General features: G+C 42.3%; 5 protein-coding genes, 1 long non-coding RNA gene and 1 pseudogene across 6 annotated transcripts; 1 reads left to right on the forward strand and 6 right to left on the reverse strand.

The window, feature by feature from the left end:
• Nucleotides 1-2,490: 2,490 nt before the first annotated feature.
• On the reverse strand, nt 2,491-3,973 carry LOC127781377 (DIBOA-glucoside dioxygenase BX6-like). Its single transcript, XM_052308325.1, has one exon. It carries the CDS (start codon nt 3,895-3,897, stop codon nt 2,707-2,709), a length of 1,191 nt encoding a protein of 396 aa, XP_052164285.1. The 5' UTR covers nt 3,898-3,973; the 3' UTR covers nt 2,491-2,706.
• Nucleotides 3,974-21,658: 17,685 nt separating this feature from the next.
• Nucleotides 21,659-23,115, reverse strand: LOC127782757 (DIBOA-glucoside dioxygenase BX6-like). The gene has a single exon (XM_052310025.1). It carries the CDS (start codon nt 23,016-23,018, stop codon nt 21,885-21,887), a length of 1,134 nt encoding a protein of 377 aa, XP_052165985.1. The 5' UTR covers nt 23,019-23,115; the 3' UTR covers nt 21,659-21,884.
• Nucleotides 23,116-26,307: 3,192 nt separating this feature from the next.
• Nucleotides 26,308-29,604, forward strand: LOC127781704 (uncharacterized; annotated as a pseudogene).
• Nucleotides 29,605-38,308: 8,704 nt separating this feature from the next.
• LOC127783245 (uncharacterized) lies at nt 38,309-41,324 on the reverse strand. The gene is made up of 5 exons (XR_008019258.1): nt 40,728-41,324; nt 40,437-40,627; nt 40,244-40,353; nt 40,072-40,165; nt 38,309-38,547 (listed from the first exon to the last, which is right to left on the reverse strand). It is a non-coding gene; the product is annotated as an uncharacterized LOC127783245 (long non-coding RNA).
• A 9,921-nt stretch (nt 41,325-51,245) lies between these two features.
• Nucleotides 51,246-52,931, reverse strand: LOC127781599 (DIBOA-glucoside dioxygenase BX6-like). Its single transcript, XM_052308582.1, has one exon. It carries the CDS (start codon nt 52,754-52,756, stop codon nt 51,611-51,613), a length of 1,146 nt encoding a protein of 381 aa, XP_052164542.1. The 5' UTR covers nt 52,757-52,931; the 3' UTR covers nt 51,246-51,610.
• Nucleotides 52,932-56,923: 3,992 nt separating this feature from the next.
• Nucleotides 56,924-57,322, reverse strand: LOC127783079 (DIBOA-glucoside dioxygenase BX6-like). The gene is made up of 2 exons (XM_052310345.1): nt 57,264-57,322; nt 56,924-57,167 (listed from the first exon to the last, which is right to left on the reverse strand). Exons 1-2 carry the CDS (start codon nt 57,320-57,322, stop codon nt 56,924-56,926), a joined length of 303 nt encoding a protein of 100 aa, XP_052166305.1.
• Nucleotides 57,323-65,023: 7,701 nt separating this feature from the next.
• LOC127782565 (DIBOA-glucoside dioxygenase BX6-like) lies at nt 65,024-66,756 on the reverse strand. The gene has a single exon (XM_052309824.1). It carries the CDS (start codon nt 66,513-66,515, stop codon nt 65,385-65,387), a length of 1,131 nt encoding a protein of 376 aa, XP_052165784.1. The 5' UTR covers nt 66,516-66,756; the 3' UTR covers nt 65,024-65,384.
• Nucleotides 66,757-72,089: the final 5,333 nt, after the last annotated feature.

Consider the following 72,089-nt stretch of genomic DNA (forward strand, 5'->3'; position numbering starts at 1 on the left):
TAAGTATCATATATATATATATATATATATATATATATATATATAGATATATATATATATATATATATATATATATATATATATATATATATATATATATATATATATATATATATATATATATATAATATAAAAGTTACTTCTAGATTTCACTAAATTACTTCTTATACATATAAAATTAAATTCAATAAAGTCTGAAAGTAATTTATATATATTATAAAAGTAACTTAAGACAAAACGTAAGTAACTTTGTCACGATATTAGAAGTAAATTTGTTGTAGGGATAAAAATATGACTTTATCTAGAAATCAAATATAATCAGCACAGATCAACACACGTAAGTTTAACAATTTTTAAAAGTAACTTCAATGTTTATTGGAAGTAACTTTTGCATGGTTCAAGTTGAAAGGATATACTAGATGGAGTATAAACTAGCTACCACTAGCTATATAGTCACGTCCAATGAAAAAATGTATTAATTAAAGTTACTTTCCTTTTGTTATAAGTTACTTCTATAATATACTCTCTTCGTTTTTTAATAGATGACGCCATTGACTTTTTCTTACATGTTTGACCATTTGTCTTATTCAAAAATTTTATGCAAATGTGTATGATATAAATCACACTTAAAATACTATGAGTGATAAAACAACCCATAACAAAATAAATTATAATTACGTAAATTTTTTGAATAAGACGAATGGTCAAACATATGAGAAAAAGTCAACGGCGTCATCTATTAAAAAACAGAGGTAGTATGTAAATTACTTTTATGCTTTATTGAATTACTTTTATATGTCTAAGAAGTAATTTAGTGAAATCTAAAAGTAATTTAGATATATTATAAAAGTAATTTATTATTATTCATCAAAATATAATCATGTGAAATGTTGTTATAAAGATTTAATTGTTACGAACACAACGGTGTAATCGGATCGTAGATCGGATGAGTAGTTTAAGAGAAAATTGTATTTGAAGTATAGGTGGATAGTGCCTCTTATAGATGGAGTGGTAGGTGGTTTAGACAAACCAGCTACCACTTGCTGTGTAGTCACATCCTTTATCATAACATTACTTTTTGGACGTGACTACACAGCTAGTGGTCTAAACCAGTTACCACTCCATCTAAGAGAGATATTATCTACTTATACTTTAAATGCAATTTTCTCTTAAACTACTCATCCGATCTACGATCCGATTACACCGTTGTGTTCGTAACAATTAATTCTTTATAACAAGATCTTACATGATTATATTTTGATGAAAAATTATAAATTACTTTTATCATATATCTAAATTACTTTTAGATTTCACTAAATTACTTATTAGACATATAAAAGTAAATTAAATAAAGCCTAAAAGTAATTTACATATATTATGGAAGTAACTTATAATAAAAAAGAAAGTAACTTCAATGAATGCCTTTTTTTCATTGGACGTGAAGTCATATTTTTATCCCTACAACGAATTTACTTCTAATGTCGTGACAAAGTTACTTCCGTTTTGTTTTTTAAGTTACTTTTATAATATATGTGCATTACTTTTAGACTTTATTAAATTTACTTTTATATGTCTAAGAAGTAATTTAGTTAAATCTAAAAGTAACTTATATACATGATAAAAGTAACTTACATATATAATAAAAGTAATTTATAAATATAAATATTTTTTCATCATAACATAATCATGTAAGATCTTGTTATGAAGATTTAATTGTAACGAACACAATGGTGTAATTGGATTGTAGATTGGATAAATAATTTGAGAGAAAACTTTAAAGAGGAAAAATACATGCATCTCTATTAAAAAAATGCATGCATGTTGTACGAGTACGACGTAGTAAACTCCATATCTTCTCCATATTTAGGCGTCGCTGGTTAAGACAAAAACGAGAGGCCTCTCTAAATAGATTTTACGTTACTTTTTTCGTTACAGCGCACATATATTTTTCTAGTTCATTTAATTTAAATATTTCATCTACGCCAAAAATTGTACAAAAACTTTCGTATAATGTGCTAAAAGATAAAAAAAATATTTTTTGAGTTTTAATAATTACTACTACTTGATTAATCATATGCTACTCAAGTTTCTTGTTTTGCGTAAGATTATAAGCCACCGTAAGCTCCTATAAAAAATCGTATAGAATCAACACCTGATTGTATGGGTGAGTACGCGTTTCTTGTGTTTAGGTTCACATTAAAATTAAAAATTTAATTTAAATTAGAACTATGTAATGAAAAAGTTGAAAGTTTGTATGTGTAGAAAAGTTTTGATGTGATAAAAAAGTTAGAAGTTTAAAGAAAAAGTTAGAAAGTAAACTAGGCCTCATGTTTGTTTTGTGCTTATAAAAGAATGGGTATCTATAAACATTGTAATGCATCTTTAATCTACTATTATCATCTTATTATCATCTTATATGGACACACCTTCTTACTTTTGAAACAAAAACATTGAGCATGCCCTCATATGTGAGTGAGCTGTGACCCCAAATTAAACCACGTCAAGATCGACATTTATTACAGTACAAAAATCACCAAGTTTTACATGCCATCCATAGTACGATCATACAAATTAATCAGTGACGTAACACCTGGCCTAACCTGACTGGCAACCAACAAATCGCCACGCGTACACTGGTACGACCCTTCCGGATAACACACACTAGCTACCAGCAAGCAACAACCTCAACACGCACCGACACGATTGCTACCGTGGAATGGATGCGGCGGCGGTGGTGGAGGAGGAGACGACGTCGACGGCGGAAGAAGCCGCAGCCGCCTCCGGAATCCTGAAATGCTCCAGCGCCGACCGCCCGTCGAGCCCCTTGCCGTTGAAGTACGCCAGGAAATCCCTCGGCGTCGTGCTCCTGTACACCGCCGCCGCCCCCCGCGCGCCGCCTTCGCCGGAATCCACGATCGGGCCGTACGTCCTCGGCCTCGTCAACGACGCCGAGTACTCGAGCCGGAAGAAGCACGCCACCGCCACGCGGGCCCGCGCCGCGCTGGCGGCGGTGGGCAGCACCCGGTGCTCCATGCTCCGGAGCCGGCCGTTCGACACCAGCTGGAGGAGGTCGCCGACGTTCACCACCAGCGCGCCGGCCACCGGGGGCACGTCCACCCACCGCTCCTCCGGGGGCCGCGGGAGCACCGCCTGGAGCCCGCCGGACTCGTCCTGCAGCAGCACGGTGAGGAAGCTCGGGTCGGAGTGCCGCGTCGTGCCCATCGTCTTCTCCGGCTCCGGGCACGGCGGGTAGTACTGCGCCACCATGCTCATGCCGTCCATGCACCCGGCGCGGCCGGCGAGGTACCCCGGGGGCAGGCCCAGCGCCTCCGAGAGCAGCTCGGTCACCCGCTCGCCGAGCAGCCACACCGCCGCGGCGAACTCCTCCGCGACGCCCCTGAGCGGCGGCGGGATCTCGTCCGGCGAGGGCGCGTCGGGCACCATCTCCACGTACAGCGTGTCGCGCCACTGCGCCGCCGGCGACTGGAACAGGTCGAAGTTGCAGAAGAACCGGACCCTGCTGCCGAGGTCCCTGGTGTAGTAGGGCGCCTTCGCCTCCGCGGGCTGCTCGTTGAACCGCCGCACCGCCGCGAGCATCGCGTCCATGAGCTCCCCGGCGACGCCGTGGTTGACCACCTGGAAAAGCCCGGCCGACTCGGCGGCGGACCTCACCTGGGAGACGACGTGGCCACGGTCGACGTCGACCTTGGCGAGGTCGATGACCGGGATGGTCGCCGCGGCCTCCGACGGCGCGGCGACGGGGAGGGGGTCGGGGTGGTGGCGGAAGAAGTAGGGGACGGCGGTGACGCCGGCGTCGACGAGGCCCTTGACGCCGGCCTTGGTGTCGTCGAAGGCGTGGAGGTCGCGGAGGCGGTCGGTGCCGGAGAAGGTGGCCATATGGGCGAGTGTGGTGTTGTGCGGTGAATGAACGTTTGAGTGCTGCCGCCGTGCTGGTGGCCGTGAGCAAGCGATACCGGTCGAACACTTATATAAACCTCAACAACCAATGTGGATTGTGGCGCAAAACGGTAATCCCTCTTTTTCGTATTGTAAATCGCTTTTGATACTTTGATATTATTTTTTCATGTAACTAGCATGGTGGCCCGCGCAGATTGCGCAGCTAGCATTATTATATTTTTCTCTCATATAATAGCATATGTGTTTTCTCATTGTATTATTCAAATATATTAAAATGACAACATAATTTTAAATTTTACAATAACTTTACAAAACTACTAATGTGTAATATTCATATTATATTTTCTATACGTGTTAGTTATTAATTATTTTTAATATCAAATTTTAGTTATTTTTTAATTATATATATCCCTATATGTACTCTAGACTCGTCTTTTCATATATATTTTTTTTAATTCTGAATTTTCTGTAAATTGTATTTATATATAGACTCTATGTTCTTCTTCCAATATTATTTATTTTTATTTCTGAATTTTTATTATTTCTAATTGTATTTCTATGTGGACTCTAAACTTATCTTTCAATATTCTTTAATTTTTAATTTTGAATTTCAGTTACTTCTAAATTGTATTCCTATATTTGTATTCCTATATTGATCTTAAACTCTTCTTCCCATGCTTTTCTTAATTTCAAATTTTAGTTATTTATAAATTGTATTTTTTACGGACTCTAAACTCTACTTTTAATTTTATTATGTTTATTCTAAATTTTAGTTAGTTTTAAATTCCTATATGAACTCTATACTCTATTTCTAATATTCCTTATTTTTTAATTCCGAATTTCTATTTTTTTTCTTAATTGTATTTCTATATAGACTCTATACTCTACTTCTAATATTCTTTATTTTTAATTCCGAATTTCTATTATTTCCTAATTGTATTTCTATATGGACTCTATAATCTACTTGTAATATTACTTATTTTTAATTCCGAATTTCAGTTTTTTCCTAATTGTATTTCTATATGGACTCTAGTCTCCTCTTCTAATATTTCTTATTTTTTAATTCCGAATTTCAGTGATTTTCTAATTGTATTTCTATATGGACTCTAGTCTCCTCGATATTCTAATATTCCTTATTTTTTAATTCTGAATTTCAGCTATTTCTAAATTGTATTTCTATATGGACTCTAGTCTCTTCTTCTAATATTCTTTATTCTTTAATTCCGAATTTCAGCTATTTCTAAATTGTATTTCTATATGGACTCTGTCTTTTCTTTTTCTCTGATTAATGTGAGAATTTCTAGGCCATGAGAGCGAACGTGGAGGCTTCCTTTTCTATTCCTTTAATAATATAATAGATATGCTTCTTTTGGTTTAACTTAATTTGTAGAAAAATTTAACAAACCTCTACAAAACCAAGTTTATTTACATATAACATTTAATATATTCTAACAATAAGTTTATTTTATATTGAAAATGTTATTATATGCTTCTATACAAACTTGTCAAACTTTAAAAGTTTGATTTGAAAAAAAAGCGCTTATAATATGAAACATACTAGAAAATCCGCGCGCCAGTTGGCATGCCAACTAATTTACACATTGGTTTTTCCTTGTATAATATTTTATTTACATAAAAATCATACACTTATTTCTGGATGTTATTATTATTATTTTGCGAAAAGGTTTAAGGATGGATTGATGTACGGTACTCCGTAGTAATATACTCCCTCCGTTTCATTTTTGTTTAACTTTTTCCATGGTAAAACTTTTTTTTAAGTTTGATCAAATTTATAAAAAACTTTAGCAATATCTACCAAATCTAATTAATTTCATTAAATATAACATTTAAATATATTTTGATAGTAATTGCTATACGTTTTTTATTAACTTGGTCAAACTTATAAAAGTTTGACTAAGAAAAAAATTCATAACGACATATAATATAATATGAAACAGAGGGGGCATTGTCATATCATATAATATAATATGATATGAAACAGAGGGGGCGAGTGTGGTGTTGTGTCGTGGTGGTGGCCGAGAGCAAAAGTGATACCGGTCGAACAATTATATAACCCTCGACAACCAATGTGGCGCAAAACGGTACTCCCTCTTTTTCCTATTGTAAATCGCTTTTGATACTTTGATATTTTTTTTTCATAAGTAATATGCTTCTTTAGGTTTAACTTAGTTTGTAGAAAAATTTAACAAAACTCTACAAAACCAAATTTGTTTTATTACATATAACATTTAATATATTCTAACAATAAGTTTATTTTATATTGAAAATGTTATTATATGCTTCTATACAAACTTGTTAAACTTTAAAAGTTTGATTTGAGAAAAAATAAAAGAGCTTATAATACGAAACATACGTAGTATTTTTTCCGCTGCTTATTTATTGCTTTTTCATTTATTTAATTATATCACGCAACGTTTCAAAGTTTTAGATGGATCTTTTTTATATATAAGTCACAATCCGTGGTTTCAAAAATATACTTTATTTAGAACCTTTTAACGTGTTGATAATAATTTGTTACTCCTACATTTTGATCAATCATGCTGGCTCGACATAACGACATATATAAGTGAGGGACAAGGGCTATCTGTCGCGAGGGGCCAGAACAAGGACCTCTCCTGTAGGTGGTCGGTCGTGGGAGGCCATGAACAATGACCTCTCTGTAGGTGCTACACACTGAGGGAGTATGACAATGGGGAGGTGACCTCTTTGGCTCTTTGTAGGTGCACTGCTCTAGAAGCGTCAGCGTCAATGTGCGAATGTGTCGGTTCATGGTGATGTAGGTGATTGTGACACTAGCAATGTGGTAGCGGTAGCTTGAGCAGGAACTGTCGCCGTGTTTAGTTTTAAAGTTTTTTTTTTCAAACTTCCAGCTTTTCCATCACATCAAAACTTTCCTACACACACAAACTTTCTAACTTTTCCGTCACATCATTCCAATTTCAACCAAACTTCTAATTTTGACGTGAACTAAACACAGCTTGTGTCAAGAGACACAGGATATTAGCATGTCTTTTTGTCTTTTGGATTTCTTTTTCAAGCTATTTTTGATGTTTTCTTTGTGTGTAGGTTTAATTAGTGCTTCTAATCTCCACGGAGTTTCGCCGAAAGCCTATTATTGTATCATTCGCTAGCTTCTTGTCCGTCTACGAATATAAGTATTCCTGAATTAGTTCTACACACTACTTAAAAAAATCTTAATAGGAGTCGGCTTAGGTGCCAGTTCATTTAAAACCAGTACCTATTGGCCGTTTCCCACCCCTATGGGATAAAAAATTGAAAACTGACACTTTAAGAACATATAGGTGTTAGTTATAAATAAAAACCAGTAACTACACCTTTAGTTTCGGCTTTTTTTTAAAAAAAAAGTCCTTTAAAAAATCAACACCTATAATTAAAGAATAAAAAAAGGGCGACCGAGCCGGCCGGCTTTATCTAGTCGTGCCGTTCTTCATCCTCAATTGATTCTTCTCCTCCCCGCCGCTAGGCACTCTTTCTCCTATTAGCTACCACTGCCGCCGCCCCGACTTCCTCCTCCCTCCTCCCAGCCGCCGGGTACTCCTCCTCTTAGCCACCGCCGCTGCCCCGACTTCCTCCTCCCTCTTCCTCCCTGCCGCCGGGCGCTCCTTCTCCTCCTTAGCCCTCGGCGACGCCCCGACAGATGCCGTCTCAGGCGCTCTAGGCCGGGTCCGCATTGCCTTGTGCGTGCCAGCCACGCTGCCCCACATCTCGCGTGCGACGTACATGTTCACTAGCACGACGTACTTGCCAGCATTCCCGGGCTGCAGCCGGAAGGAGCGCCGGGCAGCGAGGAGATGGAGGCGTTCCGTGTTCTGTTCCATTGCCAGATTTGATTTGATTTGGATTTTTTTTGGTTGATTTTTTGTATGGTGAATCTTTCTCTTAGTCATTTTGATTTAGTGAATTTCTGATGGATTTAGTGATGTGAATCCGCTTTGTAATGCATGCTCTGCTCAGACCGGTTTGACTCGAGCCGAGCCGGCATTTTTTTTCCTCGTTAAACCCTATAGGTGCTGGTTGTAGCCAATATCTGGCACCATTATTAGAAAATATAGGTGGATTTCGAGAAGGTTACCTTACTCCACAACCTCCACATGAAATCCCCTCCAAATCCCCTTGATTCCCCATGGGTTAGAGGCGGATTAGGGTCAGAGAGGAACGCCGCCGTCGCCATCATAGTTTTCATGGAGCGGGGAAGAGAGAGAATTGAGAGAGCTCCTTCTCTCGGCCGGGGCGGGTGGGCCTTAATGTCTCGAAGCTCAGTGCCATATCGAATGGCACTGAGATTAGCCACCTCAACGCCGAGTCGGGTGGTGCTGAACTTTGACATGTTAGCACGCCGAGTCAGCCTGCCATCCACGGTGGCACGCCATTCAGCGCCGGTTGACCAGGCGCTGAGGTGGCTACACTCAGCGCTGAAACATTTGGCGTTGAACCTTCGGTTCATTTTTGAAATAAGTTTTGAGCGCGGTTCATTTGCGAAATAAGTTTTTGGAAGGGTCAAATTGTCAAATTTTTTGGTCAGTTTGCTGATAGGAAAGACATAGGAGGGACCATTTATTGGGAGTGTTGTACATGAGATGTATTTACTACATCGAACATACACATTTACTATTTCACATGAAATGCTATCTCCTTTGGTTTCCTTTCTCTATGTTGCGTGAAGAAAGTACCATTTTTTAGCCACCTATCTTATATTTATACTTCTCGCTATCTCCCTTCCCCTTTTCTATTTATATATTCCCCAGTTAGTGTTTATTCTCTTTTCCTATCCATAATTTGTCAAACATCACATTCATCCATTGCATAGGAAGAAATTAACATCCTCTTCTATCTGTCATTTATGCTGTTTGATAACATGTACACATCTTCCGACAGCAGCTCGAATAGTCGTTTCCTGAGCCACCGCACCGCCGCGGCGTACTCCTCCACCACGCCCTCCACAGTGGTAGGATCTCCTCTAGCGACATCTCCATGAACAACGTGTAGCGCTAGTTGGCCACAGGTGGAAATCGATTCCTCTTAGCCCTAAAACCTAACCCTAGAATCCAGAAGTCACCGCCACTACCGTCATTGCCAATGTCGCTCTAAGCCACAAGCGGATCCGCGCGCATGAGGGCGGAGAGGCGGCCAAATCCATGCGGGGGGTGGAGGAGGTGCTGGATCGGCCCCTTCCATCGCCGTCGTCAGCGGGATGATTGCCACGGTAAGCCTGATCATCCGTCAGGTGAAGATAACTATCGATTTGGCAAAAACTTGACACACACAATTCCCCTCCCGATCAACATGATCCGAACCCTACAATCACAGTACCATGTCTCCTCTGGTTATTAACCATGCCGAAACCCAATTGACCTCGCCGAGAAGGATAATCCCCTTTGTGTGAATCGAAGGACAAGACAACAACTCAATTGCAGATGAATGATTAATCAAGATCTCGAAATTGAGGTACCACAAACCGTGCTAACAGTGGTATTGTAATTGCAGAAATAATCTAAGTGAAACCCAACCCTTACTCAATGATGGCTACTGAATATATAGGTATAAGGGTCGACCTTGGACGGCCCAAAGACGGTGATGCAACACCCGGACAAATTATGAACGTCTTATTGTTTCGATGTTTCCTATTGACTTGGAAGGAATTATGACGTTAGACCAGATCCATTGGAAAGGTGGTCTCGTTAACTTTGTATACACATTTAGAACGTCGAAATCGGAGTCCAAATACAATCAAGGCAACGATTTTAGTGTGGACTGCTCTTGGAGCTCGAGGTGGACTCGAACTTGATATGAGTTGGAGCTCCATCTTGACTTGAACGTCCATAACAATCTTGTCTATCTCCTAGCCTCTCTCCAAGTGCTCCATGGTATTCTCCATAGTTCGTAATCATAATTAAATCATTAGATAGCAATCTATACTCAAAAGCACATAAAGAAGTACTAAGAAACGAGCTCGCATGTAAATTTAATTATCGGGCGTGAGCTCTGTGATTGGATCTTGCAAAACAATTTGAGGAGTAGTGTATGTATCTAAAGGAGTAATGTCCTCATCACGAGATCCCTCTCGCTCGACCCCGCCACCGTTGGCGGAGCCCGAGGCTGTGACCCTCACCCGTCATCACCTTGTCGGGGAGGACGTCCCCGTGCCGGATCTGCCGCCACCGAGCCCCTCGCCACAAGATACGTCGTTGCAAGCCCCTTGCTGCCAGATCCACTGCCAACGAGCTCCCTGCCGCCGCCACCCTTCGCACAGTCGGATCCACCACCACTGCCCCCCTAACCGTCGGCTGCTCCCGCCCGTTCGCCCGCTTGCCACCATCATCGTCGTCATGGCCGCGGTGGAAGAAGGAAGGGGAGAGGACACGGCCACTGTGAGGAGAGGAGAAAGGGATGAGAGGAGAGGATAGGACAAGAAAGAAGGGAGGAATGAGGAGTCCTTTTGGAGCCCAAAGCCCATCACCGTCGCCAGTCTCACCTCGTCGAGAAGGGAGGGAGTAGGAGGGGAGAAAAAAAATAGTGGGGGTATTTTCGTATGGAGAGAATCCACTCAGTACCACTGAGTTTTCCCCACTTCTATAATATACCATTGACTTTATCAAGTTGAATAATATGACATCGTGTTCTCTTGAACCTCTACCGCATGCCTTTGCCGTCCACAAGCCGTTAGTTGGCATTCGTTTGATGTATTGATTTTTTTTCTTAATGACTAAAATATCCTTTGACTAATATTTAGCACTAGTTGACTGAAAACCCTAGCCTTGCTCCTGCCCCAAATCGATCTGTCCAGTGTGAGGCGGCGCAGACTCCCATCGATGGAAGGCCGGCCGCCCAAGTCCCCGACGCGCCGCCGGCTGCCCCAGTCCCCGACGCGTGGCCGAGCACCCGGCTCCCCATCGACGTGCGGCTGGGCACCGGGCTCCCCATCGACATGCGGCTGCGGCAGGTCGCCGGGATCCCCATCGACGCGCGGCACGGCCGGTAGCCGGCCTCCCCATCGACGCGCTGCCGGGCGCATGGCTTCCCATCGACGCGTGGCGGCGGCCGGTCGCCGGGATCCCCATCGATGCGCCGCCGGCCGGCCGGCTGACTGTACTGCTGTTCTTGTGATCTTTTTTGACTCTCAACCTGGCTGTATGGGATTTATGCCGTTGCTCCTGCTTTGCTAGTGTATGGTAATCAACGTTTGTTAGTCATCTCTTATTTTGTAATCTGTATTAGTCATCTCACGAGAGGCGAGTAAAATGGCATGGGAATGGATTTTTTTTTCTGAATGTTATACAAATATTCGTCCATGTACATTTTGATGCAGTAGAACGAAATGCTGCTGTGAAAAAAAATGCGGGTAGTAATAATGTCGGAATTATTAAGCGTAATATGGGGGTCAAAATGCGGTGAATTTCAGGTTTTCAGCGCAGTAGGAAGTTTGAAAAAAAAATAGCAGTGGAATTTCAGCGCAGCAGTAGTAAGTTTGAAAGAAAAAGGCAGTGGAATTTCAGCGCAGTTGTAAGAGCATAACCAACAGCATCTTGATATCATTCCCTATTTGGTATTTTGGGGATTTTTAATCAAAGATTGCTTCCAACAGATTCCCTACCAGCTCTCCCAATCCTTCCGGTACCCAAGTCGTGGTTTTTCGTTCTCCAATTCTAGCAAATCGATTTCGCTCCCTATCCTTTTGCTCGCGGCTATCTCGCGCGCGCTTGGTGAAACGTTCCCACGCGCAGCTCCTCTTGGCGACCTCGTCTACCGAGTACCGACGGCGTCCTCTTCCTCGCAACAGAGGCCATGTACCAGCAGGTGCCCGGGCAATCACTGGATCCCATCTCCCACAACGATTCCAGCGCCATTTTGTCCATGGCTTGGTTTGTTGGTGAAGAAGAGTTCCTTCGTGGAAGCAATTTCAACAAGTCCTGTCCCCGATTCTGGATCATTGTTGCATCTCAAGTCTATTGTAATTGTGCATTATCTTATCCTGCTGCCAAATCTGATGTTTGTGGTTAAGTGGTACATCTGAACTCCATATTGATAATCAATTAATAATGAAATTTGCTAGCTTAGCAAGTTAGCGTAACCAATTATAAATTATTACAAATCAATAGCGATAAGTGTATGAAATGGAAAAGTTGCCCTTTTTTATATCTGTAGTTTGTAATAAGTCTACAAAAAGCTCAATGTTCAGGTGTTCAGTTCTTACTGTGAACAGAGAGAAAATTATAGTGTCAAATTTATATAATTCAGAAATTATCTAACCCACTTGTGTTATCTGTTATTCATAAACTATGATGTCAGGGCTGATATGAACTGTATATATTTGAATTTGGAACAGTAGTGTCAAATTTATACAATTCAGAAATTGTATGAACCACCTGTGCTATCTGTTAGAGCTTGCATTTTCATAAATAACAGTAGTTGGACATGTTTTCAGAAATGAGCATGTATTCATAGTGAATTTGGTGCTATGTATTGCTGTGGCTGCTTGCTGCTTGCTGCCTGCATAGGAGGCAATAAGAAAAAAAAAAATGCTCTTTTAACTTTCTGGGCTGAACTTTGTAAATCCAAACTACTTCTGATATATGTTATCCTGACAATTCAGAAATTAATGTAAGGATTCAGGGATATGATCTGTGCATTTCATATACAAAAGCATATAGGGGTATGTATAGAATATAGTTTACAGAAGTATATAGGGATATGATTTGTTGCTGTTGTCAAAACTTGATGCTGGAGTTGATGGATGCAGCTGGTTCTTGCTGCTGTTGCTGCTTCCTACTTTCTATGGGAGCTGCTTGCTGCTGCAGATTTCTTGCTGATGTTCTGCTTACTTGGTGATTTGCTGCCTGCTGCAATTGCTAGTCGTGCTTGCTGCTAGTTGGTGCTTTCCTGCCTGCTGGAATTGCTGGTGTACATGCTGAAAACTGGGGGTGCCCGTGTACCTGCCGACATGGTACTGCGTGAGAGGGGCGACGAAGGGGCACGTGCGCAAGCGTGATCTCGTGAGAGCGAGGGGTGGAAACTAGCTGATTTCTGTTGGAAGTTTTCTAAGGGCCTACTTTTTTGTTTATAGGAAGCCAATTATAGCTAATCTGTTGGAGGAATAAAAATTTTAACACCTCAAATCTTGTTTAGAATTCCCATAACTGAAATGTTGGGGATAGAATTTTGGGATGCTCTTGGTGATGCTCTAAGTTTGAAAACAAAGGCAGCGCATGCGGAAAAGTAAAAGACAAAGGCAGCGCATGCGGAAAAGTAAAAGAAAGTAGTATTGAACATAATAAAACACGAGTTAGGGGTAAACGGGTCTTTTTACAGCTCTAACAGATGTCCAACTAATGGCTTGTGGATAACGATGGCACGCAGTAGCGGTTCAACAAAACACGATGGCATATTATTCAACTTGGCAAAGTCAGTGGTAGATTGTAGAAGTGGGGAAAACTCAATGGTACTGAGTGGATTCTCTCTTTCGTATGTGGGCTTCTTAATATGCCCGCTTATTTTCGCATGTGAGCCTATTAAGAGGTTTGGTCAAGAAAATTGATTTTCGCATGCGGTTCTTGAACTATGCTCTGATCATTTTTGTATACGAGGATAGTTATAGTCCGCCCTGTAGCCTAAAGGATCTTGTCATGAAAAATCGATAATGTAGTATGTCTAACGTTTGGCCGTCCATTTTATTTGAAAAGTTTATGAAAAAATTAAAAAAATAAGTCACATATAGAAAGCTATTCATATTTTATCATCCAATAACAATAAAAATAGTAATCTATCTATCTACACATCTATACATCTATCTATACATCTATACATATACTAATTGGGCACTTTCTACGAGCTCTCATGTTAAATAGAAAGATCTGTCCGTCGATTAAATAAATCGTGTCTTTATGACCGTAGATACATTAATTGATTTAATGTACCGTAAATAACTAGAGTTAGTTTGAGATATGTTCTACGTACGTCCCTAAATAAGCGTGAGTTAGTTTCAAATACTAGCAGCATCCCTAAATTCTCTTTGTTGACGCGCAAATATCATCATCGAGATTTATCAGCAATATCCAGTATTAGATGGCCGCCTAGCCGCGAGCCCTATCACGCGAAAATCGTCCGTAAAGAAAAGTATCCTCTTCATCCTTGAATATGCGGGGAACCCTGATGCAGTCAGCAATCAAGTAACTAGCTGCCTTTGTTGGTCTAGTGGCGGTCGGCCACGCTTAGTGGCGGCCGATCCGGTGCTAGCCTTCTCTTGGACGTATGTGTTGACGATGTTGGCGTGTGGGTGGTGGTTTTTTTTCCTTTCCTGGTTACGACTATACGACTATCCAGGATTGTAATCTTGTATTTTTTTTCTGCTCTATCAATAGAACTTCGCACTGTCTCGTGCGTGCGAGTCGTTCAAAAACTAGCTGGTGCATCTGCATCATGATTCGTGCGAGTCGTTCAAAAACTAGCTGGTGCATCTGCATCATGATTCATCCCATCCAGAGGGCAATCCAGCATATATGTGTATACATACACAGCACGTACGTACTAATCTGTACAGGTAAACGAGCTTTTCTACATACTTTTGATTTTTATACAAATGATCAATATTTCTATCTCCACTTCTTTATATATATTTATGTTATGCTATTCCCAGCATGCTTGCACGGCTTGATTTAATTTGCTCATTAGTTTCAATTAGGTTGTTGCATGCATTAGATGAGCTAAATTAGTCTGTTGTATTAGAGAAAAGGCTTATAAATTAATTAAATGTGAATAGAAGCTAGACGCCCTTTCACAAAATGCTTTCCTTCCCTCATCATCCTATATTATTTACGGATTTGTAGTAGTGCTATAGATATCGGCCTCACTGAAGAAAATAAACTAATAGTATCCATCATTCATTAGTTGTGGGGTAGACATATAAAAACCGGACAAGTATTTAAAATATAATTTGACAAAATAATATTGAATAAGATGGTCGTTCTTATCTAAATAATTTTGAAATAGGATATGTATTTTAAATAAACACAAAAATACTATTGAATAAGATGGTCGCTTTTATATATCATAAAAAGATGGAACTGATATTTTGGATTTATACATATTTTAAGCTAATTAGTTTAAGATAATTCCAATAGTCCTACTCGACGGCGGCGGTAGTGCAACCCCGTTGATTCATCTAGAATAGCTGATATAATTTATACATATTTTATATATCAAATTGTTTCCTCTCTGTAGTCTAACACTAGTACAGATCCTACTTCTTCGGTCGTCAGAACGAAGTCATCTCAATCGGGCTTAAATTTACACCGTTGTAGATGTACTCACTCTAGACCCAAGTACATATAGCCCGTCACTGATAACACTCATCTGTGACGGGCAAAGATTTTGGCCCGATTGAGATGACCTCGCATATCTCAATCGGGCCTAGACACCGAGCCCGTCAGAGATGAGGGTCATCGGTGACGGGCTCCAAATATGGCCCGATTGAGATGACTTTAAAGCCCGTCACCGATGACTCATATCGGTATCGGGCTTTTGTTGATGCCCGTTAGAGATAACTTTTACTTAGGTCATTTTTCTATATAACTTTTTTTTTTTGAACAGTTTGAGTTTGAATTTAAAAATATGACAACTTCAAACAATATTTTTAAATACTAAATGATTTCAAATGAAAAAATTATCAACAACAAAGTTGTATAACATACCAATATTTACAACTTTTATTTTTATTTTGGTTATTTTTCTATATAACATTTTTTTAACAGTTTGAATTTGAATTTGAAAATATGACAACTTCAAAACAACATTTTCAAATACTAAATGATTTGAACTAAAAAAGTTATCAACAACAAAATTATATAACTCATCAAGATCTATAACTTTTATTTTGGTCATTTTTCTATATAACGTTTTTTTAACAGTTTGAATTTGAATTTGAAAATATGACAACTTCAAACAACATTTTCATATACTAAATGATTTCAACTAAAAAAGTCATCAACAACAAAGTTGCATAACTCATCAACATCTATAAGTTTTATTTTTGTCATTTTTCTATATAACGTTTTCTTGAACAGTTTGAATTTGAATTTGAAAATAAGACAACTTCAAACAACATTTTCATATACTAAATGATTTCAACTAAAAAAGTTATCAACAACAAAGTTGTATAACTCACCAAGATCTATAACTTTTATGTTTGCCATTTCTTCATCCGATAAAATGCTAGTAATATTGTTCACAAAATTTACATATATGTGTTATAGTTTATAAAACTAGATGAGAGATATGTGAATCTTGTGAATAATATTACTATCACTTTGTCGGATGAAGAAATGACCAAAATAAAAGTTATAGATCTTGATGAGTTATATAACTTTGTTGTTGATGACTTTTTCAGTTGAAATCATTTAGTATTTGAAAATGTTGTTTGAAGTTGTCATATTTTCAAATTCAAATTCAAACTGTTCAAAAACATATTGTATAGAAAAATGAACAAAATAAAAGTTATAGATCTTGATGAGTTATATAACTTTGTTGTTGATGACTTTTTCAGTTGAAATCATTTAGTATTTGAAAATGTTGTTTGAAGTTGTCATATTTTCAAATTCAAATTCAAACTGTTCAAAAACATATTGTATAGAAAAATGAACAAAATAAAAGTTATAGATATTGATGAGTTTGTTGTTGATGATTTTTTCATTTGAAATCATTTACTACCTGAAAAAATATTTGAATTTCTTATATTTTAAAATACAAATTTTATATAGTTCAATCAAACCCGGATGGAGAAATGACCAAAATATAAATGGTAGATATCAATGAGTTTTACAACTTTTTTGATAGCTTTTTCATATGAGTTCATTTAGTATCATAAAATTCAATTCAAAATTTATTTTTTCCTAGAAGTCTGATTTGCAAGGATTTAAATAACCGATTAAGGGCCTTAGCTGCTTGAGCTTTCAACAGCTAACATCAGCTATAGCGGGCTATAGCTGCAGCTAAGCCATTTAGCTGTTTTGCAAAAAAACTAAGGATAAAATAGGTCATCACAGCAACAAAATAAATAGTTCATCACATGATAATTGTACTGAATTCTCTTGCCATCACAATTTCATCACAGGGATATGATAACAGTTCATCAATCATCAGTGGCTAGCAGGTATTACAAACCTAAAACGAAGTGTCTAGCAGGTATTACAAACATAAAACGAAGCTTACCTGTATCTGGCTGGGACATGGTGCTTGGGGGAGATCAGGAACAGGGACACTTGGGAGAGAGGAGAAATGGGCTGCCGCCGCCGTAGCCTCCGGGAGCAACTTCCGCCGTTGCAGCCTCCGGTCGCAGCCGCCGCCGCCACCGCCGCCGCCTCCTCCAAGCGAGGCCGCAGCTGCAGCCGCCGTCACGCGCAGCCGCAGCCGCCGCCGCTGCCGTCTCCGGGCGCAGCCGGCAGCCGCCGCCGCTGCCGCCTTCGGGCTCAGCCGCAGCTGCCGTAGCAAGTCAGAGCCGCCGCCGTCGCCTGTAGAAGTGCAGAGGAAAAGCCGAGGAGAGGGAGTGAGGAAAGAAAGAGATGGGCTAGGGTTAGTTCATGACAAATAGATGGGCCTTGGCCCGTAGCTAATTTTGGCCCAAAACTACAGCATAGCTGCCGCTAAATGAAGGATCAAATAGCGGCTATCTCCCGCTAACACCGGCTATTAGCGTCTCATGTCATGTAGCGGCAAATGTGGTATTTCTTAGCTGCTTCCTTTTCCAGCAGCTATCTCCGGCTATAGCGGCAGCTATAGCCGGCTATTTAAATCCTTGCTGATTTGCCTCCTACTCATGATAATACTTGCTAAATATATATTTGATCCAATTAACTCGGATTTGCTGGTGAAATATGTGATCAAAATAGATGTTATGTGAATGTGGTTGTGTTATGTGAATGAATGTATATGAATAGGGGATGCTAGGGTGTGACATCCTGGCTCAGGGCTTAATAGGATTAATAGAATACTCATACCAACAAATTAAAATTTCTTTATCGAAAGCCAATCTTAAAAAAACTATAAGGTTAAACGTGCTTGACCTAGAGCAATTCTCTTATGGGTGACCTACTAGGAAGGCCTAGAGCAATTCTCGGATGGGTGACCTACTGGGAAGGCACACAAGTGAGGTTCGAATGGGTGACCGACCGGAAAGGCACACAAGACTAACCAAAAAAATAAAATTTATTTTTTTTGGATTATACTCATCTGTGACGGGCTATAATCTAGGCCCGTTAGAGATGAGAGTCATCCGTGACGGGCTATAATCTAGGCCCGTTAGAGATGAGAGTCATCTGTGATGGGCTTTTGTGTTGGCCCAATTGAGATGTGTCATTCGTGACGGCCGGATGCCCGATTGAGATATTTTCTCACATCACTGACCTTTGCTTAGTGACGGGGGCCCTGCCCGAAAGAGATGATGCTTTAAGCCCGTTAGAGATGACCAATCCCGTTCCGTTCTAGTGTAAGCTAGACCATGGACAGATGGACTGATTCATGGCTGATGCAACCTAAATGAACTTTAGAACAAGCAAGCATTCTAAGCCCACCATATTAACCCGAGATTTATTGAGACTTTTTTTACTTTTAATTTTTCCAAAACTTAATTAATAATTACATTTTGAATTCAAATTAGTATATAAAAATTTGTACGACTCTTGAGTTAAAAAAGTATAACTTTAATTCTACAATTAAGAATCAATAGTCGCATAATTAGCACGGTGTAACCATTCTAAACTCTAAATCCAGTGCAACTCCATGTTCTTTAATAATTACTAATATAATCATAAAAAAGCTACAACTGGACTCCAAATTGGATACACCTCGGTATTTTGTCTCAGAATTTTAAATTTTTTAAATCTTGCAAAATCCATAATTCAGACTCCAAACCGAATAGTACAACTTGATATATATTAATTGGAAACATTAAAATTATTAAATAATTGAGCATCTATAATTGAAACTCCAATCAAGTGTTATGTATACCGGCATCATGCCGATAGTGTTTATTCATGCTATATACAATTTCGTAAATGCTAATTTTTTTAGGATTTAAGAAAGAAATATTTTTCGTAAAAGCTTTAAAACTAAAATAGACACATAGTTTTTCCCTAGCTTGTCCCTAAACGGTTTTGCTAAAAAACTGTTGACAGTTTTTTGTTTGGAAAACTTTCGATTTTCTAGCCATTAGATGCGCTCTAGGATTCGTGCAACATATACAGCCAGAATTAAAAAAAAAATTCGCATGGGCAAGGCAGTCATCGAACATGATGCACACGTTAAGCTAAGCCATGCACCTTCTTATTAGCGATAACTCTTTTTTATTATATATCACTTACACCCTAGTTATATATCACTTACATCTTAGTTATAGAGTAGTTACATAGCACTTACACCCTAGTTATAGAGTAGTTACATGATAGTTATAGGGTAATTACATTGTATAAAATTATGATTTGCAATTTTTTTAGGAGCGCATATTACTTTTGAATTTGAAAGTTTTTTTTCCCTTCTACATGTAGGCCAATTTCTTCTTGTTCAATCAGCTTGGACACTAAAATTCATGGTTTGTACTAGTGTGGATTGTTCCCCTATAACCATTGATGACAAACCCTGTAATCAAAAAATTTGAAAGTTTTGGACCTAAATATTGTGAATAGAATTGATTGAGCGAGAGAGATTGAATGTAGAGAATGAATGAGCGATCCTTTATTGATAACAATGGTTACAATATATAGGGGGGAGAGAGGCAGCAACAGAAGACGCGATGGTTCGGGAACCATCGCGTCCGTTACTAGAATCGTCGTGAGGCGAGAAGAGGTGTGGGGCACGACCAACCGTCGTGTCCCAGAGTTGGTTGCTGCTCTGTCTATATAGTTGGATGAAATTACCCAAATATTTCATAATACTATAAACTGTCGACAATTCGTTAGCTTGTCCCTTTCATTAATATTAGCATATGGTAACGGAAGGCCGCGAGTAGAACGCGATTGACTTTTGCCTCGCTGTTGTCCATTATATTAACACGATCGGAAACTTCAGCGCAGCCGGAAGTCGCTCGCTCCAGCCACCAATTCGAATTGCATCTACACGGTCTACTGTGTTGAGTTTGCATTGTCACGCATGCATGTTCACTAACCAGCAAACAGAAAAAAAAGGATGGAAGTTGAGAAGTACTCCATCCGTTCCACAAAGTAAGTCATTATAGCATTTTCCACATTTATATTGATGCTAATGAATCTAGATATATATATATCTATCTAGATTTATTAGCATCAATATGAATGTGAGAAATACTATAATGACTTACATTGTGAAACGGAGGAAGTAGTACTACTCAATTATATTATGATGAATTGGACCTTTAAACGGCGGGGAAGAAAAGGCATGCATCTCCGATCCTAACCTCTCCGATCCATCTGTATGTTTTCCTAACCTCTCCGATCCTATTTTCCAGGGCAGATCTACTATTTTATAGTTTTTCAATACACCGGTCAAATATCATCTGCACAAATACAATTCATTAATTGTTGATCAAATTATTATTTATTCTCTTATCCCACGTATATATATGTAATCACATTAGATTTCTATATCATGATTGTGGGCGTTTGCATGCAAGTCGATGCCTATATATGCTAATTGCTCACTGTATCCTCACATTAATTGAAGAATACTGAACAAATTAAACCGAACTCATCTATCTAGGTGGTATCATCAAATTAGGAGTGACATATATAAATGAACAGTCAAGACACATCGCAGCTTTGTAATTGTTAAATTTACATCAATAAATAAATGAAATACTGAATTTCAGACCCATGCGAGGAGGGACAATCTCATATTTTCAATTCTAATTTTTCAGAATTATTAAATAAAAAAATTTGGACTCCAAGGCGAGTTCAATTTTTTATTTATTAACTGTGAGTCCACATTATCTATGATTTTTCTATTTTGAGATCTATTGAATTAGAAAATAAAAAACTAGAACAAGGTTATAGAAAAGCATAAAGAACGCATTTGATACTCCAGCACTTTGCATTGATCATCAATTCTACGGTTTAAAATTGTATAATAGAAAAATTAAAATCAAGATATTTTAATGTTTAGAATTATTAATAAAAAAAATACATAATGGAAAGTAAATTTGGGTGTGATTTCTATAGCAATTGTGTAATTATTGACTTTTTGAGTTTCTAGAGTATCTTGCAGTGAACACATTGGATGCTAAAAGCGAGCATTGGTGTGGAGTAAGATTTTGTATATATTATTATTATTATTATCAAAATTCACAATTATTTTCAGTAGGAAAATTATATTACTTGGTTTTTATTAATCTATCCGTAGTCAATTAAAAAATATAATTCTATGTTTAAAAAATATAATTTATACATTATATATATATAGAAATAAAATGTAAGAGTTCTGTCTGAATATAAAGATTCTTTTAAAGTCTATCTCCACGCAAATCCGCTAATATGAAATCCACTAATTGCCTTTATGAGATATTTTTGAAAATAAATAACCAATATTCTAGAATATGATTAAGATTTTTAAAATATTAATATATGCACGGGTTGGCGACTAGTAATCAAATAATTTAAAATAAGATGCATATAACATTAATGTAATGACTGCACCCAAAACGAGACGGGAAAGTAGTAGTATTGCAACCCAAAATCACATGAAATACAGAGATATAACATTAATTTATTACTTCGAATTTCTAGTTTTACCGCACTATATATATCTGAGCATACATGTATATCTGTAAATGTTTATTTTCCAACACACCAATTAATTAAGCATTGACACATAACGGCTGAATGGTTCCCAAATCGCCAAGTATATACGACTACGACCATCACCATCCAAACGCCGAGTCGCCGACTACATCACCGAAACGATCCATCCAGCTACAGTGGAGGAGGAGGAGGAGGAGGAGACGACGCCGCCGCCGGAATCCTGAAGTGGTCCAGCGCCGACCGGCCGTCGAGCCCCTTGCCGTTGAAGTGCGCCAGGAACTCCCCCGCCGTCGTGCCCCTGTACACCGCCGCCGCCCGCGCCCCGCCGCCGCCGACGACGACCGGGACGTACGGCCTCGTCGACGCGTACTCGACGCGGAAGAAGCACGCCACCGACACGCGAGCCGGCCCGGCGGCGCCGGTGGGCAGCACACGGTGCTCCACGCTCCGGAGCCGGTCGTTCGACACCAGCTGGAGGAAGTCGCCGACGTTCACCACCAGCGCGCCGGCCACCGGGGGCACGTCCACCCACCGCCGCCGCGGCTGGTCCAGCAGCGCCTGCAGGCCGCCGGAGGTGTCCTGCAGCAGCACGGTGAGGAAGCTGGGGTCGGCGTGCTTGGTCGCGCCCATCGTCGCCTCCGGCTCCGGGCACGCCGGGTAGTAGTTCGCTGCCACGCTCAGCCCGTCCGTGCACCCGGCGTCGCGGCCGAGGTACCCCGCAGGGAGGCCCAGCCCCTCCGACAGCAGCTCCAGCAGCCGTTCCCCGAGCCGCCGCGCCGCGGCGGCGTACTCCTCCAACACGCCCCTGCACGGCGGCGGGATCTCCTGCGGCGACGGCGCCTCCGGCCACATCTCCATCACCAACGTGTCGCGCCAGTTGGCCGCCGGCGAATGGAACAGGTCGAAGTTGGAGCTGAACCGGACCTTGCTGGCGACGTCCCTGGTGTAGTAGGGCACCTTCGCCTCCAGGGGCTCCTCGTTGAAGCGCCGCACCGCCGCGAGCATCGCATCCATCAGCTCCCCGGCGACGCCATGGTTGACCACCTGGAAGAAGCCGACCGTCTCGGCTGCCGCCATCACCTGTGAGACGACGTGGTCACGGTCGACGTCGGCCTTGGCGAGGTCGATGAGCGGGATGGCCGCCGCGGCCTCGGACGGCGAGGCGACGGGGAGTGGGTCGGGCGGGTGGCGGAAGAAGTAGGGGATGGTGGTGACGCCGGCGTCGACGAGGCCCTTGACACCGGCCTTGGTTTCGTCGAAGGCCTGGAGGTCGCGGAGGCGATCGGTGCCGGAGACGGTGGCCATATATGCGCACGCGCGTCGTGAGTCGAGATGAGCAAACAAACGCTAGGGCACGGCGGTGCAGGAACGAGGCGCGCTGGTGGCTAATTAAGACTTTTAAGAGCAACTTACGCCGCGCCGCGCCGGTTGAACACTTGTGTATTTATAGGTGATAAAATAGGGAGCGTATCCTATGCACACAGGCCCTCGCGTGTACACACCGTGTACACCAACTAAAAATTATCACAAAAAATTCTAGGAAAATTCATACATGTACTTTCAATAGTATTACATCTACGTGCAAAGTCGCATCTTCAAATTCATTCTACATAGAGAATAACAAAAAAGATAAAATTCTGACAAAATTGCAACCTTAAAACTGTCAGATTTTTTGTTTTTTTTGTTACGGCTAAAATATAATGAATTTGACGTTAAGATTTTAACCCTAGGTGTAATACAATTGAAAGTATGTGTATGATTTTTTCTAGATTTTTTGATGACATTTTTTAGTTGGTGTGCACGTGTGTACACGTGAGGGCCTGTGTGTATATGATATGTTGCCGATAAAATAAGTTATAATTATGTATCTTTTTTAACAAGAGGAACAGTCAAATGTTAGCTTGCGGAGGTGACGACGACACCAGCATTGTGGTAGTTGGAGTCATGGAGCAAGAGCTGTATGAAGACTGGACACAACATGTTGACAAGTTTTTTTTGTGATGTCCTTTTTAGCTATTCTTCTATTCCTTTTTTTTGGTAGTGGCAAGTTTTTTTTATGTTCTTTCACTGGTGGAGAAACCATCTTTGGTCGGTCAGCCGATTTTCACAATAGTCACGGTTTCATTAAAAACCGAGACTAAATATGGTGGCCACAGCGGGCATATTTGACGTTTAGTCTCGGTTGGTAACATCTTTAGTCCCGGTTCTAAAGATGTCAGGCCTTGTCAAGCCCCCGCGTATCAACCGGGACTAAAGATCCCCCTTTATATATGTCTTCTTCCTTCTCCAGCCCTAGCAAGCTTCAAAATTTCTAAAAAAAGAGGGGAGGTCATGCTAAAATTTTTTGTGAAATTTTTTTTGGTGATTATATACAAATCGGAGGTGTCTAAAATGTTAGTAACTTCATCCTCCAATGTTTTTTTGTTGTTATATTACTTTTGGAGCTATGTTTCACACTTTTTTTTGTCACCAAAACTTTGTTGTAAGTTGATGAGAGAGAAAATTTGTGTGACGAAAAAGAATATATAGGAATTTTGTTTGTTTACTTAAAAAAGTTTTATTCTCATAGTTTAAAATATAATGAAAATTAATTTTAAATAATAGAAAACAAACTAAATTGAAAATTAAAAGAAGTACAACATTAATATTAGTTTAAAACTTCAAAAATAATAAATAAGAATTGTTTGTTGGATTATTTTATAATTATTGTATGAATAATGATATGTCATTATTGTATGACTGTTGAAAGAGTTTTCATCAACGAAAAAGTCCTTAATCCCGAGGGTGAATTCTACTACGACGGATCGACAATTCATAACGTCGGTCCTTCTTCTTCTGACATAATGCCGGCGTCGAAGTCGTAGCTAGCTAGCGAGCAAATGAATTGTACTCTACATGCATGTATATGTTTATAGATATACACATTTACTTTAATGTAAATATATATTTTGATAATATATATGCAGATAAAATGTTAAGTGCTTGAAATTATACATGTGTAATTTATAATATATGTATATATATATATATATATATATATATATATATGTATATATGTATATATGTATGTATATATATATATGTATGTGTCGACGGGTGATACCCGTAGACCGGATATAGAGGGTATTGGGGTACGTTGGTACAAGGATCTACGTAATACGACATCAAGCAGACAAGAGACGAAGATTATACTGGTTCAGGCCCCTTGATAGGTAATAGCCCAAATCCAGTTGATGTGGGATTATATGATGGAAAACACAGGTTTACAAAGTGAACAATGGAACTTGACGGATCCGGCGAGATCATAGTCGAGTTGGTTCGACTAGATCCCCGGCGATTTAGCTCCTTGCGGGCTCCGACTTCGTAGGCTGTGAGGGTTGTGTTGGCTCTGAGATTCGATGCCCCAGGTCCTCCCCGGGGGGTCCCTTTTATATCGCAGGTCAGGCGGTTTCCAAATAGAACTGGGAGACACCAGATCCTACACGATACATTGACGACCCAGTCTTGTCCGAGTAGGACTCTTTCCATCCGTAGACTCCGTGAAGGATTTCCTTAGTGTATGTAGAAAGTATCCGTACGCGCGTGAGTATGCCGTACCGATATGTGACGTATATCGAAGGGTAAAGGGTATACCTAACCCGTAACCCTGACAGTATGTATATATGTATATATGTATGTATGTACACTGGTGGAGAAACCATCTTTCGTTGGTCGGCCGATTTCCACAATAGTCCCGGATGCAATAAAAACCGGGGCTAAAGATGATCTTTAGTCCCGGTTCAAAAGGGTAACGGGCATATTTGATCTTTAATCCTGGTTGGTAACACCAACCGGGACTAAAGATCATCTTTAGTCCCGGTTCGAATGCTGTCAGGGCATGTCAGGCCCCCCCGTGATCTTTAGTTCCGGTTGGTAATACCAACCGGGATTAAAGATCGTAACTTTAGTCCCGGTTGGTATTACCAACCGGGGCTAAAGATCCTGGTGATCTTTAGCCCCGGTTGGTGCTACCAACCGGGACTAAAGTCCCACCCCTATATATATGTCTTCTTCCTCCTCCAGCTGCCCGAGCAAGCTTCAAAATTTCTTCAAAAAAGAGGAGAGGTCATGCTAAAATTTCCATTGAATTTATTTTGGTGATTACATACAAATCAGAGGTGCCTAAAAGGTTTGCAACTTCATCCTCCAATGTTTTTTTTGTCATACTACATTTGCACCTATGTTTTGCACACTTTTTTTGTCTCCAAAATTTAGTTGTAAGTTGACGAGAGAGAAAATGTGTGTGAGGAAGAAAGAATATATAGAAATTTAGTTCATTTGCTAAACAAGGTTTTATAAAATAGTTGAGAAGGAAAACTCTAGTGAAAGTTAATCTTAAATAATAGAAAACAAACTAAAATGAAAATTAAAAGAAGTAAAACACATTAAAATTAGTTTAAAACTTTACAAATAGTTTTTAACAATTTTTTGGTGTAATATTTTATGATTTTTGTATGAATAAAGATATCTTATAATTATTGTATGACTGTCATTATTGTAAGAATAATTATTTGTGTACGGTTTTTTTTGACTCATGTAGATGGATCGGCAATGGATGTACGCTGACCGGTGGTCCAAAGAGTTTATTGACGGCGTGCACTATTTTTTGAGAGTGGCCGAAGCTAACAGGAAAAGGGGTTTTATTTGTTGTCCATGCAATAAGTGTAAGAATCAGAAGGAGTATTCTGCATCCAGGATTATTCATTTCCACTTGTTTGAGTCGGGGTTCATGCCAAGCTATAATTGTTGGACATCCCACGGAGAGCAAGGTGTTGAAATGGAAGAAGATGAAGTGGAAGACGACAATATTCCGGACTTTGCTCAGTATGTTGGATTTGAAGAAAATCAAACGGGCGAGGAGGAAATAGCTGCTGATGGTAACAACGTTGCGGATGATCTTGGTCAGATGTTGCAGGACGCCAGGGAGGACTGCGAAAGTGAAAAGGAGGCCCATAAATTGGACAAGATGTTGGAGGACCACAGAACTTCGTTGTACCCAGGTTGCGAGCAGGGGCACAAAAAGTTGGATACCACTCTGGAGTTCTTGCAATGGAAGGCAAAAAATAGGGTTAGTGACAAGGCATTTGGCGATTTATTGAAACTCGTCAAGAACATTCTTCCGGGGGGGAAACAAATTGCCCGAGACAACGTACAAGGCTAAGAAGATAGTCTGCCCGTTAGGACTGGAAGTTCATAAGATTCACGCATGTCCGAACGATTGTATCCTATATCGCGGTGAGAAGTATGAGAACCTAGAAGCATGACCTATTTGCAAAGCACTATGATACAAGATTAGGCGAGACGATCCAGGAGAAGTTGACGGGCAGCTAACAAAGAAGAGAATTCCTGCTAAGGTGATGTGGTATTTCCCTATAATACCACGGCTAAGGCGTTTGTTCAGGAACAAGGGGAATGCTAGAATGTTGCGATGGCACGCTGAAGAGCGTCAACAGGACGGGATGCTGAGACACCCCGCCGATGGTTCGCAGTGGCGAAACATCGACAGAAAATTTAAAGAATTTGGAAAGGACGCACGAAACATATGGTTTGGTTTGAGTACGGATGGCATGAATCCTTTTGGAGAGATGAGTAGCGGCCATAGCACTTGGCCCGTTACGATGTGTATCTACAACCTCCCCCCTGGCTATGCATGAAGAGGAAGTACATAATGATGCTGATTATTATTCGAGGCCCCAAGCAACCTGGTAACGACATCGATGTGTACCTAAGACCACTGGTCGAAGATCTTAAACAGTTGTGGAAGAAGGAAGGTGTCCCCGTGTGGGACGAGGACAAACAGGAGGAGTTTAACCTACGAGCGCTGCTGTTCGTAACCATCAACGATTGGCCTGCACTTAGCAACCTATCCGGACAGTCCAACAAGGGGTACAAGGCTTGCACTCACTGTATGGATGAAACAGAAAGTACGTATCTTAAGCATTGTAGGAAGGTTGTATACATGGGTCATAGTCGATTCCTTGCAGCAAACCACCCGGTACGGAAGAAAGGCAAGCACTTCGAACATAAGGCCGACCACCGTACGAAGCCTAAACATCGCAGCGGGAAAACAGTGTTTGCTATGGTTAAAGATCTTAAAGTAGTGTTCGGAAAGGGGCCTGGAAGCCAGCCTATAGAGAGCGAAGATGGTCACGCGGCGATGTGGAAAAAGAACTCTATATTTTGGGAGTTACCATATTGGGAATTCTTGGACGTACGCCACGCAATCGACATGATGCACCTCACTAAGAACCTTTGCGTAAACCTTCTTGGCTTCCTAGGTGTATACGGAAAGTCGAAAGATACACTGGAAGCACGTAATGATCTGAAGCATATGGAACAACACGGGGACCTTCACCCGGAACCAAAGGAGAAAGGAAGCCATTACTTGAGTCCAGCCAGCTACACTCTTAGCAAGGCAGAGAAGGAAAGTATGTTTGAATGCTTGGAGAGCATAAAGGTACCGTCTGGATACTCGACGAATATCAAGCGAATAATAAGCACGAAGGAGAAGAAGTTCACAAACCTAAAGTCTCATGACTGTCACGTGTTGATGACACAACTGCTACCAGTTGTAATAAGGGGTATCCTTCCAGACAATGTCCGGGCAACAATAACAAAGCTATGTGCATTCATGAACGCAATTTCGCAGAAGGTCATCAATCCGGATAGATTAGAAGCCCTTCAGAATGAAGTGGTGCAATGTCTCGTCAGTTTTGATTTGATATTTCCACCTTCATTTTTCAATATAATGATGCATCTGCTTTGTCACCTTGTGAAAGAGATCCGTATTCTCGGGCCTGTGTACCTACACAACATGTTTCCTTTCGAGAGGTACATGGGCATTCTGAAGAAGTATGTTCGTAACCGTGCTCGTCTAGAGGCAAGCATCGCTAAGGGTTATAGAACAGAGGAGGTCATCGAATTTTGCGTAGAATTTATCGAAGACCTTCGCCCAATCGGGGTACCTGAATCACGCCATGAAGGGAGACTACGGGGAAAGGGAACTCTTAGAAGGAAAGCAATAATGACGATAGACAACAATTTATTCCGTAAAGCCCATTCCACTGTTCTGCAACACTCTTCATTGGTAGCTCCTTACATCGAGAAGCACTTGGCTCTAGTTCGCGCCAGGAACATCGGTAAGTCCGATGCTTGGATTACACGGCATCACATTGATACTTTCCCCACGTGGCTACGACAACATCTCATGGGTAACGAGTCGATCAACCAACAACTTGCCTTCCTGGCGAGGGGACCGTCTGGGTCGATCGCGACATTCCAGGGATATGAGATCAATGGGTACATATTCTACACGAGAGCCCAAGACATGAAGAGCACGAACCAAAACAGCGCTGTTCGTGTCGATGCCATGGGACACGATGGAACAATTGCCACGTATTACGGTGCCATCGAGGATATATGGGAACTTGACTATGGTCCTCTCAAGGTTCCTCTCTTCCGGTGCCAATGGGTTAGGTTGACTGGTGGAGGCGTAATGATTGATGACAGTGGTATGACAACTGTTGACCTTAACAAGGTTGGATACTCGGACGAACCTTTTGTCCTTGCCAATGATGTAACGCAAGTCTTTTTCGTGAAGGACATGTCTAGCAAAGGAAAGAAGGGCAGAGGGCCTGATGAGCCTAAGCATCAAGTGGTTCTCCTAGGCAAAAGAAAAATCGTCGGAGTTGAGGACAAGACTGACGAGGATTACGATCAGTTGGATGGGCAACCCCCTTTCACGGTGACGATTGACCCTAGCATCCTCCTATCAAATGAAGACACCCCTTACTCACGCAGCAATCACAAGGAGGGAACAATAATGAGGAGAAAGTACGTGCGGTCAACCGTCACCGCCGATGTAATGCCATAATTATTGTGTACACGATGTAAACTATTTTGGATGTATTGATTATCCATATAAATCAATTGATGTATGGCATAATTATGCTAATTATAATTGACTAGAGAATTTTTAAAAGTATTAAATCATTCATGTGGCATTTACAGATGTTAATTAGAGTTTTTCACAATTTAATTTACTATCTTTCATATGCTACTTATATATGACTATTCGAATTTTTAAAAGGTTTAAATCATGCATGTGGCATTTACATATGTTAATTAGAGTTTTTATCATTTAATTTAATATAATTCCTACGCTAAGTATGTGTGATGATTACAATTTTTATTAATTTTAAATCATGCAGTATGTACATACAAATCTTAATTAGAGTTTTTACCAATTTAATAATATCATTCATATGCTAAGTATATATAATTATTGGAATTTTTATTAATTTTAAGTCATATATTTGCTTATTACGATTTATCCACTTAATTTATTACAGACAAAAATAATTTTTCGAAGTAATTGTCATTAATCTTTGTACTTTAAATAATGTTAATGCATTAACTTCTATTTTAGAAACACATATGTAAGCGAATATAATATGCAGTGCTATAATCTTTAGTCCCGGTTCTTAACCCTAACCGGGTTTAAAAAGAATTTGGAAATAGCGGGAAAATATCTTTAGTCCCGGTTGATGAGAACAACCGGGAGTAAAGATATCTTTACTCCCGGTTGTTGAGAACAACCGGGAGTAAAGATCTTTTCTTTAGTCCCGGTTGTTCTCAACAACCGACAACCGGGAGTAAAGATATCTTTACTCCCGGTTGTTCTCAACAACCGGGACTAAAGATCGAGGGCTATATATATTCCCGATGCGCGCCCTCGTCTTCTCCACCAACACTTAACGTTTTCGGCCGATCGATCTCTCTCGGCCTCTCTCCTTCGCCGCCACTGGCTAGGGCAAATCCCCGCGCCGACGCCGCCGTATCTCGCCGTCGTCTCGAGCTCGTCGTCCTAGCCGCCGCCTCCGCCTCCTCCGCCGCCGCCGCATCTCGGGGGTGAGAGCCGCCGCCGCCTCTCCCTTCATCGCGATCTTCGATCTCGATCTCTCTCTCCGCTCGTGCCGCCCGCCACGAGACGCCGCGCCACGCCGACGCCGCGCCACGCAGCCGCCGGCACACCACGCCGCCGCCTTCGCCGCCGCGTGCGCAACGCTGCCGCCGCCACGCCACGCCGCTGCCTTCGCCGCCGCGCAACGCCGCCGCCGCATGCAACGCCACACCGCCACCGCCGTCGCCACGCCGCCGCCGCCGCCGCCACGCCGCCGCGCCAAGCGCCGGCCCGATGCCGCCACACCTCCGTTAACGAACACGTGAACGAGAACAAACACGTCAACGTACGTTGCCGCGAGAACGTGAACGAAAACGAGAACGATCGAACGAACGAGAGCGAGAACGAGAACGATCGAACGAATTAACGTGAACGAGAACGACAACGAACGTGAACGAGAACGAGCGAACGAACGTGAACATGAAATGCAATATATATATGTTACTTCGCATTTATCCTAATACATATTTTTTGTATCTTGCAGAAAAGACGTGTTGTCGGAGTCGTCCCTCAAGCCAGAGTGGAAGAGCTAGCCCTAGAAGGAATTCGTGCAGGCAAGTGACGTAATAATATAAATGATTGTTATATTTGTAATGCAATTAAGAATATTAGACTTGTAATTAGACTTAGCATATAAGATTGTGTAGTGTTCTAATATTATTTGAGTTTTAATATAAGATTATTTTATTGCAAATTAGACTTAGTATGTAATTATTGACTACGGAATTGGTGCGACTCCTAGCAATTGACTATTGTAGTCTTAATTAGACTTAGCATATACGCACGAAACACTTAGCATACATTACTATTTTAGTCTTAGCATGTAATATTATTTGAGTTTTAATATAAGATTATTTTATTTGTAATTAGACTTAGTATATAATTATTTACTACGGAATTGGTGCGACTCCTAGCAATTGACAATTTTAGTCTTAATTAGACTTAGCATATACGACAGTTACACTTAGCATACATGACTCTTTCAGTCTTAGCATGTAATATTATTTGAGTTTTAATATAAGATTACTTTATTTGTAATTAGAATTAGCTAGTATGTAATTATTGACTACGGAATTGATGCGACTCCTAGCAATTGACTATTGTAGTCTTAATTAGACTTAGCATATACGCACGAAACACTTAGCATATACATGACTATTTTAGTCTTAGCATGTAATATTATTTGAGTTTTAATATAAGATTATTTTATTTGTAATTAGACTTAGTATATAATTATTTACTAGCTAGGGTTGTATAATATACGTCACCTAGACTTAGCTTATATCACGATTTGTAATTAGACTTAGCACGTAAGGTTGTGTAGGGTTCTAATGTACGACATTTACACTCAGCATACATGACTTAGATTGTTAAAACATAAATGTCTCGTGACTTAGCAGATGTTTCTTGTATCAACAGATGGCTGACCGGGATGAGGAACAGATATTGTACGATACAATCGCGGAGGGAAGCAGCCAGTACTGGAATGAAGAAGAGGGGAACGAGGATCCAAACCAATACTTGAACGAGGAAGGGAACGTGGAGAGGGATGCGGAAGGGAACCAGCAGGGGCACGTGGAAAGGGATGTTGAGGAGAACTAGGAGGAGGAGGCTAGTGGTAGTCAACCCTCCGTTGGACAGAAGAGGGCACGCGGGCAACGAGGTGCAGCGAAGAAGCTTGAGGGTCGGCACATCATAACGAAAGTGGAAGAAGATGGACGTCCTAGTGCCCCGGCCGAAGCCGCCAAGAACTATGTACGTCACAGCGGTTGGGTTGTGCGGGATAACGTGCCTGTCAATACGGTGTACTGGCGAAGAACAAGGGCACGCGGAGATCATGAGAGCTTTGTCCCAGATTCGGAGAAAGAGATGCTGTGGACCACAATGCTCGAGACATTCACCCTTCCCACGGGTACAGAGGACAAAGTGAAAAGGTGGACTCTGAAGAAAATGGCAGAACAGTTTCAGAGCTTCAAGGGAGAGCTGTACAAGAAATATATCCTGAAGGGGCAGACACCGAACTTCGACACATTCCCAAAGCTAAGGGATCACTGGGACGAGTTCGTTGCATATAAGACAGGTGAACAAGGGCAGGCGATGATGGAAAGAAACAAAGAAAATGCCGCCAAGAAGAAGTACCATCACCACTTGGGGTCAGGAGGCTATAGCGTCGCGATGCCGAAGTGGGAGGAGATGGAGGCTAGCTTTATTGAGAGGGGTATCGAACCGGCAACCGCCAATTGGCCGGAACGATCGAAGTTCTGGTACTATGCTCATGGTGGAACGCTCAACCTAGCTGATGGCTCACTGGTCTTCGGCGATCAGATACGAGAGGCTGCGCGACGACTAACAGATGCAGTGGAAGCCTCCTCTCAGGAAACCGTAGCAGCTACGCCTCAACGGGGCAGGTAGGATCACAGAGCATGGACGCCATGCAAACACAGGACGAATCGACCTGTCCCGTTGATGACATCACTCAGCGGACACCATGTGAGCTGCATATTCCTTACAAGAACTTATCAATAAAGGTAAGCTCGTAGTTTATATATTTTAGATTTAGCCATTCCGCTAGTTGCTGCTTATATATGTTGATTACTAATAAATAATCTCTCACAACATGAAGGTGGCGTCGGGCATGGCCATCCCAACGGACCCTTCAGGTACTTACCACTGCAGGCCGATTCCAGCAGGATACTCGAAGGTCAAAGTTGAGTTGGTCGAAGGCGCGTATGAGGACCTCGAGCTGGATTACCCTGGAGGAGACGGTGAGACGCATCTACGAGACACAAGCCATGCCATTATTCTATGGCGCAAGCGGTACATCATCCTCCCTGGGCGACAAGCAGCGTCTCGTGCACCATCTCCTCCGGCTCCGCCATCTCCTCCTCAGGATCCTGCACCGTCTCCTCCTCATGATCCGCCAGCACCGTCTCCACCTCAGGCTCCAGCACCGACTCCTCCTCAGGATCCTGCACCGACTCCTCCTCGGGCTCCTACACCTACTCCTCCGCAAGCTCCTCTTTCGGCACCTTCAAAGTCAAGGGCCCCCCCAGCTCCACCGCCTGCCCACACAAGGGCAACGAAGAAGGCGAAAGTTGACGCCGCCAAGAACAAGGACCCAGGGTACGATTGCACGCAAAAGGAGCTTGACGCTTACGTTGCATCAGAAGTCAAGAGACAATTCAAGCCTCGAAGTCCAGAAAAGAAGATAGCGATCTTTAGTCCCGGATTGGTACTTCCGGTTTGGAAACCGGGACTACAAAGGGTTTCTCCACCAGTGGTATGTATATATATATGTATGTATATATATATATATATATATATATATATATATATATATGTACATATATGTATAGTAAATTTGTTAGGGGCACCATGGTGCCCGGGATCCATGGCCATCCACCGTCCAAATGCTTTAGGATCCGTGCAACGCTAATAGAGGATACTATCACATATTAGCGGGTCTTACCCGATAAGAGTTGCATGCATATACTTTCCTTAGAACATGCATGCGGGTATTTCCATTTTTGCTGTATACCGTGCATGTATTTCCAAATTTGCGCCCTCTAATCACGCCTACACATTTTGATTAGCACTTTCCATTTTCTATATCACATTTCCATATATACAACGTTTGCATGCAGATACTTACCTATTGAATCTGTTTTTGAAAATTGACGCCATTCCACTAATTGCGATTATTGCCATCTATTTTCAAGGTTATATTCCATTTTCAAGATACACATATAACCGGCTACAGTAATATTTTTTTTTATTTTTCTTGGCCACACTGTTTCACGGTCAAAGAGCTAGCTATCCACCTCGTCTTCACTGAGTTACCTCGCTGGGATTGCTCGCCACGCCGTGAAGAGGGCCGACGTCCGTGGTTTTCGTCACCGACGACGTTCGTCACGAGCCTATTGCTGGAAACCAGACCTCCTCAACCATTTTTGTCATGCCATTACAGCGCCGGACGTCCATGTGCCTTTTCGCTGCCGTCGCTGGTTGTTCGTGAGATTCGGAACAGGCATTATTCACCAGCGAGCTACATTACGTGAAAGGTATGGACCTCAGTTTTTATCACTCACACAGTTTACATTCACATGCAGTCCCTGTTATGTATAGATGATTTGCCATTTCTCTTCCTTTTGTCTACTAACTAAGCACATGATGAATCACCTGGAACCTAAATTTTAGATATTTTGTTGAAATGCAGTTCAATTTAGATTGTCTTAGGTATATAACGCGTGTGTTTGAATATCTTGATTTGCACATCCAGTGAACAGAATTTAGCTAGGTAGTGAAACAGCAGCGATGTCCCTTGTACATGGTCATCTCACTTCTGGTGCTCTCTCTGGTTCTCGCCAACAACACATTCGTGTTCCAGGTATGTGCTCCAACTTATCTGTACTTATATGTACTTCTCATATATGTTGACCTCTTCATAGTATTCTGAAATTTATATTAATATTGCCAGTAGCTATGGACAAGATGAATGGTGCCCGGAGCGAGAAGATTGATCAGTCGCTGCAGAAGCATGATCACCCACGCTGCAGTTGGCACATATTATTTGGCACGAGGTCAGAACTACACAACTTATGCACGCACAGCAAGTGATTTTGAAGATGCTTGGACGGCCCTAGTCAATGAGTATGGTCTTCAAGAGGAGAATGCATATCTCCATAAGGTGCAGATGTTAATAGACGATGAAATGAAGCCCAATGATTCACAGGTAATGTTTTTTAATATATTTTTGTTTCACGTTCAGCACCAGTTCTGGATTTTTCACTCCTGCTCTCAACATTTTCCACCTGTTTTTTTGTTCGTAGGAGATAGATATAAACCATAAAGATATCAAGAGTGCGTTGGAGGCTACTAAGTTGCTCATTTCTCATCCCAGTGAAGAGAAATGACACTCGCCAACCGTCTGAATAACAAACATGAGGCAACATGCAAGAACTAGCAGGAAAACAAGTCTCTGGTGGTGTGATATGGTTGCCAGCCATCGGTCAAATAAGTAGCCATTATGTGTTTTTACATTTATGAATCACATTCGTACTGTAATAATAAACTAGTTACATCTATATTTGTACATCATTTTTATTTTAATTAGCATATGCTTCATTTATATTATGTAAAACTCCTATCAGTTATATGTGGATGAGCCAATTCACCGAAATTTCGTTTTCTTTCAGATTTCATTGAAGAGATCTACTCTTTCAATTCAGGATATTAAACTTCTAAAATCACATTTAAAACACGGTGGAAAGAAATCGAATTTAATTTAAATAGGCACATCTGGAAAAACATGGTGGAAAAAATATACCGTCAGTCCAAGTAGGCGAGTTTTAAGTTCTAATAATAATATATAGTACATACATTTAAAATTTAGATATACTTAAAATCCATGGTATACAAAACATATACTTAAATGTGGTATATAAAACATATACTTGGATTAATTTATATTAAGTTAAATATACCGTCAGTTCAAGTAGGTGAGTTTTAAGTTCTAATAATATACAGTACACACATTTAAAATTTAGATATACTTAAAATCCATGGTATACAAAACATATACTTAAATATGGTACACAAAACATATACTTAAAATCCATGGTATACAAAACATATACTTAGATTAATTTATATTAAGTTAAATATACCGTCAGTCCAAGTAAAGCGAGTTTTAAATTCTAATAATATACAGTACACAGATTTAAAATTTTGATATACTCAAGTTTTACATCCGGACATAACGACTAAAATATCCTTGGTCCCAAATTTAATTAGATTCCAAATTTACTATATACAACAATATTAAATGACAATAATAAAATTTACCGTGTACACAAATTGTAAATTTAGATACACTTAGATTCCTAATATAATTAAATTAACGTAACTTTGTACAAGTTAGCTAAGTATATAGAAAATATAACGCGTGTATACATAGCCATTACATTATTACATAAATGAGTAAACATTTTCTGAATTTTGAAAGTGCAAAACGCACTAATTTAGCTAGGTGTACATAATCTAACTTTTGTGAGATATGTTAAATTATATGCCTACATAAAAATATATTTAACAATGAATCAAATGATAGGAAAAGAATTAATAATTATTTAAATTTTTTGAATAAGACGAACGGTCAAACATGTGATAAAAAGTCAACGGCGTCAAACATTTCGAAACGGAGGGAGTACTTAGATTCCATATATACTTATATTCCAACTGCAACGTTCATGGTGTATTTATAGTATCTCGGTTTCCATATATAGTTATTTTCAAAATAACCGCGGGATAACATTTCCATATATACTACATCGTACATGTATACTCAGGTTTCCATATACCCTAATAAATCGCATTATGTTTGTTGCCAAATAAACCGCAAATTCATGATTATGGTGACAAATATTTAGAAACCAAATCCCAGCTGGAAACCATTTATGGAAAGGTATTAAAGACACTAAATTGATACTCCTAAATATTTTGCATGCATGCACACGCTATCAATTACGAAACCAAGGTATTAAAGACGCTAAATTGATACTCCTAAATAGTATTTTGCATGCATGCCCACGCTGTCAATTTCCAAACCAAATGCACTTAACGGGTGAACCCGGTAATCAAACATTCATGTACTGATCAACTAGACCAGATTGTGATCCAACGGCAGATGTCAGTGGTGCCCGGGCACCACAGAGCCCTATCTGAGCGTCCTATATGTATATATGTATACATAATGTATATATATATATATATATATATGTATATATATATATGTATTCCATATGTATATGCATAATATATATGTAAATAAAAAAAATTGATAGATCGATTTTTAGTCCCAGTTATTCCATATGTATATGCAGAATAGCTAAAGATGGCTCAGCCGGCCACGTGGCTGACCGAGATCTTTAGTCCCAGTTATTTCACCTGGGACTAAAGATCGCGGATTCGTAGTCCCGATGGTTGGATAACCGGGACTAAAGGGGGTTACGAACCGAGAGGAAAAATGGTTTCTTCACTAGTGTTTTTAGCTATTCTTCTATTCTTTTTTGGTAGTGGCAAGTTTTTTTTTTGTGATATCCTTTTTAGCTATTCTTCTATTCCTTTTTGGGTAGTGGCAAGTTTTTTTTGTGATCTCCTTTTTAGCTATTTTTCTATTCCATTTTTGGGTAGTTTGTTGTGTGCCTGTAATCGTCATGGAGAGGTTTCATTGTTTCTCTTCAAAGTCTAATTGGATCGTTTGCTAACTACTCCCTTGTTTCAAAATACTAGTAATCGTGCATGTGAAATGCACGTTCTACCCATTATAATTTGCTTCAACATAATACTACGGAATAATAATGATGGTCCGTTCCTAGATAACAAATTAATCAACATTCACTATCATTTGAAATCAAGATTGAGAATGAGAAAGAAACACTTCAGTGCATAAGAAATATCATAGTAACATTCATATAATCCATGTGGGTAAGAAACAAAGCTATATAAATAAAGATGAAATCAGGCTTCATTTCAATTTCCATGCAAACTAATAGTTAAAAAAAAAGATCAGTACTCCATTTCATACAACCAAGCACAATACACTGCACATGTCTAACTTATAAACTGAGAAAAAAAAAGTCAAGCTGAATTTGAAGAGAAAGTGTACATTCCATCGAAACTGAACTCGAGTCATCCACCAAATACACCTATAATTATTTAATGGGAGCCTTCAATTTGAATTGTGAAATATACCCATATTCTTGTGGGGGCCAAGAATGTTAACTGCTGTGGATTTATGGGCCAAGTCTTTTTGTGGATTACATGAACAGATACCTATGAAATCCAGATAACAAGATGGTTAGCTTCCTGAAGTGAATACAATTTTAGAGGTGAAAGTTTGAAGAGAAGTAAAAAATTTAAACAAGAATCAATGGTGTCAAGCATGAAAGGAACTAAACTGAAGCCAAAATTTTATCAACCACTAATCACATGCACAATTGAGTTTTTTTTGTACAAATATTCTGCAATACAAATTGACATGGGTTTGAGTATTTGAGAAAATACATAAAAAGAAAATCAATGCTCCAGATAATACACTTATAGAAGGAATATCTTCAGTAAGTTCAAGTCTCAAAATTCTTCCTGATTTTCCTCGTGCTTAACAGTTATGAGAAGAAAAGCTGAATATTCTTGATCTGTAACTGTCACTTGATTGTATTATGACATGAAAAACTGAGTATTCTTTGAGTAATGGAAATTAAAAAATATATAACAATATAGAACATGAGGGAATAAGTTGTGAATCATCAAATAGTTTGATACCTCTTTGCAAATAAGCATTGAATGAAAAAAAAATAGTTGCTAAGTTGGTTCAGATTTTGCAGGACTCGTAGTGGCAAAAGCAAATACCAAATATTTAGCCCTACCAAATAAAGATATTCACATATAGAATTGTGTGCATTCTAGTTTTTCCGGACTCCTAGTAAAAAATTGTCAATTGCCAATTTACACTCCTAGAGAAGGACATCTCAAAGTGCCAGACTCCTGTGTCTGACTACATATCCATGAAAATCAAGTAAGTCTTGTCAAATACTCTTGCAGTCTTGCATTCTCAAAACGACACAATTGTGAACTTGGTTGCTCAAGGATAACAAAACTGAAGCACACGTGTTTGCTAAAAATGATTAATTTGAATGAGATACACACCTCATAAACCAGACTTGATGTTGTAAAACAAGAGTAAACCACTCTAGAACAGCTTCTACAGTTCACAGCTTATAACTTTTAAAGAACATATCCCATCTCCATATGAAGCAACGTTATTTCAACTTGTTCTGAAAACACAATATACATAGAGATTTTGTCCCACAAAACTTCTTAAGCTATACATGAACTGAACTTGCGAAATAAAAATATCAAACAACAAATACAGATACTAAAATATATGGAAGCTCTCTTCTTAAAACGCATGAAAGCATTTCTGGTAAGAATGTACCCAAGATTTTAGAACAATGATCCTAACGACAAACCTGGAATATCAAACTGCAAAAATAGATGGCTTGTTTGTTTCGAAACATACCATTCCCTCGAGCTAGCTAGCAAAACTGAAAATATTTTTCCCTAACTAACATAACTTGCATCGTACTTATGAAGTGCATGCCTCGTACCTTTGGATTATGCCATTGAAAAGGTCTCTTTATAAGAAAATGAACACAACAGAATAATTGTATGAAAAATGAAATTGTGCATTTTGTAGCTCTAAACTTCTAGAGCATAGAATTGGAAAATGAAATTGTAGGCCACAATAATAGGTGGATATTCAGATATGACATTCAGGTCGAGTGCTAAAAATTTTACCCCGGCAATGGATTTACAAAATAGACCACAAGATTTAGTCATGGAATTCATGCTCTTTCTTCTTCTTCACCGTTGCTCATGTTGTCACAATTAACTGAAATCACCAAAATTTATAGATAAATGTTATCGACCTACCGTATTCCTGAAAAAAAAATGTTAGCCTACTACAAACCTCTGGGCAAAGCTACCCTTTCAAAGTATTGAGTTATTGACAGTCTGCAATTATGCCTGTGAGAAGGAAATCTGCCATTTTCCTACGGCAAATTCAGATAGTGACAAAACCTGCCAGATATCCAGAAGAGTCAAGGCATAGAAGTCAAGCTAGTGTTCATAATAACATATATAATAGTGAATTAATTTCTTACTGATCTTGGCTTGATCAAAGATTAAATCTGCATAGCTTGATTACATGCAAAGAAGGCACATATTTTTTTTGGAATGGGATATCCTCAGCTTCTTGACCAACTGCTTGCACATTAGGACTCCCGTTTTGACCCACTTTATCAATTCAACAAAGCAAAGCATGCAGACATTTTTCGTCTAGAGGAATATCTGCCTGCGAAAATTCAGCAGGAAAATTTGTTTGTTTAATCCAAGTAAAATTGATAGGAAGTCTGAAGGAAACAACCAGAGCATGCAACAGTAATAACAATCACCTGACTATTCATTGCTTTTGGTCAAGTCCAAACCAAGAAGATCCAAGACGTACCAGACTCTCTCACCGCAGCAGCTACCTTCAAAAGCACTAAGAAGTTGTATTTGTCAGGTAACATTGCAAGTGAAGCATTACCTGTGGTAGATTAAATCGAACTGATTTCTTTGAGGTGGGAAGGAGGAGGCGCAGTCGAGAACACGCTCGGCGGGAGCATGCACTGGTCTTCCCTCCCGCCGGATCTCCATCGCACCGCTTCAATCCCCACCGTCAGGTCTCCTCTCCCTTGCAGGCTGTCGCCGAAGACCACGATCAAGTGCAGATGTGAGCAATCGAAGACGTGGCAGCCTGGATCTGGGCAAAGGACCATGGCAGGGAGTCTTGGATTTGGAGCACACCTAGGGAGGGAGGACTGGAGAATGGTTCCTGTGTAGGAATAAGTCTTGGCTGGTTGGTCTTGGTCTTGTGGTGCCTTTTCTTGCTTTTTAGCTTTCTAGGACAGCATCTCTACTTTCAGTTTGGATGCTCTAGGACAGCTAGGACAGCAGTTTGTTGAGATGCTCTAGGACAGTTTGTTGGGATGCTCTAGGACAGCACCCTCTTGCCCTAGCATGGCTGCTACAAGCAGCTATAAATATGTACCCAATCCTCTTTGGGAGGATATGGCTTTGTGTTTTGTGAATGAAGAAAACCAGAAAATTGCCCTATCTCGAGTGCCATCCTCTTCTCAATTGTAACCATTGAAATTCTAACATCCTGGTGGTTGACGGGAGTACCATCGAGGGCGTGGTGGATGAGGGGTGGTGATGCCGGCAGGTGACACAGGAGAGCGATGAAAGCGGCCGGCGAGGCTGTGTGGCGGTGACGGAGACTACCAGCGAGGTGGAGATGGGGAGGAGGCCGAGCATTTTTTGTGGATGTCAAAATCGAGTGTAGGTGGTGCATCATCGAGGGCGAGATCAAGGGGAGGAGGAGCCGAGGAAGCTATCAGCGGCGTGATTGAGGGGGAAGCGATGATGCGGTGACGGAGTGTGCGGAAGAGATGTGAGTGGGCGACGGGTTTAGAGTGGAGGAATTTGCGGAGGCGGCGCGGAGACTCTGCGCGTGGGCCTAAGATTCTCGTGATTTGGCCGTTCGATTGCACAGTGAAAACTCCTCCTATTTATATTAGTATATATATAGAAGTATAGATAACAATAAGATATGTTGGACCTGATTCGTAGTAGAAAATGTTCCATACGATTCATATTTTGGGACGAAGGGAGCAGCTACTGCTTCATCAACAAATATAAGTTGTGTTTTATGAAAAATTAGATTTGAGGTGAAGTAACTTTCATACCGTTGGTTGAATTTCATTGTTGGGCAAGAGGGTAAGTGGAGAAATTAATATGGGTTGGTTTGGACGGAGAAGTAGTACTATAATTTTTTTTTACCATGGAAAAATTTTGAACGGTAGAACTTTATTTTTATATTTCTGTGAATGGAGAGAGCAATATACATTTATAAACTGTACTTGCACGCACGGCTAAGGAGCCTCTCGAGAGCTCTCGTGACAGCCTGGACGAAAAAAAGTCTTCCTCTTCCCTTTCCTCTCAGATCCCTCTCCCTCGGTGGTTTGCCGCCGATCAGACCGCAGGTGTTGCGGCGGTCAGACCGGTCGACCCGACGGTCTGATCAGCAGGATCCTGATTGTTGTCGGTTTCGGGTTGTCTTGCCGACCCGACTTGTAGATGGTTTCTATGCGTACGGATACTGTTATTATACTAATGTGAGTCAAGTTGGGACGAACTTGTGCTCGGAATATGGTTTCTTGGTTGTTGCACGTGCAGGTGTTGCTTGAGGCCTCGGAGAGTGTTGCATGTGATAGATCGGAGTCGACTTGGGATAAGTTGGTGTCCAGGGATCAAGACATCATGCGGGATACTAAAGGCTAGAGGACAATGCATGTGGTGATGAAGAAATTCGTATGATATACAAGAGGGATTGTGTACGTATGGAAAGAGGAGTCGAATTTGGAAGGGAGTCCGAATTCGGGAAGATTGATTGAGATAAAGAAAGGAATCAGTTAGATACTTGCAAGAGATGGTTTCCTACGTGGGTTAGGAGTACTAAGTTGTGTTAGATTCGTGGGTTTTACACAGCCTACCTCATGTATAAATAAAGAGGGAGGGTGAGGCCTCCCGGTATCAGTTTTAGAGAGACTTGAGTGTAGAGAAAGTTAGGTTTTCGAGTTTAGTTCAAGATTTTGGTGAGGAGTGCTGTTGGTGCACTTTGTAAACACTAGTTGATGCAATAAAGTTGAAAGTTTTAATCTACATGTTCGAGTTTGTCATCTAACGGCAGGTATGCGCGCGTCTGACCACGGGTGATCGAGTTGTCTGTCCGAAGATGCGGGCAGACCGATGGTGAATAGGCGGTTCGACCGACAACGATAGAGCTTCGTCATCTACTCCGTTCGAGGTAAATCTTTTATTCTGCAAAATATTTTGGCTTTTTGGTTTATCCTACCATTCACCCTACTGTAGATTTGTTTGGTCGTGTGCAATCCTACAATTCGTACCAGAGCATGGCTAGTTCAACATCTCTGGCCCAAGGGACATAGTGTGCGAAGGCCTGATGGACCGTGGGTGCCTGCGGGGCCCGTATACCTGAGCGACCGTATACCTGAGGGACCGTCGGGAAACAGTGAAGGGGCGGTGAACGGCTGAGGGACACCAATGTGTGAAAGGGGAGATTGTTAAATAGTCCTAAATTGGTTGTGGAGTGGCAAAGATATAAGTGGGGGAGCCCCTCACCTCATTGGCTAGCTTTTGGAGTGGGAAAGGCCTTTTACGATCCTAGGATCGCACAAGACCAAACAAACCTATCAAATGGGGGGGGTTGAATGGTGGGATAACCAAAAAGCCAAAATCTTTTGCGGAATAAAAGATTTACCTCGAACCGAGTAAATGACGAAGTCGTGTCGCCATTGGTCGAACCGCCTGTTCACCGTCGGTCCGACCGCCGAAGCCTCGCCGGTCAGACCGCCCTTCACCCGCGGTCAGACTGCCACTATCCCACCGGTAAGACCACGCGCACACCTGCGGTTACACCGTCGGGACCCAGAAACACCGGTAGATGACAAATGTCGGGCTTTTGTTGATTATGACCAGAAGAGAGCGATAACGTTGCCACGGAAGTCACGGTCGACAACAACAGTTCATTTAAATTAAAGTCGGAGGGCTACTGTCAGGGTTACGGATAAAGCATACCTCCTATCCTACGACTTGTCAAATATACCGGATTGGTATACCTCATATCCTACGATATGTTTTCGTATGCAATAAGGAAATACACAAGATGTTATGGAAAAATATTCTCACGTGCTAGAAACTATCATAGTCCTACTTGCAAAGGATAGGGATTATTCTTTATCCTGCAGGGTTTGTTGTCTCCGAGTTCTACTTGGAGACTAAGGCAACTCATGATATAAAAGGCATACCCCCGGAGGGGCTGAGGATCTTCGAATCATAGCACCAACACACCCACCATAGTCTATGAAGCCGATGGTCTCAAGTCAAAGCCGCCGGGAGGTCTCGTCTAATAATCTCGATAGGGATCTCGTCGGTATCAACAAGTTCATCTGTTCTCTTTGTATTCTGTGGTCTTCCATATCAATTCCATATAAACTAGATTAAGGCTATTACCTTACGAGGGGCCTGAACCAGTATAATCCTTGTCTCTTGTTTGTTTTGATGTCGTATCGTGTAGATCCTCATACTAACGTACCCCATCCCCGTTTATCTGGTCTACGAGTATCTCCCGTCGACAAAACTTATCGGTGACGGGCCTTATTCTTAGCCCGATTGAGATAACTATCATCCGTGACGGCCAAATGCTCGATTGAGATAATTTCTCACATCAGTGACCTTTGATTAATGACGGTAGGCCTTCTCGACACTGATGATGTTGTCCGCCCGATTGAGATGACCTATCCCGTGCTAGTGTGAGCTCTGGTGATCGTAAATGTGCATGCTCCCGTGACAATATGAGGGACACTTGGTGAATAGCACCAAGGTAGAAACTAGTGGGACCTAGTTAGTGTTAACGGCTGTTAAGTACCAAATTAACGCCGTTAATACCAGCATAAGACCATAAATATAAAACATCCAACATAGTCCCAGGGCTTATTTCTAACAATTTCCACGAGTGTTGGTGACAAACTACCAAGGTTGAGAGGAAATATACATGAAGGAGGATGAGAATCAAACTCGTATCCGAACTTAAGGAGTTTTGGACCCAGAAACCCAATTAAACACCTCTAAATGGGCCAAACATTCATATCAATGGATTCAGGGGCCCAAAATAAGTGTCCAGGCCAAAAACCGGAGCGAACGGAGTTGTCCCGGGTTCGGAAAAAACCCTTACGGAGGCCGCTGGCCCAGGACCAAGTTGCATTCTGTGGATAGCCGCTCCCTAGTGACGGTTATGGCCATTTTCACCGGTAGAAACCGTCATAAGCTGGACACATGGCACTAGAAGGATGAAGATGCTCATTGGATTCTTGGAGGATCTCCACACCCCCAAGCAAGCTCCACCTATAAATGCCCCTCCTCATCCTTCATTCCAACACACACCAAGATGTAAAGCTGAATTACAAGTGGCTCTAAGTATACTTCAGATTGTTTATATGTTCTATAGTATGCTTAGAATAGGAAGAGAGAAAGTAGAAGAAGTCGGAAGAATCCCAGAGTTGTCGGTAATCCTCTCCTTATTCTTGTGCTTTGTTAATTACTCTGGTTGAATAGAAATATCATTCTGAGTAATTAAGATTTGCTTAGCGACAATTATTCTTGGTTAGTTCCTAAATAGCATACAAGATCATTGTTCACTATAGTCCAGTAATATATAGTGATTGCTTTAGTGCTTGGCCAGTGGTAGAGTAGTTATTAATTGCATAGATGCGGTGTCTGGGTAATTAATTTTCAGTGGTTGCTGCGTATCCCACAGTATGTTAGAGGTGGGTGTAGAGGTGGTGACAGCCCTCAAGAGCACTTAAGTCCTCCCTGTCCATGTACGTAGTGGAGCGACATATGGGAATAGCGGATTGCCAGTGCTTGAAGTGTCGCGTTAGGATTAAACTTAAACTTTCCTTATACACTGTTTCTCACTAGAAAATCATCTATATCCTTTACCCATATTTATCTTGTGTCCTTGGATGAACCGGAGGAAGAGATAATCACACACGTTCCTTTGGATTCGGTACCCTTGGAATACTCCGTAGAGGAAGTGCTACATCGGTATATCCGTGCGCTTGCGGATTCTTTCTGTGAACGTAAAAAATACCAATAGTAAGCATGGAGGATGGCTGGTTGTGGATAGGCACCAGGTGATGGAAGATGCGTGCCAACGATCTAGTGCTTAGATGACACTCTAGAGCTCGCTCAACATCGGGATCTCTAAGAGCAAAGCTAATAATACAACCAGCTGCTAACTGTACAGATCTTTATAGCCAATCTCTCAGCTCACTTATATAGTGGTTAGCTTTTTACTATAAATATATGGTCCACCTGTCTGTCTCACAGGTTTTGTTGGTACCTGTGTGTTAACGACCAAATTTGGTAAGATATGAACCAGGATCGGCATTGGAATCAAAGTGGATTCGGCGAAGAGTTAGATTCGAAGAACAGAGTATGCATCGGCTGCGAAGGCATTGGCTGGAGTCTGCATTGGCTAAGATGGATCGGAAAGAGGACAGCCGATACAACCGATACAGCCGATTCTGTTGAAGACAGTTGTAGAACTACTTCTAGAATCGATCAACGTGCTATACAAGGATTGCCACGATGGAGATAAGCTCTCGGTAGGCAACTGTATCTATTAATTGTATATAAAGTCTGCCGTAAAGACTTATGTGTATCTTAGAGTTTGTTAGAGATAAGAGTCGTGTCCGGCAAGGACCTATCATGTATCTCGGGTATAAATATAACCCGAACCATGTAATTAACAACAACAGTTCAATAACACTTTCAGTACATCGCCACCCTTTTATTTTCGTTCTATTTCGACGAGTTCTTGCTTTCGGGTTGAGCTGCATCGGTTTCGATCTTCCACTAGAGGTGAACTTGTCATGATGGTTTGCATTCTCGGGATTAGTGCTTTCATCTTATTACATTCTAATCTTGTTTATGTAATTCATCGAGTTATCATATACACTTCATAATCTTTATTAGTTGCGCTATATAACTTGCAATGGATTGGTTTTTACTGTTAGAAAGTAGTCGATAGAGTTAGATCTCATTATTAATCTAGATTATATTGTGTATCTACCATCTCTTAGAGGTTTTCATTATCTTGTTTAGATCTTACAATTATCTCTATGCTTAATGCTGCATCGGTTGAATTCGATCTATTAAGTTCTATCTATAATTGTGATATCTAGCCTGTTTCATGATCATCAATAGAGATAGTGTCGGAGTTTCAACCGATCTTATCTGGTTTAGCTATTTTTGTCTCATATGCTTGATTGTTATGCTAAATCTGCCTTTTATATTAAGATTTTATTGCATTAGAGTATATTAGGCTTCCTGTTTAATATATTTTGGCATCGGAGTATTAGCCGATACGTGCTAGATCTATTCGATCGGCTATGGTATAAACGTTCATATAATCATTACCTTAATGTATCTTTAGACTTAAGTGATTTATACTATCCCGACATGATGTTTGATCTATCCCAATCACTTAGTTTAAATGTACACCGAGAGAAGGATTATATATCGTTGATATCTACAGCCGATTGAGTAGATTTAGTTTTATATTGCTTTATCATTCATTGCCGATCTAATGCCAATAACATCGGCTCGACGATAAACGATATGTCATCGGCTCCTAGCCAATCTGCTATCTTTTATAGATTTAACCTTGTTTTCTTCTCTTTTATTCTTGTTGATTGCAGGATCAAATCGACTGGCATGCTTATAAACCTAAGAGCAACATTTTGGACCTGCACAGGAGTTAAGCAGATCTTCCAGGTCAGTGTGTGTTTTTCGCATCAACACTGTGCTAAGCCGGATGTAAGCTTACAGCCCGTTTCTTATCTCTCTCCTCTCCTCTCTCATCCACCTCAGCATTCAGCCTTCTTACATCCCTCTATTATACTTGCTCTAATAAGAGCCGCCAGCTCGAGCTCGCCTAGCACCGAGCGACATCACCTCCACATCATAGCCTCGGTCATTGTGGTGACGGTGGCCCCAGGTGGCACGGCGACAAGCGGGTGGTGGGGTTCAACAAGGTCAATGTCGATCTTGAGGTCAGGGAAAGTACCATTTTTCTTAGAAAATCAAATTAATATATTTTTTAAAAAATAATAAATACTTAATTAATCATAAGAAAATACGTCGCTCCGTTTTACGTACGTGGAAGGTGAGTTCCCAATCTCACCTCCTGAACACAACCTTAGTGGGGGAGAGAGAGTGGCACTAGTGCATAAATAATTTTTCTGGACACCGGCCCCGGTAGATTCCAGATTGGCCGAAAGTGGAGCCATCTAGAAAAACTGGGCTACCGGCGCCGGGCTGTCGCCTGCACGGGAAAATGCATTATCCCATGCGGGCGTCTTAATCCGACCGCACGGGATAATCCTCGTTACCCCGTGCGGTCGACTTAAGAGGACCGCACGGAAAACATTTTCGTGTGTGGGACTCTTAGGTGGACCGCACGGGAAAATACCTCTCCCTCTTTTCCCTTTCACCCACTTCAAATTTTTCACAACCTCTCTCTTCCTTTTCCCTTTTATTCTCCCTCGCTCACTCCTCTCTCTCTGCCATTCCTCTCCTATCCCCCTCCCCCCTCTCTCTCTCCTCTCTCTGCCTCTTTCCTCTCCTCCCGTCCCCACTGAGCGCACGGGGCCTTGTTGCTACCGCCGACGGCATGGGTGGCGGCGCGGAGACGGAGGACTGTCGCGGCGGAGGCTGGGAGTGGCGGCGGCGTAACGACGGCGACGACGAGGATGATAGCGACCACGAGCAGCAGCGGCTAGGAGCGGCGGCGGTGCGACGACGGCGACAACGGTGACCACGAGCGGCGGCGGCGCGACGACGGTGAAGACGAGGATGACGGTGATCACGAGCGACGGTGGCGGGGAGCGGCGGCGGTGCAACGGCGGTGACGATGACAGGAGCTACGGCGGCGCAACGAGGACGACGACGGGTTTTTTTTTATTTTTTTTTTGTTTTTTTTCTGTGCGGATGGTATAACTTGACCGCACGGGATAATCGATTATCACTTGCGATTGGGTCATACTTCTTGGTATTTCTTAACGTCATTACTAGAAATATATCTCCCAGCAATGGCGCCAGAAATATTCATGGTACATAATGGTTACAGATCATATCCGCAAGCGTACAGATAAACCATTGTAGTATTTCACCTGGAAGTATTCCAAGGGTATCGTATTTGTTTAATCCCGTGGAAAGATTATAATAGAGAGAACTATGTTATTTTTTATATGTTACTTGTAATAATCAAAGTCTGAGCAGGGGTTAGTCTAATTCAAGGGTAGAGTGACACGAAGCAGATCGAATAACTCATTCTCTCATTTACTAAGTCTAGGCTAAGTGGAAAAGAATAAAAAAATATATTTCTATCCTTCTAATATACATGCTCCCTCCATCCCATAATATAAGAGATTTGACTTTTTGCTTGCACTGTTTGACCACTCGTCTTATTCAAAAATTTGTGCAAATATAAAAAACGAAAAGTTGTGCTTAAAGTACTTTGGATAATAAAATAAGTCAGAAATAAAATAAATAATGATTCTAAATTTTTTGAATAAGAAGAATGGTCAAACAGTACAAGCAAAAAGTCAAAATCGCTTATATTATGGGACGGAGGGAGTATAGCTTTGGATAATTTATCTACTATATAATTATATAGCCAATATCCCCTTTGCAATGCCCTTCTGGTGTTTCGAGAGACCACCCTTGGTTGCTCGAGTTTCTTACAACAACCCGTCATGGCCATCCAACCATGGCTAAATACGAAGGAGTACCCTCCCCAGGAGAGTAATTTAGGATTATATACTAACGTGAAGGAATACCCATACTGAGCTGTCAACATCAGCGGCCCACCTCTACTGACCCGTAGCATATAACCCCAAATAATGATATTCAATAGCCTAAGCACCTTGCTTATGCTACCAAATACTACTCTACAATCATCGTCATGACTCAGAGCAATCATATAAATGAATATTATACCCACACCAATGCATCTCCCCAGTAAGCTTGCTAGACAATTATATCTCGAATAATATATCGGAAAGTCGATACTCGAATAATCAGAATGAAGCAAAGTCCCGTAAATATATTAAGAAGAATATCCTAATAATATGTACAAGTCTTACAAAAGAAGGAAGAGCTACTAGAGCCATACCCGAATTCTTTCGAAGATTCCGAGGACTAAAGAAACTATTCTATTTTTATTCCACTAACTCTAGAGCACTAAACTAAACTTGAGAGAGTATGAGAAGCTTCTTGCTTGAGTGTGTGGAACAAGTGACGAGATGAAGGCCTTATATAGCCTTCCAATGACGGTTATGATAGTTGGAATGGTCAGTAATACCCTCCAACCGTCATTGGGGACTAATCCACACCGTTAATGCAAAACCCTGCATCCAACGGAGCTCATGGGGGTTCGGCCGGACCATGGGCCAACCAAACCAGCCAATATTTTGGCTGGCGGCCTCTTTGACTTCTTCTATCTGTAGACTTGTGAATTTTGGGCTAGTTTGGTCGTGTCATTTCTGAGTTCTTAGCCCATCTTTCTATAAGTCTGATTCTCGACAACGTCCGATTGATTGATCATCTATTTTGCTGCTGATTCTCCTCCATTTTGTATTGTATTCTCTGCAAGAGATTACAAATATGCATTGCAAGCATAACTAGTTCTCATTTATTTTAGTAATATTGACGGTCAAAACTGATCGATAATGACCGTCAACAAGCCGAACGTGAAAATATTGATTTCGTAGACCCCTGGGTGCAGACGGGCGCTACCTGCTGTTGATGCGAAAAACACACCTCCGCACGGAAAAATAGGTTTTGATCGCACGGAAAAATCAATTATGTACTAGTGTGGAGGTGAGAAAAAAGAGGGGTTATTTTCATATGCTGGCTTTTTAATAGACTGGTTTATTTTCCCGCGCGAGCTTATTAAGAGGTTCTTTAGCGAAAATTGATTTTCGCATATGATTCAGAGGATTGGTTTTTGACCTGTTTAGTTCGCGAAAAGATAATTTTTGGGTGTCACATCGAATGTTTGACCTAATTTTGGAATGGGTTTTCGGACACGAATGAAAAAACTAATTTCATAACTCGCTTGGAAACCACGAGACGAATCTTTTAAGCCAAATTAATCAATCATTAGTGCATGTGGGTTACTATAGCACTTATGGCTAATCATGGACTAATTAGGTTGAAAAGCTTCGTCTCATGATTTTCCTCTAACTGTGCAATTAATTTTTGTAATCTATATTTAGTGCTCTATGTATATGTGCAAAGATTCGATGCGATGTTTTTTTAACTAAACCAGGCCTTAAGGGATCTTATGCTCAAAAATCGATTACGTTGTAGTGACTGTATACACAATCCCTGCTGCTGCTTATTATGTATTAGTACTGTAACCCAAAATCACAAGAAATTAAATACGGGGATCGGATCTAACATTTATTAGTACAAATCACTAGTTTTAACGCGCTATATATCTGGGCATATGTATATCTGCATTTGTCCCATCATCCAACCAACCAATAATTAAGCATTGACGTAAATGTTGAATGGTTTGCCAAATCGCCACGTACGACGTACGACCATCATCCGTCGTGAAGCTCTGGATTCATCCAGCCAGCTACAGCGGAGGAGGAGGAGACGACGCCGCCGCCGGAAGCCTGAAGTGGTCCAGCGCCGACCGCCCGTCGAGCCCCTTGCCGTTGTAGTGCGCCAGGAACTCCCCCGCCGTCGTGCTCCTGTACACCGCCGCCGCCCGTGCCCCGCCGCCGCCGACGACGACCGGGACACACGGCCTCGTCGACGCGTACGCGTGGCGGAAGAAGCACGCCACCGACACGCGGGCCGGCCCCGCGGCGCCGGTGGGCAGCACCCGGTGCTCCACGCTCCGGAGCCTGTCGTTCGACACCAGCTGGAGGAGGTCGCCGACGTTCACCACCAGCGCGCCGGCCACCGGGGGCACGTCCACCCACCGCTCCTCCGGAGGCCGCGGGAGCACCGCCTGCAGGCCGCCGGAGGTGTCCTGCAGCAGCACGGTGAGGAAGCTGGGGTCGGAGTGCTTGGTCGCGCCCATCGTCGCCTCCGGCTCCGGGCACGCCGGGTAGTAGTGCGCCGCCACGCTCAGGCTCAGCCCGTCCATGCACCCGGCGTCGCGGCCAAGGTACCCCACGGGGAGGCCCAGCGCCTCCGACAGCAGCTCGAACAGCCGTTCCCCGAGCCGCCGCACCGCCGCGGCGTACACCTCCAGCACGCCCCTGCACGGCGGCGGGATCTCTTCCGGCGAGGGCGCCTCCGGGAACATCTCAACGAACATCGTGTCGCGCCAGTTGGCCGCCGGCGAACGGAACCCGTTACGGAAGAGGCCGAAGTTGGAGTTGAACCGGACCTTGCTGGCGACGTCCCTGGTGTAGTAGGGCACCTTCGCCTCCAGGGGCTCCTCGTGGAAGCGCCGCACCGCCGCGAGCATCTCCTCCATCAGCTCCCCGGCGACGCCATGGTTGACCACCTGGAAGAAGCCGACCGTCTCCGCGGCCGCCCTGACCTCGGCGACCACCCGTCCCCGGTCGACGTCGGCCTTGGCGAGGTCGATGAGAGGGATGGCCGCGGCGGCCTCCGACGGCGCGGCGACGGGGAGGGGGTCGGGGTGGTGGCGGAAGAAGTAGGGGACGGTGGTGACGCCGGCGTCGACGAGGCCCTTGACGCCGGCCTTGGTGTCGTCGAAGGCGTGGAGGTCACGGAGGCGGTCGGTGCCGGAGACGGTGGCCATATGCGCACGCGTGCGCGTCGTGAGCACTGGTGGCGTCGTGAGCACACGGTAGGGCTCGCAGGAACGACTGAACGAGGCTTGGAACAGCGCTGGTGGCTAAGAGCAACTGACGCCGGCTGAACACTTGTGTTTGCGTACTTATAGTAGTACAGTAATCCCTCCATTTTTTGAACAGAAGACACCGTTGAGTTTCGAAATCATTCATTTTATTTAAATATATAAGATATAAATAATACTTAAAGTACTATCAGTGGTAAAATAAATCATAATAAAATAAATAGTTAATTGCACTTTGGACTAATAAATTTATAAAAGTTTTAAATTGTACAACCCTTCTTCTCCATCAATCTTTCCTCCTCTTCTCTATTAAGCAGCTGCGCCATGGATCTGAGGGATGATCAAACAAAGCACCAGGATTCCTTCTCTCTCTGCTCTGTTCCCGAGCTTGAGGAACCGACAAGATCAAGCCTGGTGGTAGCTGGCTGCTGTAGCTGTCGCCTGCAAGCTCAATACAGTGACTTGTTCTAAGCTCACATGATTATTTAAGGGGAAATATGGTAGAAGACAAGCAACTAAATCAAGGAGTAAAGAAATCAAGGTCAGATGGAATATTCATTAGTTTATTGTGCTGTGGGTAAGCTCGCTAATGAAATCAACGAGCGGCAAACAAAAAAGTGATCCAATGTGTAATACTCCCTCCGTATTTTAATATATGACGCCGTTTGACTTTTTGACAATCGTTTGACCTTTCGTCTTATTAAAAAAATTATATAATTATAATTTATTTTATTGTGATTTGATTTATCATCAAATGTTCTTTAAGTATGACATAAGTAATTTTATATTTGCATAAAAATTTTGAATAAGACGAGTGTTCAAACGTTGATTAAAAAGTCAACGGCGTCATACATTAAAATACGGAGGGAGTAGAAGGTAAGAAAAACTGGACCAAAGTGAAAACGTTAGATATAACCTAGTCCAAAATAAAACTCAGGCAATAATAACCGGTCCAAAGTGCAATTCACTCAATAATAAATTATAATTATATAAAAAATTTTAATAAGACGAATGGTGAAATGTTTGCTTTCGGCCTTATGCATGATGACGTAGCTACGTAGGTGACAACGACATCAGCAATGGTAGTTGGAGCAAGAGCTGTATGAAGACTGGACACTACATGTTGGCAAGTTCTTTTTATTGACAAAGTCACAAAACCACAGCACAAGCATGGCTGCATGGCACAAACGACAAAGCACTAAAAGCCATCCAGGATAAATGAATAAAACAAACAGCAAAGCAACAGCACTTGGCTTCTTGCTAATATAATACCACTAGATAGCACAAAGCACTAGCAAAAGTACTAGGTCCTCCACACAACATAGCAAAAGCAGCACCAGCATATTTTGGGGCTTGCAGCAAGCACACATGTGCAGCCCTACAACACCAACAAGCTTGCAGAGCACATGGCATATAGTAGTGCCAGAGCAGGCAGCAGCACACCACACACCAAGCCAATAAATTGGACAGCAGAGTATGAGATAGTGAGAGAAGAGAACTAGCAAAACAACTGAAGGTGCACTTAAACCCCCTAGTGGGTTTTGGTGATTAATGACAAGGTGGTTAAAGGGGACTAACGTGTTTATCAAGTTTATTCACAGGAGTTTACTCCCAAAGCAAGTTGTGATGGCTAAGAATGCAAGGAGACCCCCCCAATTTGAATGTTCCTAAGTGCAAAAAATACCGAAGGTGATTAGACTAGGTTTTTCTCTTTCGAAATTGATTTTAGGAAAAACCGTACTATTAAGAGGGGTTTCAAGTGTGGTTCTAGGGTATACAAAGTGCTCTTAGTCATATCCATGAGTCAAAATATTTTTGGAATCATTTTTGAAAAATGATTTTTCTCCCCGGGACAGAGAGGGCTACCCGGAGGTTCTGGCCGGAACTTCCGGGCGCTATTTCAAAAGCGAATTTTTCCTAAGTGCTGCCCGGAAGCCCGGAACCTCCTGGCACTTCTGCCCGGAACCTCTTGTGAGTAACGGCTAGATGACATCACCTAACTGTTATATATATGGATTTCGTCCCCAGGTCACCCTTGGCCATTTCACTTCAGCTCTTTCATGTTCTAGGGTTTTCTAGCTACTCCCAAGCTCCCTTTGCTTCCTCCACTCAAATCTAGAGCCTATCTTGTGAGATTGAGAGATTAGATGAGAGTGTAGGAGTGTTTTGGAGATGGCTTGAAGATTAGGTTTGTTTGAGCACTTTGGATACCTTGTGGGCTGTCACTTGGGCTTATTACTCTTGGAGATCTTCTCCTAGACGGTTAGGTGTCGCCCGTGAGCTTCCAAAGATCTTGTGGATGTCCCGGGAAAGTTTGTGAAGGTCTTCCTCACCTCCGCAAGGAAACGTGGTAAGTGAGTAAAGATTATTGTGCTGAGTTTTCAGAGGTTGTCCTAGGTAGAGCAACTTGCACTTGTGGTCTTTTCTAGAAGGAATTGTGAGTTGGATCTTGGTGGTCACTCAATTCTAGAAAACGACCTATAAGTGTTGGGTTGAAGGCTGTGGACTTCTTCTGGGATCTTTGCATAAGTGAGGCAAGGGGTTAATTGAGACCCGGCTCTTTGAGCACCTCAACGGAGAGTAGGATCCGTGTGATCCGAACTTCGGAAAAAAATCGCCTTTGTCTCTCTTGTGCATGATCTGTGTTTGAATTGGCTAGTATCTTGTGTTTTTCATCTTGTGCAACCCTGTGCCTGATTTTCCCTAGCTAGGACATGTTATTCTTCTCATATTTTCGTTTATCTCTGTTGCCCAGAAGTTCCTGGCTCAAGAACTCCGGAAGTTTCGGGCTGCTCATCACTGCCAGGAAGTTCCGGTGTTCATCACCAGGAGGTTCCGGGCCCTGTCAATTTAACCGCTGCGTTTGTCGAGAAAATTTCAGGAAAGCCTATTCACCCTCCCCCCTCTAGGCTACATCTTTGCACGTTCAATTGGTATTAGAGCATGGTGCTCTTGATTCAAGCTTCACCGCTTTGAGTGATCCACGATGTCGGACTTAGGGGGAAAGGACGGGGAAATTGGTAATGAAGATGGAGCGAGCAGCAAGGGAACTCCATCACCCAAGGGAGCCACTATACCTTTTGATTGCAGCAAACTTACCATTCCCTCTCACAACTTCGTCTCCGTGCCTTTCGGGCGTGCTCCTCAATTTGATGGGACACATTACGCAGCTTGGAAGCACAAGATGAAGTTGCATCTAATCTCTTTGCATCCAAGTATTTGGAAAGTTGTTTGTACAGGTATTAACGTACCTCATGAAGACATGGAGCTCACTTCAGAGCAAGAACAACTCATCCACCGCAATGCTCAAACTTCCAATGCAATTCTCTCCGCCTTGAGTCCGGAGGAGTTCAACAAGGTTGATGGACTAGAGGAGGTCAAGGAGATATGGGATACTTTGCAATTGGCTCATGAGGGATCACCCGCCGTTCGTGAGGCCATGATTGAATTTTTGGAAGGAAGGCTTGGAAGATTTGTGATGGATGACAAGGAGACACCACAAGAGATGTATGATAGGATGATGATTCTTGTCAACAAGATTAAAGGACTTGGGAGTGAGGACATGACAAATCACTTTGTGGTCAAGAGACTTCTCCGTGCATTTGGTCCAAGAAATCCCACTCTTGTATCAATGATACGGGAAAGGAAAGACTTCAAGAGACTCACTCCAAGTGACATTCTTGGAAGAATTGTGTCTCATGAGATGCAAGAATAGAAAAAAATACATGTATAATATATGAATACACGTGCAAAATAAAGTGTTGGGACATAATTTTTTTCCTTCGATGAACTAACTAAAAGAGGATAGAGTGGATGTTTTCATTCCTATGAAATCAATACATTTTGAAGGATTTGTTAGAATAAATGGGCTAGGCCCGATTTTTCTATTAAATCTCAAGGGCCCATAATAAATGTTAAGGATAATAATACCACCCTAAGAATTAAACGAGGAGTATCTCAACTTAAATAGGGAGTTATTGGAGGCTCCCTGTTGACCGGTTGAGGTGGGGATCGGAAAGCCACTACGGCACCGGCAGGCTGCTCGTTGAACCGCCGCACCGCCGCGAGCATCGCGTCCATGAGCTCCCCAGCGACGCCGTGGTTGACCACCTAGAACAAGCCGGCCGACTCGGCGGGGGACCTCACCTGGGAGACGACGTGGCCATGGTCGACGTCGGCCTTGGCGAGGTCGATGACTAGGATGGCCGCGGCGGCCTCCGACGGCGCGGCGATGGGGAGGGGGTCAGAGTGGTGGCGGAAGAAGTAGGGGATGGCGGTGACGCCGGCGTCGACGAGGCCCTTGACACCGGCCTTGGTGTTGTCGAAGGCCTGGAGGTCGCGGAGGCGGTCGGTGCTAGAGAAGGTGGCCATATGGGCAAGTGTGGTGTTGTGCGGTGAATGAACGACGTTTTAGTGCTGCCGCCGTGCTGGTGGCTGAGAGCAAAAGTGCCTTGGTGTCTCGAAGGCCTGGAGGTCGCGGAGGCGGTCGGTGCCGGAGAAGGTGGCCATATGAGCGAGTGTGGTGTTGTGCAGTGAATGAACGACATTTCAGTGCTGCCGCCGTGCTGGTGTCCGAGAGCAAAAGTGATACCGGTCGAACACTTATATAACCCTCAACAACCAATGTGGCGCAAAATGGTACTCCCTCTTTTTTTTTTACCGGAAAACTACCAGCGCTTTGTCTAGCAATGTATTTTCATTAAAATTAAAAAGTATGTACAAAGAAGCAGAAGTTACAAGGTGCTCCAAAAAGATTATAAAGTTTGTATCCAATCAAAAACTATTTGCTTTAAAAGTTCCTTTAAAAGTATGATTGTTTGAGTTTTAATTATTACAAATTTGAAAAATATATTAATATAATGTATTAGAGCAACTTTTATATAGAAAGTTATTATACGAAACGTATCGTTGAGCAGTTTGAAAAGTTTGTCATGAAAATCTTAATCTTCATTTAACTCTTGTTGAATAAAAGAACGGAATCGTAGGTGCTACACACTAAGGTATGACAATGGGGAGGTGACCGCGTGGTGCACTGCTCTATAAGCGTCAGCGTCAATGTGCGAATGTGTCGGTTCATGGTGATGTAGGTGATTGTGACACTAGCAATGTGGTAGCGGTAGCTTGAGCAGGAACTGTGTCAAGGGACACAGGATGTTAGCATGTCTTTTTGTTTTTTGGATTTCTTTTTCAAGCTATTTTTGATGTTTTCTTTGTGTGTAGGTTTAATTAGTGCTTCTAATCTCCACGGAGTTTCGCCGAAAGCCTATTATTGTATCACTCGCTAGCTTCTTGTCCATCCACAAATATAAGTATTCCTGAATTTCTACACACTACTTATAAAAAATCTTAATAGGAGTCGGCTCATAGATGCCAATTCATTTAAAACCGGCACGTATTGACCGTTTCCTATCCCTATGGGATAAAAAAATTTTTGAAAACTGACACTTTAAGAATCTATAGGTGTCAATTTTAAATAAAAACCAGTAACTATACTTTTAGTTTCGGATTTAAAATAAAGACACTCATACAAATATTATAGACACCCATACATGTACCTCCTCAGCCATCGCTGACGCCCCGACAAATGTCGCCGGGCGCTCCAGGCCGGGTCCGCACCGCCTCGTGCGTGCGTGCCAGCCACGCTGCCCCACATCTCGCGCGCGGTGTACATGTTCACTAGCACGACATACTTGCCAGCAGTCCCGGCCTGCAGCCGGAAGAGAAGTGCCGGGCAGCGAGAAGATGGAGGCGTTCCGTGTTCTGTTCCATTGCCAAATTTGATTTGATTTGGATTTTTTTTGGTTGATTTTTAGTACGGTGAATCTTCCTCTTAGTCATTTTGATAAAGTGATTTTTTGATGGATTTAGTGATGTGAATCTGCTTTACAATGCATGCTCTGCTCGGATCAGTTTGACTCGAACCGAGCTGGTATTTTTTTTCCTCGTTCAACCCTATAGGTGCTGATTGTAGCCAAAATCTAGCACCTATATATTATTATAGGTGCTAGTTCTGTAACCGATACTAATGACATAAGTCATCATGTGTGCTGGTTGTCGGTTTGGAAATCCGCTATGACTGGTTCCTAACCAATAACAAATACCTTATTTTAGTAGTGACGGAATATTAAGGCTGCGATGAAATTACTTTCAAACCTAGTATGTGGCGAAATTAAATGAGGGGTAAGTTGGGATATGAAATTAGTACTCTAATGATGTTTATAGTAGTGGCTCATTTTCGTGAATAAATTTCAAACGATACAAATGTTTATATTATTTGTGAACGGAGAGAGTAATACAAATATGTAACCTGTACTTACACACCAAACAAGTTATCCCAGTATGTATTTTTGAGATAATCAATGTCTTTCATCTATTAAATAAATACAGATGAACTCCTAGATTCAACCTATAGGGTCTCAAAACCAAAGATCTTACAACCAGACAGCTCAGTGCGTGAAGCTAAAACTTGTGCCGCTACAATAGATTGGCGAAAAACATGTTTCAACGAGCACTCTAAGAACACAGCCGTGATCCTCTTGATACCTCGGATCAAATAACTAACTTCTGAGTGTCCTCTGAGATTGAGATCCGCTGGATGATCGATAGACAATCCGACACCAAGATAACATTTTCAAGTCCTTCATCCCTTGCCATGGTACTATTTCAGCCATTTCAGGAATTTCAGGCGATACACTTGGAGGGATTAGCTTGTTGTAAGCAAATAATTAGCAACTAACACTAACAATGTGAACAAAATCAGAAACTAACCCCTATTTTACGCGAGCATGGACATTAATCGCTATTGTTCTAGGCTTCTAGCTGGCAATTGAGTCCCTATGGAAGCAGAAGGGAGAGGGGAGAGGAATCACACGTGTAGAGGCATTCTTACAGATTTAACACAATGCCGCACGTACGTTCGTATCAGTACTACCTTCGTCCCATATTACCGGTCGCTTTGAGTTTTTTAATGCTTAATCATTCGTCTTATTAAAAAAATAGAATTAATTATTTTTTTACTTGTTTTATTATCAAAATACTTTAAATTGACTTATTATTTTTTATATTTGTACTAATTTTATATAAAACGAATTGTCAAATGTTGCAAGAAAAAAATTAAAGCAACAAGTAATATGGGACAGAGGTAGTATATGCCAGAATCTTTTGGGACACTCGAGAAGTATGCAAGAGATCATTTCTTGCCTCCCAAATGGTGCCACAGGGTGACAGCAAGACCTGTATCTTGGACATTAATATTTAACAATGTTCAAGTATTCACACTACTACAGAAACGATTTTCTGTATGAGCCCCTCGTTAGATTCCAAACGGTACAGAACTGACGTGTCTGGAAAAATCGTCCTCCCATTATTGCATGCGGACCCTTAAGAGAACCGCACGTGAAACTCGATTTTCACGTGCAGGTCTCTTAAGGGTCCGCATGTAAAAATAAGCCTATTTTTGCATGCGGACCTCTTAAGAGACTGCACACGTGGAAATAGATTTTCTTATGCGGGCATCTTAAGAGCACCACACGTAAAAATACCCTCTCTCCTTAGACATTTTTTCCTCTCAACCACTTCAAAAATTTCTATCTTATCCTCTCCACCTACCCATCCTTATCCTCATTTACTCTATCTCTCTCTCGTCTCTCACGGGCGGTGGCGGGCAACAGGCGTGGGGCGGCCGGGAGCGGTGGTGGCTGCGCGGCCTCACACGCGCTCCCCGGCAACGGCGCCCCTCGCCCACCTGAATCTGGAGACGGTGCCCCTCACCCGCTCGGATTTGGAGGCGACGCCCCTCTCCCGCCTGGATCCGGCGGTGGGTGGCGGCGACGCGGCAAGCGGCGGCGGGCTCTCGAGCCCGCCGCGGTGGCCAGTCACAGCGGAAGGTGGCGACGTCGACTACGACAACGACAGCGACCATGAGGAGGTGCGGCGGCGGGCGATGGCTATGGTTAGTTTGGATTTTATTTTTTTTGTTTTTTTTCATGCGGGCGATATAAGCCACCCGCAGATTTTTCACGTGCGGGTGTGTCACCCGCACAAAAAAAATTAGATTTTTGCAGACACTTGGTGCAAACGGGTGGGTGATCCGCATGCACAAATCCTTTTTGACCTTACAGAAAAATCGTTTTCGTATTATTGTCATAGACCATTGCTCCATTCTAGTTAAGCCTCTCTTGCACAGCTTGATCTCCATCTTTTGTTTAACTACATTGCAAACACATTGTTTAGTTTTCAGTATTTCACCTAAATGAGAACAATTATCAACCTCTGTTGTATCTCTACATATTGATATGATTTGTTTTAATCTCTTTTCCCCTCTCCTACTTATATGACTTGCTCTTTCTGCGTACACAGGCTAGCTATCTCTCTCTCTCTCATCATATCGTTCAGTTCTGTAGTATATACTATATATATGTACACTTGGAGTGGATTTTAAACTCTCGAGTGGACATTCTCTCGTTGTTTGCATGTCACTCAAATAGTTGTAAAAAAACTAAAAATAAATTGAGAAGATGTAATATCATATTATATATCACTTCAACAAACATGCAAGTTAAAATTCAACTTCTACATCTTTTCAAATTTTTCATAACAATTTAAGTGACATGCAGACAACAACCAGAGAGTATTTCATCGAGGGTTTAGAATAGTTTGCCATGTACACTACATTATATTTACAATATGTCAAAAAGGATTTTATTTTGAGAATGGGTGACATTGGGGAAAATAAACACATTGCATGTTTACCTTTTCACGTACGTTGCTTCAGCCATTGATGGATCGAGCCACCGCGGCACCGCTTGACAACACTTGCCGTCGCCCAGGCAACAGTTCATCAGCAGCCCTCCCTTCCCTGGCAGGGCTTTGTTACGTTGGAGGGGAGAGGAAACAACTAGCAACTCACGTCTACATCTTTGATCGATGCTCGTGTCCTTGTGGGTGTTCCATTTCTTTGGCTTGATCAAGCATATGTAAAATGCGACGCATCTGTGTCTGAGTGTGGGATGTATATACAGATATGTACATAATTATAAAAACAGCAAAAAAAAAATAAAGTCAAAAGGTCAAAATTTTTAAGGGATCCGAATTGCCAAATCATGAAAAGTTTGGGTATCAATATAAGTTTGCTGATAGGAAAGACGCAGGAGGGACCAATGGATGTTATTGGTACATGAGATGTATTTACAACTTCGAACATACACATTTACTATTTCACATGAAACGCTATCTCCTTCTGTTTCCTTTCTGTATGTTGCTTAGAGGAAGGATAATAATACATCCGACTTATTGGCTATAAAGCTCTTTAAAGCCTTCTCTCAGTTCACCCATATAATATTTAGCTCTTTACAATTAATATAGGGCCCACTTGTCTCTCTCACAGAGTTTCTTGGTTCTTATGTCCAAGCTGGCTGTAAGTTTACAGCCCGCTTCTCCTCTCTCTCTTCTCTCCTCTACCTCAGTATTTAGACGGCTTACAGTCTCCTATTATACTTGCTCTTAAGGGTCTGTTCGGAACCCAGGATTCCCAACCCCTCTACATCGTATTTTGCGCGTACGCTTTTCAAATTGCTAAACCGTGCGGTTTTTGCAAAAAGTTTCTATACAAAAGTTGCTTAGAAAAATCATATTGATCCACTTTTGAAAAAAATAGCAAATATTTAATTAATCACACGCTAATGGGCAGTTCCGTTTTCCGCGCGCACTGTTCTGGATGGGAACCGCCAGTAGCGAACAGAGTCTGTGTTCGCTGGAGCCGGTTCCCAACAGGAACAACGCGCATGGAAAATAGAACGGTTCATTAGCGCGTGATTAAATTAAGTATGAGCTATTTTTCAAAATTGGATCAATATTATTTTTTAAGCAACTTTCATATAGAATTTTTTTTACAAAAAACACATCATTTAGCAGTTTGAAACGCGTGCTTGCGGAATACGATGGAGAGGTGTTAGGAACCCTGGGTTCCGAACAGACCCAAAGCATAGTTACCAACAACCTCTACTTCAACTTTCATGAAGAAAGTACGTGTTTTTAAGCCACCAATCTTATACTACTATTTATACTTCGCTATCTCCCTCCCCCTCTCCTATTTATATTTTCCACAGTTAGCGTTTATTCTCTTTTCCTATCCATAATTTGTCAGACATCTTAGCTCATTCATCCATTGCATAGGAAGAAATTAACATCCTCTTCTATTTGTCATTTCTGCTGTTTGATAATATGCATGTACACATATTGCACCAGCATGATGATGTACATGTTACAAAATTTTATTCGTTTGGGAATAGGTGACGTTAGGAAAGAAGCACATTGCACTATGCAGGTCTCCTGACCACCTAGAAGGAGCCGTGTCGGCCAGCAATCGATCTCTAAACCCTGGCCACCAAAATCTCTCGATCTCTCAGACAAGTTTGTACCTCACATTGGAACGAAGATGAACTGTAGATTGCGTGCAAGGTGTTTGTGCTGCTTAATTTGCTGCAGCTTTTCTGCAATTCTGTTCTCCTTTTTATTTGCAAGAAGGAAATCGTGGCCATGGTGGTCCGACATATACGTGTGCTCTTCCTTAGTGACAAGTGTGATCCCACAACACAGGGTTGAGCACACGTGTCCACACGATGCCCATGGCACAGACAAAGCACACATCTGTCTTTGACTACGACGCGACGTATATAAAAGTTTTATTCGCAAATTATTTTTCATTTGCAGATATATTGTTTGGCTTATTCCGTAAATAAACCAAACGATGAGAGCCGTACATTACAATACCGACACTACAGTAGAAAATACCCTATAACCATAAACAACTCCACAACAAGATAGTCAAATAGCATACGTTTACAAATAAGATGCTAACAACAGTGTGCTATATTGCACCAACAACATTAAGATATTGCGCCACACATCAGCATTAACACTACTCACTACTACAAAATCGATTTTCGCATGAGGTCAAAACTGATTTTCGCGGGTGTGTGGGCAGCCCACATGTACCCAGGTGTTCACAAAAATCTGATTTTCGCATGCGGCTAAAGTAACCGCACGTGAAAATTTTGATTTTCGCATGCACACGCTTAAGTCGTTCGACTGCGAAATGGAAAAATCGCAAATAAAAAAAATTCTGAAAATCAATTTCCCTTAGCCCTAAAACCTAATCCTAAAATCTAGAAGCCGCCGCCGCTACTGTCTTTGTCAATGTCGCTCGAAGCTGTTTATAGATCCGCGCGTATGGGGTGGAGAGGCGACGGGATCTGTGTGGGAGGTGGAGGGGATGTCGGATCCGCCCCTCCCATCGCCGTCATCGGTGGGATCTCTCTCTCTCTCTCCCAAGACCGCCATCGCCGTCAGAGCCCGAGCCCATGACCTTCGCCCATCATCGCCTCATTGGGTGAGGAGGTCCTCGTGCCGTATCTGCCGCTGCCGAGTCCCCCGCCACCAGATCCATTACACATGCCCCCCGCCGCCAACCTTCCCACAGCCTTATCCGTCACCACTGCCCTCCCAACCACTGGCTGCTCTCACCCGTCCGCCCGCTTGCCACGTACCGTTGTCATCGTGGCCACGGTGGAGGAAAGGAATGAGCAGGGCATGACCAGTGTGAGGATAGTAGAAGGGAGGAGTGAAGAGTCCTATCCAAGCATGAGCCTGCCACTCTTGCCTCGTCGAGAGGAGTAGGAGTAGGGACAACAGTGGTGGACGGGAGGAGTGGGGAGACTTACTGGGGGAGAGAGAGTGGAGGTGAGAAAAAGAGGGGGTATTTCGTATGCGAGCTTTTTAATAGACTGGTTTATTTTTTCATGCGAACTTGTTAAGAGGTTCGTCACCAAAAATTGATCGTATGTGGTTTTTGAACCGTGCTTGGAGGTTCGATTTTTCTAGCTATAAGAGGGTAGTTATGGTTCGCATGTGGTCTAAAGGGATTTTATGCAGAAAAATCGATTATGCAGTAGTATACAATCCCTACTGCTTATGTATTAGTACTGTAACCCAAAATCACAAGAAATACGGAGGTCTAACATTTATTACTAGAAATCACTAGTTTTAACGTGCTATATATCTAAGCATGTTCTGGTTTGGATCCAAGGGGCAAAAAAATTAGCCTTAGAGAATCTTATCGTTTAGAAGTATTTAATAATGTGTATGTCCAAGAACCTCTGGACTAATTCACAAGACGGATCTTATGATATATATTGATTCATAATTAGTGGATAATTACGGTAGCATTACTGTAACAAATCGTGAATTAATTAGACTCATTAGATTCGTCTCGTATAGATTAGTTTAGAGGTTATGAAATGAGTTTTATGAGTAGTTCTAAATAGCTATAGCCATAGTCCCGAGAGCTATAATTGACCGAACAGGGCCCATATGTATACCTGCAATTCTGCATTTTCCAACCAACCAATAATTAAGCATTGACGTAGCGGCTGAATGGTTGCCAAATTGCCACGTACAACGTACGTCCATCATCCGTCGTGCAGCCTACAGCCACGACTAACCAGCTTCCAGCCAAACGCCGACTAACGTCACCGAAACGACCAAGTGTGAAGCTCTCGATTCATCCAGCCAGCTACTGTGGTGGAGGAGGAGGAGACGCCGCCGCCGCCGGAATCCTGAAGTGGTCCAGCGCCGACCGCCCGTCGAGCCCCTTCCCGTTGTAGTGCGCCAGGAACTCCCCCGCCGTCGTGCTCCTGTACACCGCCGCCGCCCGCGCCCCGCTGCCGCCGCCGACGACCGGGACGCACGGCCTCGTCGACGAGTACGCGAGGCGGAAGAAGCACGCCACCGACACGCGAGCCGGCCCGGCGGCGCCGGTGGGCAGCACCCGGTGCTCCACGCTCCGGAGCCTGTCGTTCGACACCAGCTGGAGGAGGTCGCCGACGTTCACCACCAGCCCGCCGGCCACCGGGGGCACATCCACCCACCGCTCCTCCGGGGGCCGCGGGAGCACCGCCTGGAGCCCGCCGGACTCGTCCTGCAGCAGCACGGTGAGGAAGGTCGGGTCGGAGTGCTTGGTCGCGCCCATCGTCGCCTCCGGCTCCGGGCACGCCGGGTAGTAGTGCGCCGCCACGCTCAGCCCGTCCGTGCCCCCGGCGTTGCGGCCGAGGTACCCCGCAGGGAGGCCCAGCGCCTCCGACAGCAGCTCGAACAGCCGTTCCCCGAGCCGCCGCACCGCCGCGGCGTACTCCTCCAGCACGCCCCTGCACGGCGGCGGGATCTCCTCCGGCGAGGGCACCTCCGGGAACATCTCGACGAACATCGTGTCCCGCCAGTTGGCCGCCGGCGAACGGAAGAGGTCGAAGTTGGAGTTGAACCGGACCTTGCTGGCGACGTCCCTGGTGTAGTAGGGCACCTTCGCCTCCAGGGGCTCCTCGTTGAAGCGCCGCACCGCCGCGAGCATCTCGTCCATGAGCTCCCCGGCGACGCCATGGTTGACCACCTGGAAGAAGCCGACCGTCTCGGCGGCCGCCCTCACCTCGGCGACCATCCGTCCCCGGTCGACGTCGGCCTTGGCGAGGTCGATGAGCGGGATGGCCGAGGCGGCCTCCGACGGCGCGGCGACGGGGAGGGGGTCGGGGTGGTGGCGGAAGAAGTAGGGGACGGTGGTGACGCCGGCGTCGACGAGGCCCTTGACGCCGGCCTTGGTGTCGTCGAAGGCGTGGAGGTCACGGAGGCGGTCGGTGCCGGAGACGGTGGCCATATGCGCACGCGCGTCGTGAGCTCCTGAGATGAGCAAACGCTAGGGCGCGCAGGAACGAGGCTTCGCTGGTGGTTAAGAGCAACTGACGCCGGTTGAACACTTGTGTAGTTATAGTAGAACAGTAATCCCTCCGTTTTTTAACAGACGCCACCGTTGAGTTTCGTAATCATTCATTTTATTTAAATATTTTATGTAAATATATAAGATATAAATGATATTTAAAATACTTTAAGTGATAAAATAAATTATAATAAAATAAATTATAATTACGTCAACATTTTAATAAGACATCAGCATTTTGGTAGAGCTGTATGACGACTGGACACTATGTTGGCAAGATTTTTTGTGGATCTCCTTTTTAGCTATTTTTCTATTCCTTTTTTGGGTAGGTTTGTTGTGTGTACTTGTAATCATCACGGAAAGGTTTCATTATTTGCTTATCTTGAAAGACTAATTGGATCATTTGCTAAGGCATTTAGGTTTAAAAAACAAACTTTTCACCCATTATATCGAATGTTTAGACCCATGTATAGAGTATTAAATGTGAAAAAAACAAATATATAGAAAAGTGTGTGATTAATTAAATATTAGAGCGAAAGTGTTGATAACGTGCAAGTGGATAAAATTGATTGGAGCGAGAGAGAATTGAGCGATAGAAAAGTAGAGGGAATGAGCGAGCGATTCTTTATTGATCACAGTGGTTACAACATACAGTGGTTACAACATATAGGGAGGAGAGAGGCGGCAACCGAAGACGCGATGGTTTGGGAACCATCGTGTCCGTTGCTAGGATCGCCATGAGGGTGAGAAGACGTGGGGCACGACACAATCGTCATGTCCCTATATTGGTTACCGATCTATCCGTATATATGGATGAGATCATATAACTTATTTCACAACAGGTACAAGAACTTGTTTTTTATATTTTTGTGAATGGAGAGAGCAATATACATTTATAATCTGTACTCGCACGCACGGCTAAGGAAGTTATATATCCTCAGTACGTTCTGGAGACGGAGGAGTAAATTATCTCTCTTAATTTAGTCCATAGTTTGGCTCAGTACTTAACCCTCCATTTATGAACTGAGGCTGAACCAATTACGTGGCCTGATCGGTTCACATCACATGAACAGGAAAAACACATGAATAATATATATGAATACACGTGAAAAATAAAATGTTGCAACACAATGTTTTCCTTCAATGAGCTAAATAAATAAAAGATGATGGAGTGGATGTTTTCATTCCTATAAAATCGATATATTTTGAAGGGTTTTTGGAGGATTGGCGCATGTGTTCATATGGAAAATTTTCATTTGAATCCTATGAACTGAATAAAAGACAAAAGACAGTGTTTATTCCAAAGGAATAGAGAAATCTTTTTTTTAAGATAATGGAATGAAACATCCTGGCCTTTACTCCGAAGAGCTACAGCAAATTATTACAAAAAGTAGCACACTTATAAAGTCTTAATTCAAGATAAAACTATTAAACCAACCATAATTAAAAGAAAGACCTAACATGACAAGGAAAACATTATTCTAGCCTATTAGAAAATCTCCATCCATGGTTGGCAAAAAGTTGCATAACTGTTGACTCAAGAGTACGACATGCAACATTCAGGAAAACTCCATCTTCCTCACACTTTTGTAGTTGAGCCCGCAGCCGAAGCCAATATATTGCCCTGAAAATTACCTGCATATAGGAAACATATGGTGATTTGTCAAAAACCCTATCATTTCTGCACAACCACAGGACCCAACATAAAGCAGAGGCACCAACAAGTATCAACTTTCTCTTGTCCTTGTCCACGCCCTGAAGCCAACCATTAAACATATGAGGTATGCTTCTAGGAAGATGTAATCCAAAAGAAAATTGATTAGCTCTCCAAATAAACTTTGCATAATGACAATCCATAAACAAGTGTTGGTTTGTCTCATTTTTCATGCAAAAACAACATGTTAAACCCACATTCCAATTCCATCGTGCAAGATTATCCTTTGTTAAGACGACTCCTTTGAGCAAATACCACATAAAGATCTTGATCTTAAGCGGCATCTTAAGCTTCCAAATGAACTTATTTCTATCAATGTAACCATTACTAATTAAGGCTAAGTACATTGACTTTACCCAAAAATGGCCATTTTGATGATAATTCCATTTAAAACAATCAGTGGAATCATCCAACTGGATATGAGCAATAGAAGCACACAAATTATATCAAAGTGTTAGATTCTGCCCAACTAAAGCTCTCCTAAAAGAAACATTTAGCGGACCAGAACCCATAACACTAGCAATAGAGGCACTCTTCCTTCTCACAATAACATATAAAGATAGATACTTATCTTTAAAGGCTATATTACCTAGCCATTTATCCTACTAGAATCTTATCTGTTGACCATCATTCACAATTCAAGAGCCCATACTTAAGAAGGTGTTTTTTACCTTCAAACCGAATAAGACCATAAGGTTTTTCATGCAAAATACAAAGGCTAACCCTCCTGTGATGAGTTAGTTACCTCTCCTTCTTGACCAATTTACACGATGTTTGGATGCAAAATATGCAAGCACCCGTCCCACAATATACTACCTTTTAAAAGCAACATAAACTTACCTGATTGCAACCACTACGAACGTTCAGAAATTGACAATTGGTCGGTTGGACATATCCCTATCTGTCCCATACTTCTAGTTCTATCATTGCATCATAGATTCATCAAGCATGCCAACCGAATGACGCATTACTCCTCAAGCCACGTGGCTATAAATATTAATTAATTGAAAAAATTATAAAAATCATCCAATAAGTTACTTAAAGTTAGATATTTCACCTGATTTCACCCCCATAAATCATTTCAGTGCAAATATCCATGCTACTCTCTCCGTTTCAAAATGTTTGACATCGTTGACTTTTTAGTACGTGTTTGACCAGTCGTCTTATTCAAAAAATTTAACTAATTATTTATTCTTTTCATATCATTTGATTCATTGTTAAATATACTTTCATGTACACATATAGTTTTACATATTTCACAAATTTTTTTAATAAGACGAACGGTCAAACATGTGCTAAAAAGTCAACAGTGTCAAACATTTTGAAACGGAGGGAGTACTACTTAGTTTTGTTGCAAAAACTACCCCAATGCGTAGGTGCTTAAATGAATCAACATGTTTTCATAAATCGTCGTAAGCCGTCACTATGTAATCTTTACTAAAATTAAATACTTGTACGAGTATAGTCTTTGACACTATTATTGGAGATTCCACAAATATAAATGTCGATAAGAGTTTAAACGTATTTGCACCAAGTTTCGCTATATGCCAAAAAAAAAATCAATAAAACATGAAGAGTAGGTATAATACAAGTACTTGGACAAGATTAATTCTGCTAGCTTGCCTGTGAAAGCCTTAGATCAGTGATAACAAGTTGATTTGGTTAATCACGTTTGTACTAGGTGGTTTTTACAACAAAACTGAGTAGGGGGTGGGCTTTTGCTACAAAATAACTTTATGGGATAGAATATCAAACTTTAAATGACTTATGGGGGTGTTGTTTGCTATTTTCTCTAATTAATTTGGTCGCTAAGAAACACCTAAATTTTGAGAAAACTCTTTCTTTTACCAACGAATATTTGCCTATCTGTCGAGGAGTGATCCTCTCTAGCGGGTGATCGAGAGATCCCATTTTGTGAGTTCGGCCGGGGGAAAAGGCATGCTTGTCGAGATCGTGTATCCGCCTGGAGTGCTTCGAGATCACGCACGGGTGCCAAGATTAAACAGGTTCGGGCCACTATGGAGAGTAATACCCTACTCCTGTGTGTGGGATTTATGATTGAGTGTTACAAAGGTTCCTAAACTCCGGAGAGCACTCTCGCTCTTCTTCTCCTAGGGTTTGGGCTTCCTAAGAGTCGTCCCCCTTTTCGTCGGGCAAGGTCCTCCTTTTATAGTTCAAGGGGATACCACATGCACTGCCTCTACCCACTCTTTCACGGGAGGGGGACCCACTCTACTTAGACCGAACCACGATCCGTGCCTTCACCCGGAAGCTAAGCAGCCGTCCGTCCTCGAGTGGGCCCCGGCGCCACCCCCCGCCTGACACGGGGGACAACCCTGTCATTCCCTCTTAAATGAACGAAGACTTGTGGCAGTCCTTCTCACGTCGAGGGAGCTCTGGATGATGCTTCGATGGGACGGGGCATACCTGCCCCCACTCCGTCGGGTACAGGGTGGAACGTGGGGGCACGGCCGCCCGTCCGATCGGACGTGACCGGCGACAGGCCGGTCACAGTCTGGTCACGCCTGATTGACGTGGGTCAATCGTGCAGCACCGCACGTCCGCCCTTACCGCATTAAATGCGGTGAGGGACAGTTGGGGCGCCGCGCATTGATGGCAGTTCAGCCTGAGTCCCCGCCCCACTCGCTCCCCTCTCCACGTGGCAGCTGGGCGTGGGCCTCGGGGCGAGGCAGTGCGAGGGCCCAAGGGGTGTGACGTGGCACCCCGGCCCCTTGGCTGCCTCTGCGTCTTCCGAGGTGTGGGGGGAGGGCCAGGCTGTAGGGCCACGTAGCTGGTACCCCCGAGCCCATATCACCGACACTATCCGTGTGCATGTGCCTTTGCTCCCCTTTTGATTCCATTTATATCGATTCCGGTACTTGGCCATCCATTTATATCCATTCCATTACTTGACTATAAGATATTTGAGAGAGATTAAGATGAAGTGCAAACTAGCACACAAAGAGCAAGCTAAATAGCTGATCATCTGATCATCTGGGCCGGGCAAAGTAGAAATCCCAAAATTGACCAGTGGGCAGGCAGCCAGGCAAATGGGTCCCATGGCAAAGCCGCTTAAATTTTGCGGGCATGCAAGCGGGTACTCGGCGCTGCTAAGAGTGCGTTCGATTATTCCCGGTCAAGGTTGAATCGGATATGGTGGTCCATAATTTGCTGGATATGGTGATCTAGATTTTTATTTGGTGGAGTGAATATGGTAATCCAGTTTTTGTTTGGTTGTAAGGATGAAAGTGGATATGGCGATCCATTATTTTTATGAGTGGTTGCAATTACCCTTTCATTAGATATGTAAGTTTACCCCTCCAAATTCTCCAAACCCAGAATAATATCAATCTACTAAAAAAATATAAATAGAAATAAAAAGGCAGAACGAAATAAAAGGGGAAGGAGAAAAACAGAAAAAAGAAAAAAATATATCCCTTCTCGAAATCGCCGGCCACCGCCGTGCCTCCTCTCTCGCCCGCCGCCACCCCGTCTCCTCTCTCCCTGGCCGTCGCTACGCCTCCTCTCTTGCCGGCGCGCCACGCCACACCAGCTCCGGTCGTCGTCGTCCTGGTCATCGTCGGCGCATTCTCTTCCTGTCTCCTCTCTCACCGTACGCCGCCGCGCCTCCTCTCTCACCCGCCGCTGCCCCATCTCCCTAGCTCCGGTCGTCGTCGTCCTGGTCATCGTCGGCGCGTCCTCTTCCCGTCACCTCTCTCACCGGCCACCGCCGCGCCTTCTCTCTCGCCGGCGCACCACATTGCCCCAGCTCCGGTCATCACCTCCTCTATTGCCTGGTC

Source organism: Oryza glaberrima, chromosome 8 (assembly GCF_000147395.1).
Source record: "Oryza glaberrima chromosome 8, OglaRS2, whole genome shotgun sequence".
Classification (NCBI taxonomy): Eukaryota; Viridiplantae; Streptophyta; class Magnoliopsida; order Poales; family Poaceae; genus Oryza; species Oryza glaberrima.

Bases quoted from the DNA above. Each gene is read 5' to 3' on its own strand.
- LOC127781377 (XM_052308325.1), bottom strand. From the start codon at position 3,897: ATGGCCACCTTCTCCGGCACCGACCGCCTCCGCGACCTCCACGCCTTC.
- LOC127782757 (XM_052310025.1), bottom strand. From the start codon at position 23,018: ATGGCCACCGTCTCCGGCACCGATCGCCTCCGCGACCTCCAGGCCTTC.
- LOC127781599 (XM_052308582.1), bottom strand. From the start codon at position 52,756: ATGGCCACCGTCTCCGGCACCGACCGCCTCCGTGACCTCCACGCCTTC.
- LOC127783079 (XM_052310345.1), bottom strand. From the start codon at position 57,322: ATGGCCACCTTCTCCGGCACCGACCGCCTCCGCGACCTCCAGGCCTTC. The intron at 57,168-57,263 runs GCACTTTTGCTC...CACCTTCTCTAG, and splicing joins CAGGCCTTCGAGACACCAAG to CACCGACCGCCTCCGCGACC.
- LOC127782565 (XM_052309824.1), bottom strand. From the start codon at position 66,515: ATGGCCACCGTCTCCGGCACCGACCGCCTCCGTGACCTCCACGCCTTC.